Below are 68,058 nucleotides of genomic sequence, written 5' to 3'. Positions count from 1 at the left end.
ACCATGGCCAGCAATTCATAAAGTCCATTCCTCCACTGAACACGCCTGGGACATGACAGAGAGACGTGTGCGTCTGCGTCAACGTCAACGCCAACCACGTTGATTAAACAAGCCGCAGCTCTGTCAGTGGAGTGGGATAGACTCCTTCAGATCGCCATTGAGAGATTCGTCCACAGTATTCCTCGTCCAGTGAATGAACGCTTGACAAATCGTGACGGTATTAAGCCTTTTGATCCCCAAACTTCAACCTTTCCTCATATTCCTATCGTCCTATAAAATCGTTGGCGGTGATAGCATTTACTGTTATACTAACAACCAGTTGTAATGTCTTCCCAATTCGTTAATTATTATCACGCCACGATTACTGGAAACTACTATCTTTTATAATGTTGGAAATGTTAAACCATTTCAGAATACCCCCTACTTATTTTTAAGAGTATATGCTGATGGAGAGTATATATTCATGATCTGTTGTATAGATACACGCTCAAACGGGCACGCTACATACATTTAAACAGTCCTCCCCGGGTGATTCTGAGTGAAATTACATGTTAGTCAGTCAATCAATGAATCAATCTTTATTCACTCAGTCACCACCTACCCTGGTACAAGAGCAAAAATAAAATAAAAATAGATATATTAAACCTACTACATGCGTCTTAAGAACTACATATATGTCTTAACGGGATTTGTAAAATATTAATGAATGTAGTCAGGCTTTTCAGTTCTTTTGTGCCTTTAGGTGTAAAAAGTTCACAAAAGTAATATACATTTGGGTATTGATAATATAGTTTGGGAATACAGGGGCGTAGCTACCATTATTAAAAGAAGCCCGCGTTTACACATGATTGTTGCTATATGGGATGGCAAGCCCTCAATACAATCAAGATATAAAGCTTGCAACCTATCTGGCTTACACGAAAAAAATGTCTGGTTTCGCGCCTGGAATATACACTAATCTGGTTGGGAGAAGAGCTTCACATCGAAAGTTGTAATGAAACTCGTCTCCCATTACATCATGGTTGCTTAGTGTACATAAACGATCTTCCCAATACGAATCCTTTGTATGGTCGAGATAATGACACTGTGCTTGGAGGCCATTTCAAGTTTCACAGAGAAGAAATCAATGTCGGATAATTGTAGAATATCAATATTATAAGACATCTCTTGAAAAGCAGAAACTACTAGGAGTTGGTTTGTTTAATTTATCGTTCTTCGCTACAAGGGTGAAATAACATTGAATCATTAACTCACTCATTCACGTAACAACTGTCTCAACAAAGACAGAAATCACGTTTGTTTTGACACGGCGCATAGCAAGGCTCTTGGGTATTTCACTCTTAGAAACGTAATTTGTTAATGCTGATGACATTCAATTCCTATAAGCATTGACGTTGAATATTTCGACCCCTCACGGTTCACAAGTTGTGACGAAACTAACCTATTTAGACGCTAAAGTCGCGTAACAATGGCAAAAGGACATAAAGTACATTTGTGTTCATGCGTGAAAATATTTACGTGAGATCGAAATGTCATCTCCCTTCTTCTCTGTGAGGAATATTTATTTTAATATCAACAGAATCTTTCTGAATGTGGTGCTGTAAGGTAGTCTGGTGGTTAAAGCGTTCGCTCGTCACGCTGCAGGATCGGGTTCGATTCCAACACTGACACAATATGTAAACCCATTTCTGGTGTCCCCATGCAGTGATATTGCTTGAATATTGCAAAAAATCGGTGTAAAACTATTCTCACTCTGAATATAACGAATACTGACTGTCCGTTTAACATGTTGTGCATGACCGCGTGTAAAGCGATTAGGACGTGTCATTCTGACCCACATTTACACTAGAAGTACTGGCAGTTGCAAGAGCCGCTTAGAATTGGTCTTCAGCAACCCATGAGTGTCGTAAAGGCGACTAACGGGGTCGGTGGTCAGGCTCGCTGACACACTTGACACATGTCATTGTATCCCATTTGCTTAAATCGATCCTCGTGATGTTGATCACTGGATTGTCTTGTACCGGCTCGACCATTTACAGACCGCCGCCATATCTCTGGAATATTGCGTTCAGCGTTAATCAACAAACAAACATAAATAGTTGTTACAGCATAGTTAATTATTAAAATCTGAACTACACATTAAAGAGACAATTTGGACCGCCTCGTATGTTATATATTCAGATCAATGCTTAAAGATTCAGCATGACAAAAACCTCCTCGCGTGACAACGTTCCCTTCAGTCAAGCACTATTCAAACAGCTCCGGCCTCTAGTAGAGGAACAATCGATCATGTTCTTTTTACCAATATATCACCTTGCGCCAGCTGATCTTAAGGATCTCAGCTGTGAATACACCCCAACCAGAACTCTTCGATCCCAGAACCAGCTCCTGTTAACAGTCCCCAAGATCCGCTTAGCTTTATTCGTCCAAGCCATCTTTCCAACATGTCCGTTGATCTCTCTACCTGTCAACATTAAACTTTCTGATTCTCTCATAAGTTTCAAATCTCTTTTGAAAATCTATCTCTTCAAGAGCACCTATTACTCGCTCTTCAAACTCACAATGTACATTTTGGTGCATACTATCCTCTGATATACAATGCCATTTAGAAAGTGGTCAAATGTAACATATGTTACATTTGACCACTGTCTAAATGACATTGTGTAATCATACTCCAAATATACGACAATAAACAAGGGGGATTAAAGTAACAACAAGTTGAGAGGATGCTTTGGCAGAGTCTATAGTTTGAATAATTCTTCAAATGCCGATGGTATGTAATCGGCTCTATGCAATAAGCAAGAAGTTGTCATCCATGTAGTTATGTTTCATTTTTGACTCACCAACTTCTAGAATGAAGTTCAAACAATTAGATACAAGCACTGTAAACAGAGGGAAATGGCCGTCGTCTCGCATCTATGACGTCACAGCCCGACGATGGGATTACAATATGCATGTACGCGGGTTATCAGACAGTTGTTTCTTACTGTTTAGAATATAATGAAGGTATATATTAAGGAATCTTATTGCTGTAGGAAGAGCCACGTGCCAGGATTATTAATATATGTGCTGATGCTAACGTGATTGATGACAATGGGGCTAGTTGGGGTCCATTGCATAAATGTCTGGTTTCCGGCAACTAGGCCTTTCCCTGCAGAGATGACGCCATTCTTCCAGCTGAGCCAAAATGGCCTGTACTCGTTGCAGGATACAATAGATGATTCAACATAAACTTCCATGACTGTGCATAGCAGGCATTCACGGATAACGGACTTCTGGTTCCCAAACCCACCAAACCACCTCATACGTAGCAATAGTATTCGTGTTGGGATTTGTGTGCAGGGCAAAGTTGGCATCGTGGCACGTCTTGACCAGAAATACCAGGGTAGAGGTGCCGCCAGTGATAGTTTGAAGATTGCTTGTTGATATCTGTTGGAATGTGTACGTACCGATACTGGGCGTGGTCAGTCTGATGTAAGGACCTGGAAATGAAACAATTTGAGCCTTCTTACCATTGTCTTTCATTTTATTACTATGTTTTAGATTAAAGCAAAACGCAGCGGAGAGAAGTTTGGGGGTCTTGACACAGTCAGGCTGGGTAGGCTCAGCTCAGGTACCCTTGCTCCCACGACACTTGATCTGCGTCAGTAGATTGGGATGTACCAAACCTAAGGCACCGGGAACAAAGAGGAGTCGGACAACTTGGTACTTCAGGCGCGAGGTTTTGCCATGTTTTTCTACAATTTTGTCAATGATATTACTTTCAAAAGAGACAGCAAATTCAGCATAACATCAATTATTTCAAAAGTTTTATCAAAGAGGACAATGTCAGGTGCGTTGGCTTGGAATCGTTGTGAACTTTTCCTTTTGAGGCCTTTTGTACAGTCCTCTACATATTCTAGGTCGTACAATGAATGGACCTCGGTGTCAAAGCCACAAGCATGGCAAAGACTGTAAGAAATTTATCAAGATACGCCGTCATGCCACTTAAGATACAGTGTGTGTGCACCTGTGAAGTTCCGGGTTAGAATTGATCTTCAGTAACCCATGCTCGTCGTAAGAGGCGACTACCGGGATCGGGTGGTCAGACTCGCTGACATGGTTGACACATGTCATCCAATCGATAGTGGTAGATCGATGCTCATGACGATGGTCTCTGGATTGTCTGGTCCAGACAGACCACCGCCATATAGCTGGAATATTGTTGAGTGTGCCGTTTAACAACACAAATAACAACCAACAGTTAGTGTATTAACGTTAAGCATCTACTGGCAAGGGTCAGGGTAGCCTCGTTGTATTCATTACACAATAATATACTTTACATACAATACATACAGTATTTACATTTTAAGTAAAATCACACATTGATGGTTTGGGGAAGTGACTGGTCCTGAACGAAAATCTTTGTTTTCACTTTTCCATCCAGCCTAACTTATACAAGGTGTTATCTTATCGCTTTGAGCATGCATAAGTGCATTGAAACAGACACTTAATAATTAGACATTGTTATTATTAGGTTTAACAAGATTATAATTAAAATGCATCGAATAGGGTTCGGGTGATCCTGGCACAGTCAGGCTGGTAAGGCTCATCATCAGCTCAGGGCCCTTGACCCCTCTACACGCAGCCCAGACCGCGAATGGGACTTCTCCTAGAAAACACTGCCCAGTCGAACCCACCAAGAACTTTCCGGAGAATATGTAGACTCCTCAACACTGCAGCCTTCTGCGTTACCCAGAGTGTCAGAAGGGCTGTGCTCCCGGTGGCGAACCCGGTACACTCCTGATCTGCGCCAAGAGAACAGGAGGTACCAAACCAAGGTCACCGAGAACGACGAGGAGATTGACGACAGTGTACTTGTCATGCAAACGAAACAGTTCTTAAACAAGGTGCGGTCCGCATATTTAGCATGCTTTTCCTGAATCTTGCCAATCATGTCGTTGTCAAAAGGGACAGAAAACTCAATGAAATGAAATATATATTTATCAATAAGGACAAGATCAGGCATGTTGGCCGGAATTCTGCTGAGGCTGAATATGGACCTATTCCAAAAACGTTTAAAAACATTATTTTCCCTGACGTCCAGGACATGTTCAGGGTCGCACCATGGATGGACCTCGTAGTCAAAGCAACAGGCATGGCGAAGACGGTAGTAGAAGCAACGAACCATGGCATCATGCCTTTTAAGATTGTGCCAAGGAAGCGCATCCACTCAAGGTGTTGAACAGTCTCTGTAAATCCATTTCACAGTCGGCATTTCAAATTGTGATATTTTCTTTAAGAATCACATTTAGGGGATTGCGAGTGGGAAGTGACTGGTCCTAAGCAGCAAAGAAAAAGCCCTCGGTTTTATTTTTAGGAAAAGCCTGGACTTCATCCAGGCGAAGGAGTCGGTTGGATTATTGTTCTGTTCCACACACTGCATGTACACACGATGCAATGGTTTCTCAGAAAGCTTCTCCACAACTGACCGACTCTGGGCAGACTTATCACCATGTTATCACCAATAATTCGTGTGCCCATATTCTAATTTTCTTGTATATTTAAAATTTCTGCACAAATAACCCTCTTAATACAAATGTAATTGACTGAGAGCAAAATGATTCATAATCGTGTTGTAACGTACCTGTGCAGTTAATCAAAGGTTGAGTCCAGCTGCCATCGGCCATGCAGGTGTTGTTGACACTGACGACGTCCAGCGTTACATCTCTGTAGTTTGTGTGACAGGTACATGACCTCACACCTCCTGCCAGCTTGGATTCAGAACTGCAGACTGCGTTGAGAAGAGGTTCTTCAGAACATACATCCGGTTGGTAGACATTATCTGCAGTATAAGGAAGCCAGATATTTGAAGTAGTTAAACAGAAATCTTCAAAAATAATTTTCTACAATCCAAACTTTAGTTGATATGGAATGTACTACATGCATATAGACACATATTTCCAGCGCTCTAGCGATATGCATAATTCGAAATTACATTTGCATCAAATAGAAATAAGGTTGCCAAAACGAGAGTTATATAGTGAAATACCGACTAGGACACACCGAAATGCCTCCGCCCAAAAAAATCGGAGCAATATGGCGATGAATATTCATGTTGGAATATCTGTAAAATAGTGTGAGTGAGTATGGTTTTACGTCGTTTTAGCAATATTTAAGCAATATCTAGTCTGGGGAAATGGACTTCACACATTGTATCCATGTGGGGAATCGAGCCGGGTCTTCCGCTGTACAAGCGAACGCTTTAACCACTAGGCTAATCCACCACCCCAACTATAAATGGAGGTCAGCTATTTTTGTTTTGTTACCTCTACGTCGGTGCCCACAATAATCATCAAAGAAAATACTCAAAAAGTAAATACTGGATTTGCGTCATGACGGTTGCGTCATTAAGTAGGTACCATTTACGCTGTTTGCGTCATGACGGTTGCGTCATTGAGTAGGTACCATTTACGCTGTAGGTTCGAATTCTGATGATTCTGATTTTGATTATGATCATTATGTCTGTCATAATCACACATGTGCTGGTGGGTTGATGTCGGAGAGCTGCATCCCTGAACTTTTAATAAGTAGTGAGAAAGGTACCATTATATTCCTATCTCTAAATCTACGGTGTTTCTATGAACAGCACAAAGTCCTACCTTTCAAACACAACGGCGCTCTAGTCACACGATGCACACTACATCGCCTCCCTGATGGACACGTGTGATCTGCACACGGACCCATAAGCTCCTTTGAAAACAAAAATAAAACGTATAAGCTAAAACCATAGTGTTATGTGATCAGAGATTGCTGTAGATTGTGCTGTCGTTATTGTCGGTGGCAGCGAAAGAATGAAGCGCCGGTAAAATACTCACCGTTGTAGTGGCCATATTCCAAAAAGAAGTGTGATTTGAGTTATCTCCCTTAGTAATTCCCGGTCTTCCAGTTAACACACGCGCACGCACGCACATAGCGGTCATATCATAAATTTTGACATCTTCCGAACCTAGCCTGATCTTGGTCACATGTTCCCAACATATCGTTTTGATTCGTTAACAACTATATCTGACCTTGAACTCATGTGTGACGTAATTGGAAAAAAATACCTGGCAGCAGTGACCGGTAGTCGTCCCGTCGATTATTTCATTGTAGGATCAATACCTTCTGTCTTTCATGACGACTGTTTAATTCATTTTCCTTGTAACTGGAGACATACAGTCACCATTGATCTCTCTATTGATCTACTTTAGCTCACGACATTAAGTCACCATAGTTCTCCCAACCTTAAAGTACTCACGAGAAACACATCAACACTTAAATACGGAATCTGACGTAATTTTCGAATGGTTTAGGGATGCATTTTTACTTTATAACAAAACTTGCGATTGTGGATTCAAATTCCACTATGCATACTATAGTCACAAAAACCTCAAACACTATAAAGATAACAAGACTGTTACCTTTGGCCACCAAGAAATATCACTGTGTTTCCAGCGTTGTTTCCGCGAAAGTTGGGTCGTAGAACTGTTTTCCATGTGAAGGTGGCACAGGTGAAGCCCAGGTTCGAATCCGAATGAAGAACAACCAGAATGAGCGTAACATTCAAAAGCACACTCCCGCACAACCACCCTTCCCTCAATGATGCCAAATAAACTGTTTCCCAAATAGAAGCCGTCTTCTAGGACACTAGTTTCATTAAAACAAAATAACTGAACTGGACGCATGTAAGTTAGTATGAAACTTAACATGAAAATTACTGTCATTTTGTACAGTTAGCAGCTTGATGACACAGTATCTTTATCTATGGACGCTGTGCTCCGCTGGATACTGTCAAGCTCCTGACACTGTCTGTTGCTGCACTGAATGGCCACAAATACGACGCCACCATCACGAGTCGATCAAAGATTCTGATCAATATTGGCTGGGTTGGTTGACGATTTACATGTCTGGAAAAAAAGTGATATCTACCGCCACTGACAGGAAGGCCATAGGGAGCGCGTTGGTTTCAAACACGAGAATATATCTATCAACAAGTTTATATTACCCCTTTTCAGTAAAGTACATACACTTATACTGGGTTGGGTCACACTCTGCCACCACGCTTTGCACAGTAGGTAAGATGGCTCGCTCTGTGTGCTAGCGATTAGGTGCCTGAATCTGAGGTAGTGGGTTCGAATGCCGGATAGGACACAAGCCAACAAAAGTACTAGAATCTGTACTTTAGTGAGAAAGTGTAATCCCAAATATAACATGTGGGACATTTGACCACTTTTCTAATTAGCATTGTGTGTTCATAATTCCAGAATGTTTGGCATGTTGAGCGAACACTTCAGTTTCAGAGTGAGTGAGTTTAGTTTTAGACCGGTTTTAGCAATATTCCCGCAATGTCACATCGGAACTAATATGCCAAGTGCATGGAAAAATATACTTAAAATGACGTAAAACTATATTATATAACGTTATTGTCATTCAAAAGTGTTGCCAGTGTGTACTTTACCTTAGTCCTAGGGTAACAGATATTCTTGCTAAAAGGGTGATCGCGTTGTCAGGCAAACAAATCATGGTAAGTGATGCACCCATGGTGAACTATGCTGATCAGTGCGTTCGTTTAACTGTTTTCCTCAACCTGGCACCAGATGTAGCTTTTGTGTTTCTAATTCGTTATGCATAGATCTAAATTTGAAACAGATGAGGCGGTTTCTTTTCCTCGTAGAAGAGTTTGTTTTGCTGGATGTTTAACGCCGCACTCAGCAATACTCCCCCTATATGGCCGTCTGTCACTTATCGCGTCTGGACCAGACAATCCAGTCATCAACAGCATGAGCATCGATATACGCAATTGGGATACGACATGTCAACCAAGTCAGTGAGAACTGTAGCAAAAGTGGGTAAATTATTTGAAGGAAAATGGCTATTTGACCATCGGTACCAACCTCAAGCTCACACTAAACTTCTTGCTCAAATTCTCGTCTTCTGATTTTGCCAATCAAACAGTAAATTCTGAATCGTATGTACGCAGGAACCGAGTAGCCAGGAAGGGGGAACAGTTGGCGTCCATTCCCTATTTTGAACTTGGATACGTTCACTTTTATTCACTATTTGATGGTAGTGAGTATGGGTTTATGCTGCTTTTAGTAACATTCCAGCAATATCCCGGCTGGGGGTCACCAGAAATGGGCTTCACACTTCCAATGTGGGGAATCGAAACAGGGCCTTCAGTGTGACGACTGACTGAGTTTGGTTTTACGCCGCTTTTAGCAATATTCCAGCAACATCACGGCGGGGGACACCAGAAATGGGCTTCACACATTGTACACGTGGGGATTCGAACCCAGGTCTTCGGCATGACGAGCCAACGCTTTAACCACTAATCTACCCCACCGCCCCGTTTTGATAGTGAACCACAAACAACTGGTCATGTTAAAGCAATTGTATGATGGACTCTTCTTTCTTCAGAGATTTAACAGTACTATAGAATGGAATTTCTATTATTATGTGTCAGATATACCTGCAACCTACTGTTTTTTTAAGTTTTCATTACACTTTTTACAACCCAAAACCCAACCGCTTATTAAGTGCCTTGTGTTCTGTATGATGCAGCAATTAAAATTGTTGCTGAAGAGGTTGTATAATGAGTGTCGCCCTTGAGGCAGGATAGGCTGACATGTTTGTGACGTTTTCGTGAGTACATACAATCATAAACACAAACAATTTGAAATCAATTCCAAATAAACAGTAACAAACAGTCTCTGACAAAATACAACAAAACAATTCATTCATTGTGCTTGTAAAGTTCATTGTCAAAATGGACATGGCATGTAAATTACAACAAGATGTAAATAGGAATAGAACACTACTGTGTCCAACAATCAATAAATAACAGATCTACCAACATATTGCACAAGAAACCACGTTATCTGATCAGACTCACAAAACAACCAGCCAGAGAAGAAGCTGACAGAGAGACTTCAAGCACATGGCAATCAGCTAATACACCTACTGCAGCGTGGATTTAAATGTTATTGTTAAATTGATACCTATGAATGTTGGCAGAACCCAAAGCTTGATTTCAGTGCTTGACTTAAAGGTATCAAATCAATGCTTATCTGCCTGGGACTTCCAATCATTTGATACTTCAGAATGTTAGAAGAAACCACTACCTGATCTTAATGCTTGACTTAAAAGTATCAAATCAACGCTTAACAGCATGGTATGTCCAGTCATTTGATACCTCTGAATGTTAGGAGAAACCAAAGCCAGATTTCAAAGCTGGACTTACTGGTATCAAATGAATGCCTATCACTTTAGTATCAGCCTAAGACTTCCAATCACAACAGGTTGATCTTCCGTTTGTCAGTGTCCTCCCAAATCTCAATGACAGTTCTGACATCTGTACAGTCATAACTTGACATCACATGTAGCAGAGTCACAGATTTGATTGTACATGTAAAGACACAGTCATGTTGTATCATCCTGGTTGCATATAGATACAACCACCATAACATGGCACCAGATTGTGGTAAATGGAATGTAGAAAGAGTGGGACATGGTGCATTTACTACTGTAAAGATAATATAACACAACATAATGTAATATGACATTTGTTCATGTAACCAAAGATGAAATTTGAGACGCAACCAGAGATGGCAATTGATTATGTAACCAAATATGATGTTTGATCATGAAACCAAAATGACATTTGATCATGAAACCAAATATGACATTTAATCATGAAACCAACTATGACATTTGATCATGAAACCAACTATGACATTTGATCATGAAACCAAATATGATCATGATACCAAAGATGACATTTTATCTTGTAACCAGCTGAGATGATGTTTGATCATGTAAACAGAGATTTGATCATGAAGACATAGATGATATTTGATTATGCAACTGAAGATGACATTTGGTAAAGAAACCAAAGATGATGATTATGTAACCAAAATTACATTTGATCATGAAAACAGATGACATTTGGTCATGGAACCAAAGATGATACTTAACCATGTAATCAATGATGACAGTTAATCATGAAGCCAAGGACTCCCAGGGCATCTTTGGTGCATCTGGGACACCTGGCATCAATTCCGTTCCCTGGATGAAACACTGTGGGCACCAGGCACTGTGGTTGTTGGGATCCACATCATGAGGGCTGTCTGGGAACAGCTGCGATCCACGTCGTGACATTTTTGAATGACTAGATGGGATGTAAATCTTCAATTCTGTGAATGACTAGGAGGGATTTTTATCCTGAGTTCAAAACAAAACAAATGGGACATCAGGCAAAAACATTATGGGTTCCATGGAGGACAAGCTGGAACCCACTACAAGAGTTGTGTGGAGACCAGCTGGAACCCACTTCAAGAGTTGTGTGGAGGACAAGCTGGAACCCACTTCAAGAGTTGTGTGGAGGACCAGCTGGAACCCACTTCAAGAGTTGTGTGGAGGACAAGCTGGAACCCACTTCAAGAGTGTGGAGGACAAGCTGGAACCCACTTCAAGAGTTGTGTGGAGGACAAGCTGGAACCCACTTCAAGAGTTGTATGGAGGACAAGCACTTCAAGAGTTGTGTGGAGGACTAGCTGGAACCCACTTCAAGAGTTGTGTGCAGACCAGCTGGAACCCACTTCAAGAGTTGTGTGGAGGACAAGCTGGAACCCACTTCAAGAGTTGTATGGAGGACAAGCTGGAACCCACTTCAAGAGTTGTGTGGAGGAGAACCCACTTCAAGAGTGTAGGACCAGCTGGAACCCACTTCAAGAGTTGTGTGGAGGACAAGCTGGAACCCACTTCAAGAGTTGTGTGGAGGACAAGCTGGAACCCACTTCAAGAGTTGTGTGGAGACCAGCTGGAACCCACTTCAAGAGTTGTGTGGAGGACCAGCTGGAACCCACTTCAAGAGTTGTGTGGAGGACCAGCTGGAACCCACTTCAAGAGTTGTGTGGAGACCAGCTGGAACCCACTTCAAGTGGGAGCATCATTGGTACTTTGTAACAGTAAAAACCACTGAAGTTAACAAACAAGGCAAAAGAGAATTGAAAATTAATGTTGGCGATAGTATGACAAGAAAGTGGGGTGCCACAATACGCTTACTGCAGGTAAAGTGAGGTGAGTAGTGATGGTGTGAGGTGAAAAGGATTCTCTATATTACATAAAATGTAAATACAGGTTGTTGCAGTAAATTTGTAAATGCATTAAAGGTTAAATAAGGTGGGTTTTTTTAGCAGTGTCTTCATGTTTTTCCCAGGGTATGGTAACACAGGCCCCAAACAGGTTACAGGCAGAGTTACACCAAAACATACTTAAGGTTACTTTTTCCTAACGGATTTAAAAAATAAATTGAAAAATGGAAGTCATATATATAGAATCTTTTGGTCTAAACTCACAATGAACTGCAGCCACAGTGAACTGTGAAAAATGTACAAGAGTGAGTAAGTGAGTTTTAGTTTTAGGCTGCTTTTTAGCAATATTACAGCAATATGGGGACACCAGAAAAGGGCTTCACACACTGCACCCATGTGGGGAATCGAACCTTGGTCTTCAACATGATAGATGAACGCTTTAACCACTAGGCTATCCCACTGACCCTAAATCTGCAAGAAATGGTGGGAGAGAATAGCCCCCATCTTGTGAGAGTAACGAGCCATTTGCTGTGAAGATGTAAATGAAGTCTGGTCCTGTAGACAGAGGGGTCGAGTCTCAGCCTTCTCTCTCCTCAAACACCAGTGCAAATGGCTGCGGCCGGATGAGGAAGTCGTACTCTCCTTCCAGGCAGAAATTCTTGGAGACTGGCTTGACGGTCACTTGATGCATGATGGTAGAGAAGAACAAGAACAGCATGATCTCGGCCAGACTTTCTCCAGGACAGCGCCGTGTTCCAGCACCATATGGCAGGAAGTGGTCAGGAATCTCCAGAGAGTTTTCCTCTGTTAGGAATCTGCATCAAAACATTTATCAATCAATAGAATATCATACCAACTCATCTCCAGCGTGAGTCTCTCACCTTACCTAAAGTTACATGTGATTTATTAAGTCTGGACCTGGTTCAGATCAGGTAGTGAAAAAGAACAATCGATCAAGCTGATTTTGTTGGAAAGTAAGACAGAATCACCTTCCAAATATTCCCAAATTATGTTTTTAGTGAGTGAGTGGGTGGTGGGTATTGGTCTACGCCGCTTTTAGCAATATTCCAGCAATATCACGGCGGGGGACACCAGAAATAGGCTTCACACATGGTACCCATGTGGGGAATCGAACCCAAGTCTTTGGCGTGGTGAGCGAACACTTTAACCACTGGGCTACCCCACAGCCCCTATGTTTTTAACATGTAACAACTTCTCTTATGTATCTGGAACAACAAATGAAGAGAAGTAACATTTGAAGTCCCAGTTCGAGACAAATATGTAAAACGTAATATAATAGAGAGGCCTTAGTATATCAGTAAACTAAGTCGTGAAAAACATTGCAGAATCAAAATATCTCCAAAGTAAAGAAAAAGGCCCCACTGCCCTACATATGCAGCCTATCACAAAAAAGCTGCAATATTGCCGATGTGACTTGAATTCCTGCTTGCGCACATATACAAAGTAATCACTGTGTATGCACCTTCTGGGGTTGAACTTCATCGGGTGCTTCCAGTATCGGCTGTCATGGTGGATGCTCCACACGTTCAGCAGCAAGATGGTGCCCTCCGCTATGTCGAAGCCTGGCCAATAATAACATTCAGTATCAATACTTGAACAAGGATAGGATGGTGCCTCTGCTATGTCGAAGCCTGGATAATATTCAATGGAAAAACTGCATTTTAACCATGGTAACTGAGAAAATTTAACAAAAGCTAACCTTGTAACTGGCAGTTGCTCCTGGCGACATGTGGCTGAAGGAAAGGGTAAACTGATGCCAGTCTCTCTGCTTCAAAGATAACAGCACTTGTATAAGGGAGATACGGCTGATCTTGTAGCGACGGAAGTCGGTCATTACCCACAACACCATCCAGTTCCTGTTGAACCTTGACCTGGATGTCTGGGTTCATGGCCATGTAGCCCAGAAGCCATGTCAGTACGACAGCTGTGGTCTCGTAGCCGGCATTGGCAAAGTCCATCATGAGGAAGTCGATGTCCTCCTTCTCCATCAACCCATGGTCCTCCCCGGTCTCGAGATACAGAAGCAGATGATCCATCATATCACGGATACTCCCGGGATCATAGCTGTCCTTGTGCACGTTCATAATCTTCCTCTGATACAGAATCTGTTGCAGGGTCTTTTCTTGAACAAACTCCAAATCTTCTCTCGGAGAGAAAGCTTTCAGGAATGGCACATAGTCAACAGCGTTGAAACACTTGGCGAAATTCCGGGCATGGAACGTTGATAGGATTTCTTGCATGACTCGACCTGCTGGGTCAAACCTCTGTCCATACGCTAGCCTCGTCATGATGTTCAGACACGCAGATTCAAAGGTATAGAAAGGATCCAGAGGTTTCTCAGTCTCAACAAATTTATTGACAACTTCCAAGATGTCTGCCGCCACTATGTCCTCGATGTTGTCGGAGCTGGAGCAGTAAACGTCAAGGCTGAAGTCCAGGAAGTTCCTCTTCATCGCAGTCTTCTCATCATAATCAGCTGTGCTGATGCCTGAAACGGAACATTTTGAAAGGTTTCTAAAACACAGCTATTACAGTGTTATTATAATGACCTCAATATGAGTTTGTGGGCTTTGAACAGTATTTCAGTTCCATTTTCAGTGCTAGTTACCTGCCTCAACTTCCGACACAGGACAAGGATTTTACAGTCAGCCAAACTTCTTAAAGGACACGGTATCTCCATTTCACAGGATTTCACTGAAAAAGTACGGTCTACCAGGCAAAAACTCAAAGGATTCATGACCGAGGCCAGGAACGAAGGTAAATTCTCTACTCTTAAAGGTGATAAAATCCAAATTGAAAACAAACTTTATCGACTGAACGACACTGAAGATGAATTAGTTCTGTTAAAAACATTCCCTCTTCGATCTCCTAATACTGACTCTAACAAATAGGGGCGTGGTCAAGGCCCACGTGCAGTAACTAAGTCCTGGACTGCTGTTCTGTGGAATGTAGAAGGTCTAAAGAAGAAAATTTGCCGGGAACATATCATCAACTTTCTGAAAAAATTCACCTTTATATCTCTCGTGGAGACGTGGTCAGATGAAAGTGAGGAGTTATTGTTTCAAGGATATACAGTGTTTGGGAAGTGTAGACAAAAACATGCCAGCGCCATTAGAAATTCGGGTGGAATAACTGTATTAATCGCCGACACTGTCTCAGAATTTGTGTCATTAATCTCGACGGAAAGTAACAACATTCTATGGTTACGTGTGCATGTACCAGTTTATCATTTTTCCATATTTATGGGTGTTGTTTACTATTCTCCTGCAAGGTCCAGTGCACATGCTGATGAAGCTATTTTACTCTTTTGGAAGATGATGTAAACAAATTCAGATCAAATGAACCTGATTGTAGAATTATAATTCAAGGTGATTTGAATGCACGCACTGGGAATGGATGTTACAAAGATTATATTGTTAATGATGACCCGAGGTATCTCCCGATTGATGATGACATAGATTATATAACCGACGACGCCATCGAACCACGTGCATCACATGACACTGTGATCAACAAACGTGGCTATGCCCTATTGAACTTCTGCAAAACATTGGACCTGAGAATATGTAACGGCCGTCTATTTCATGATAAAGGTAAAGGTAACATAACATGTTTTGCCAATAATGGACAAAGTGTTGTTGACTATGTGCTTTGTTCGACAATGTTTTTGAACTTTTGATGATTTTAAAGTGTCCGATGAAGTTGAGTCGACTCATCTGCCAATAACATTTTCGTTTTCATTGACACTGAATAATAATGAACGTTTCCACAATCTTTCATTTAAAACTAGATATCGATGGAACAATAACTGTTTACTAGAATACCTGCACAACTGGGATGTATTACCACCCGATGTTATAAACCAGTTTCATTCCTTTATTGATAACGGTGATGTTCAAGAGGCCTCGTTACTTTTTTAATACGGTTATGCAATCATGTGCCAGTTTCTGTAAATCTCGTGTATTGTCGACAAATAATGTTCCAAAGGGAGACAGCTGGTATGACGGTGAATGCAAGAGTGCACGTGATACCGCTCGGCGCCTTCTGCGTGCATTTCAAGCAAGTAACTGTAAATCTGATAGACAACGTTATGTTGAGTCTGTGTCACACTATAAACAGTTGTGTGCTGTGAAACTGTCTTCATCATTTTCAGATTACACACTCTACTAAAAACAGTAAATTATTCTGGAGAACTGTGAAATCGAAATCATCATTTGTAAACAATAATATTACACCATTTGACTGGATGAATCATTTCAAGAATGTTTTTCAGTCTTCCTATTGTTCAGCCGATGAAGAACACTTCTATATTTTTGTCAATCATTTTGTTGATTCAATCAGTGATAGACTTATTGATTCATCTGTGGACAATGACTATTTGGATAAAGAAATATCCTACCAAGAAATAATTAATGCTATTCATGAAATGCATAATGGAAAAGCACCAGGACTCAGTGGCATTCCAATTGAATTTTTTAAAAATGCACCTCATCATTGTATTGATTTATTGAAATCTCTTTTCAATAGCATTTTGTCTACAGGTATTTATCCATCTCAGTGGACGTATGGAGTTATAATTCCTTTGTATAAGAAAGGTAAAACTGATTGCCCTGGGAATTATAGACCTATTACACTGCTTGAAGTAACTGGTAAAATATTTTGTAAAATTATCAACAACAGGTTAAACTCTTGGGCTGAAAGGGAAGAATTCTTCGTTGACGAACAAGCTGGGTTCAGGTATGGTTTCCAAACACATGATAATATATTTATTCTTAATGCTATAATTGATAAATATCTTTCACTTTACAAAGGTCGCCTCTATTGTGCATTTATTGACTTGAAGGCCGCTTTTGACTCAGTCGATAGGTGTGGTCTCCTTTACAAACTGTGGCTTGGCAACGTGAAAGGTAATACCTACAGGCTATTGAAAAATATGTACCAAAATGTTAAAGCTTGTGTGTCGATGAGAGGTGGTTACACACCGTTTTTTGATTGTTTATCAGGAGTTCGTCAGGGATGCCAGTTATCTCCCTTTCTCTTTTCCTTCTTTGTCAACGATATTGTTGATTGTCTATCTGTTGATGGTCAGAGGGGTATCAATCTAGACTTAGTTGAGCTGTTCATCCTATTGTTTGCTGATGATATTGCGCTTTTTGACTTTACAGTTATAGGTCTGCAAAAGAGGCTAGACAAGCTAGTTTCGTATTGCAACAAGTGGAAATTGAAAATAAATCTTGATAAAAGTAAAGTTATTGTATTCAGGAAGGCTGGTCGACTAAGACATTATGAAAAGTTCCATTTGAATGGACAGTTGCTTGAAATTGTCGCATCATATAAATACTTGGGTGTTCACTTCTCTTCCTCTGGATCATGGTATATTACACAGAAAACTTTGGCTGACCAAGCATGGAAGGTGTTGAATATTTTCAAATCATCGGTTAAGAATTTTTATAATCTACCAATTAATGTTTTGCTCCACATATTTGATGTCAAGGTTCTGCCATTGTTACTATAATGGAAGTGAAGTCTGGGGTTTCCACCCGTCGCCATCTGTATTGAATGTACACGATAGGTTCTGTAAACAGGTTTTGGGTCTCTCAAGATACACGCCAAATATTGCAGCTCGTGCTGAGATTGGTCGTCATTCATTAAAGGTAAATCAGTACATTAAGATTGTTAAATATTGGGTTCGCCTCCTGTCTCAAGTTGAGAATGTAATCTTAAATAAGGTATATGAGTATCAGTATTGTCTTGCTGAAAAAGGTATAGATTGTTGGGCTTTTAAGGTGAAATCTCTTTGTACAGTTATGGTTTTGGCAATGTGTGGGCCAGTCAAAGTGTTGGAAATATCTCTACCTTCATATCATTATTTAAGCAAAGATGTATTGATATAGATAACCAGTTGTGGTCATCTCATTATATACTTGTTTCGAAATTGGATTTTTATCGCAGGCTCAAAGAAGGTATAGCTTTCGAGTTCTATATCGATAGTGTTAGTGTAAAACAGTTTCGAATCTTCTTAAGTAGATTTCGTTGCTCAAACCACAATTTGATGATAGAGTACGGTAGACATTTAGGTCTTAAAGGGAGGATCCTGTGCCCGCTTTGTATCATACCTAACATAGAAAATGAATATCACTTTTGCCTGGAATGCCCTTTTTATGGGAAATTAAGAAATGATATCCTCCCTAAATATTATCACATATATCCATCTGAAGTGAAATTAGCCCAGTTGTTTACATCAAAGAATACTTATACTATAAATTGTCTTGCAAAATATCTATTCTTTGCCATGAAAAAACGAAATAAATTTCTTTCAGCCTTCGTACCCACAAATGTATAATTGTGCAGCTCTCATGATGTTGTACGGTGCTCCAATAATTGTATATTCTGTACACCTGATGTATAATGGGCCTGTGGCCCCTTTACTGAATAAAACTCTCTCTCTGGCTAGTATTTCAGTTCCATGATGACATGTCAGTTTGACATGAGAAGAAAGCCTGAAGCAGGTGATTCAGATACATGGTCCCCACCAACAAATCTCATTTCATGACCACCATGCATATTATCACAATAAATGACCAAGGCCAAGGACAGCATTGTCTGACATCTGTATTGCACAATCCTCTCAAACAATGATGACATGAATAAAATAAGGACAACTAATTTTCACCTCCTAAAGTCCAAGAATGCATTTAAAAGATGCAGATGCTTGGGTCATGGTGGAATCTGAGAATACACAGCATTGGGAGGCAAGACTTCATCTTGGAGAAGAATGTGGTTGACCGAATCAATCAGTAAGATGTTCAGGACTGTAAATGTTTGAATGACTCTTCATGGCTACCAGTTATCAAAGTTTATGGTTCAGCCTGATAAAACAATCTCAATATTTTCAGTATCATTTTTCTGTAAGCCTAAATCAATGTGGTTCCTTAAATTACCAAGAGGTTCCTAAACTTGACGAACATACATTGCTAGGAGCCATGTAGAAACCAAAATATGTAATCATCTGAGGTTGCCGCATTGTCAGATCCGGTGAAATTTAATGTTACATGCTCATGAACTCATAATTACTTTTGTCATGTTCTCACCTTGATGTCTGTTTCCATTATACAGGATGTGACACACCTCAAAGTCAGGTCGATCACTGAAATCTCCACCTTTATGTATCAGCCCTTCCAAAACGGCATCTAGCGAGCAAGCAACCACAAATTTATGGCTGCCCATTCGCAGACGGTAGATATCTCCATACTTCTCTTTGAGGTTGGACAGCTTGATATGGGGCTTGTTGCGGAAGTAGTTGATGTGGCCGATCAATGGCCAAGTCCAAGGGCCTGGAGGAAGACGTTTCTGTGTCTTTTTGAAGATGAAGAACAGACTAAGTGATGTTGCAGCAAGGATGAGTGTCCAGTGATGTGTGTGGAGACAGTCGGTCTGCAGGATGTCCAGTGGGAGGAGCAATCGTTTGATGAGACTTTCCTCATCATGGCTGTGGGTGGAGTCAGCTGCAGGTGGGGCGGAACCAGTCATACTGCCCCCTGCAAAACACAATTGGAAAATTGCAAGCAGAAGACATCAGTAGATATAACATAAACAACAATAAGAGTTAAATAATAATTTCACATGGCGATATACGGATGACATACAGTACGATATCATGTTGTAGATAGCGTTGTAACAGAACAACATCATGCAGTTTTATGACAATGCAGTAACAATTATAGTTACAGTACGATATCACAAAGTTGTGTAACAACATGGGTTAATGTATATGTAGCGATGAATAACATCATGTGATGGTGTGACTGTAAGAGTAACAGTATGACATCACAGTGATGCTTGATTGGCATTTTAGAAGATGCTATTTGATGGATTTTATCAAAGAATATAAGAATACAGAAGATGAAATCCAGAAAAAAAGTTATGTTCGACATCAGTGGTTTAACACTAACAATTTGATACCTATTACATATACAGGTGTAGTGAGTGAGTTTCGTTTTAAGTAAGAGTTCCTCCCGTTTCCCCATCCCAAATAATATTTATACATATACTAAATTATTAACAAAACTTAACACAACAATTACTAGAGAACTCACAAAATGACTAAAAGTCCAATATTTAAGTTAGGGTTAGGTTTAGGGTTAGGTTTAGTGTTAGGTTTTAGGGTTAGGTTTAGAGTTAGGTTTAGGGTTGGGGGAACGGAAGGAAGTCTTTCCTAGTTTTACGCCGCTTTTAACAATATTCTATCGATATCACGACGGGTGACACTAGAAATGGGCTTCACACACTGTACCCATGTGGGGAATCAAACCTGGGTCTTCGGTGTGACGAGCGAACACTTTAACCACTAGGCTACCCCACCGCCCCTACACAGCTAATCTGTGAATGTGAAAGAGCTTGTCCCAATACAACTGACTCCGTTAAAGAAAGCAATCGTGTGCGTGTACTTGTTTATAAAAGTGACGAACACAAGAGGCTGTACTTCACTTGTCTTCTATCAAATACCAAACCCTTCCACTGCAAATGAAGTGATCTGACGTAGGCTATTGATTGATCGAGCTATTCATTGTATTTCTGGACACAGAATCCCCTAAATATTTCATTTCTAACTGAATTTTGTTACAACATTTTGTAAAACTATGCACGGTAGGTGAAGAAAATCCAACGACAGTGAAGTAATCAACCTACAGGATTTGATAATTAGCAACTAGCCAGGTGATAAAAACTATGCATTCCCTACTAGTGATGTTTAGAGATTTGTTTCTTTTCCGTGTCGCCGTATACAATTGCTACTTCCGACTTCTCGCTGTGTCGTCCATTTGTAAACAAAGCCCCCAGTGACCTCGCACCTGAGCTAAAATATCCCGGATTGAATTTAACCGTAAAAATAATCAATAAATAAATGTTGTTAGTAAGAGTACCAGTGTTATGTCATCTTGGGAATATCCTGAATGATATCAGCTTGTATTCCTAGCCTTTAGATCTGTTTGTGTATACGATACGTTCACTGTTTTGTGGTAGAGGGACCGAAATGTATTTCTGGTGGTCTATATGTTTTCCGGATTTTAGGAGCAGGAACTCAGTCTTTTGACCAATGAAATAAATGCCACAGATTCAGTGCGCGTTAGAAGCAACATGGACGACCAAGGAAGACAGAATTTACCAAATTTGAAAATATGTGTAGATAATACCGAAGAAGGTGAAATATCCGACAGCGATAGCTCGTTAGAGTCCGAAGTAGCAATAGAGGTTGACGAAGTCGTGAAGACCGATCAGACTGGGAATGATGGAGAGGTTGAATTTAATGTGAGAATATCGGATGTTGGAACCGAAAACAAAACAAAACCGAAGACAGAGGTGTGTGCATGTATAATCTGTCAATCATCTGAGAGCTCTCACCACACACACACCCATATGGTCTTGTTTTTTCTATCTCTTAGTTTGTAAATGAATGTTAATTATCACGCTCGAAAGCGATTCTCCATTGATATGAGCAACAAGAAAGTCAATGCGATCGAAAACATATTGTTGACTAATCATGGCAATGTTTTTGTTACAGCCCCTCAAATAAGTAACTAGGAAAAATCGAACTCGTTTTGCCAGCTTGAAGCAAAGCTGGGCTAATGACTTAATCTAATTAGCTAACACCACGATCATGATAACTGAGGTGTTGCTACTAAAACTCAATCTGTTTTGATACATACATATTAGACATGTTATCACTGATGCCTAACATGGCTGACATACAATGCCGTCCGGTAATTCCGCGCACCTAAGCACATTGATCACAACACAGCAACTAACGTCTCTTATTTTTTGTGTTTACGTGACTAAACATGCATCATATTTACCTAGAAATATAAGTTTTATTGACGACTATAAGATTCTAACGTTGCATTATGCCATACGGTTGACCTTACCAGCGTTCTGACGACATCGCTTGCTGTCCGGTAAATCTGTGCAGCAACTGATGCGCATAATATCCAGCTGGAGATCCGAAGTATGGAAGCGTATTAGGGCCAGATTATTTTCAAAAATCACTTCATCAATGTAAGGAAGAGTGTTTCATATTAAATCCAATTATGAATAACGAAGGAAAAGGTTTATAAGTCCGAAGAAAACGAATTTTCATAAAACTGTCAATGTATCTGTCAATTACTGTTATTTACTTACCTTTAGTGATTAAAAGCCAGTCCCTTGTAGAAATGTCCCGATTTCAAGTGTAAATGTGGTAGCAGACGATGTTTACCTTCGATACAGAAGGTAAACGATTGCAGCTGTGCAGAATTACCGGAGGCGCGGAATTACCAGACCCGATTGTACTTCAGTGTTACTGGAAGGTACTCATTACATTGTTTCTTGTTGAGATGATGATATATATGTCATGCATACAAATTACATGAGTTAGTGTTTTATACAGGTTAAATGGGACAGACTGTGAGGTATATTCTGATTTTGATTGAGCATTTGGTACTTGTTATGATATATACTTTATCTGATATATGTCTTATGTTTCATTTCCAACAGGTTTATACAAAGAAATATGAAAATAGAGATGGAGATTTTGTCACTGGAATTGATCTTACATCAAAGGTGTGTGGATTTACTTAATTTAGTGTAACTGAACAGCTATCAAGTACCATCTGTACCTAATTATCAATGATACTGTAAGTAAAGTATGGGTGTCTTAATTGTTTCAGTTTATTGAAAAACTCAAAACAAATGGCCCCAAAAGGTTTCTGTATAAAACTTCATCAGCATGTACATGATGTAAGACGACAGCAGTAATCAGGTTGGTCTTCTTTTGCTATGTTAGGAAGCTTTGGAGAAGAAAGAAGAGCGTGCTCGAAGGTTTGGCATTGAGGTGTCACAAAACCAGGGTGTGGATGCAGACATCAAGGCTCTCTACCAAAGGTAAACTCTAAAATAGCATAAAAGTTGGAGGGTTTAGCATCCCTGACCCATGAATACATGTATTCATACCACTGTCCATCTTTAGACATCGTCGATAATAGAAATTCATTCAACCCCCTGAGTTTAATAATTAACCATGGGTGCTAAAGAAATAAACTGATGTGTTTAGTATAGTTGTACTGTAACGTAAAGACATTGGTAATCTGAGGTGCATTCACTGTACACATGGTGCCAAGTTGTGTCCACCACTAACGTCATATCTTCAACTGTGGGCTCGGATGTCAGTCACCCTGATCATGTTTTAAAGTTCGTCAGCACAATGGAGTCACCAAAGTGGTAAACATCTGTGACTAGGATATCATTCCCTATTAAGCTAATACTATGATATATCTTGAACAGTGTCAAGACGTTCAAAGTGAGTTTAACCGAATCTCTATAACTGGGTTTAACTTGCTTTGAAACTGAATGATATTCGGTATATTCCAACATGAACTAGTTTGTTGTTTACTTCCAGTCTGGGCCTAAGGGATGCAGACTTCAGCCATGACGAGCGAGGAGTCAGACCAGAAGCTATCCACGTCCGTGGAACTGAAGAGATGAGCACTAAGGACATATTCCGTTACTTCCAGGAGTTCGCACCAGGGGGCGTGGAGTGGATCGATGATTCCTCATGTATGTAACCAATATTCTCGTATGATGTCTTGACTCCATAGGGGAGAGGTTGGATAGCATAGTGGTTAAACTTGAAGCATTCGCTCTTCAATCTGAAGACTCTGCTACCCATCCTTATCGTGAGACGGCAACTAAATTGGATCAGGTGGTCAAGCTTGATGGCTTGGCTGACACTTGTTATCGTATCCCAGTTGGGTAGATAGATGCTCATACTGTTGACCACTGGTATGTCTGGTCCAGACTCGATTATTTACAGGCCGCCGCCGCCGTATAGCTGGACTGTAACTGAGTGCAACATAAACAACAAACAAATCATTCTACCATTTGAGAGATGTTTGGTCTGAAATAAACATGAGTCTTAGTGTAATTAGCCAGATAGTGCCAAGACCACTTGCTCTATCTAACATGACTTTCATCAGAATGTCCTCATTGTTTCTGGTACCAAAAGATGAGTTAACTAAACTTAGCTGAATATTTGGGTTGATGACTGGTGGCTTAAGTTGCTGACAGATGAACATGTGACATATTTTGGTTCCCGGTGTGTAGGTAACGTGGTCTGGGCCGACCCCACAACAGCAGCAAGGGCCTTGCTCAAACTGAGTCGAGGTCAAGAGCCCGCTTCGGCAGCGACAAGAGATGGAAAATCAAAGAGACAGAAAGAAGGTAAAAAATGGCATTTGTCATAAATCAAAATAGAATTCTGGCCATCATGCAAACAGTCTAAGTCATCGTTTGATCATTCCCGCTTTGTTTCTGCTTCTGAAGACCTAGTGGTGGTCCGATTAATTGAAATAATCGGTGATTGGTCGCAACACAAACAATTCTGGAACACTTGTTTGCATTAACAATATTTTTCACAAGGTTGGTTTTGTCTGTAACATTTCATAAGCACTGCAAGCTCGTTCCAAGTCATGACTTAATTTATCTTAAAGACTCCAGGAAATTTATGTTCCTAACATACTAGTCATCCTTTAAAGATGTGGAATTTGCAAATGCATTTTGTACAATTGGCACAAAAAAACCCCAAAGAACTACATGTTTTTTTATAGATTTTTTGTGCATTAACAAACAGTCAGGAAGATTTGATAAATAATGCTAACCAGTTATTTTCAATGTTGATCGGTTGTGATGAACCAATCATCAATTATGAGATTTAAACCAATTCCCAACATTATGAAGACCTCAATACACAGGTTGTTGATGTAAATATCTAAGAAAAAAGTACACATTTTTAATTTGTAGAAGCCACAGTCGCTGAGTGGGTTAGACGGCTGACTTTGTATGCTGGCAATTAAGTGCTTGACTCTGGGTGTGGGTTTGAATCTCGCATGGAACTTAACCTAACAAAAGTACAAGAATCTGTGCTTAATTGTAATCCCAAATATAACATATGTTACATTTGACACTTTATAAATGGCACTGTGAATTGATTATTCAATGAAGCCTGAATTCATGGCTGGATGCTGTGTAACTCACAAATCAGTATCAGTTGACACAGTCACGATGTAGTAGTTGGACTTTGAGACCACCGAACGTACTCAGTCTATAGCTGGCACAGCACTCAGTCTACTTGTCCTACCTCCTCTAGGGGAAGTAAAGACACCAGTGACAGACAAGGAGAAGGATGAAGGGAAGGAAGGAGAGGAGCAAGAGATGGAGGTAGACGATGAGCTGGATCTTCTCACAGACGGACAGGAAGAAACTGAAAAGAAAGAAATGAATAAAGATGTTGCAGAAAAGAAGACTTCAGGAGCTGATGATGCGAAAATAGACTCTGATGAAGATATCTCATCAAAGAGAAAGGTACAGATGTTCAGCAAGTTGTTTAAAGTGTTTGAAGAGCTTGTAACATATTTCTGGAGTGACCTGCTGTTATAGTGTAACATGTTTTGTTAAACATGACAAAACTGTTCTCACTGAAGTCACTTTTTTGTAACACCAATAGGAACTGATAGGTAAGTGCTATGATTAATAGATACTGAAGCTTTTATCTGGAAAGGTGTTCCCTGCTGTGATATTGCTTGTATCATAAAACTATATTCACACACGCCTGAGTGAGATATTGTGTTACATATGATACATAACATATGATACATAGCATATTTCATCTTAGAATGTTGTGATATCTGCTAACATTGCTCGGCTGCATTCACTGCAGAAAGACAGTTTTAAGGGAGGTTATATCACCTGACAGATGAACATGATGAATGTCAGTTTCTCATTATGAGAAAACCTTTCCATTCTGTACCCTGCTTAGATGTCAGGTACATTTGTTATGTTCCTAGTCCAAATGACGACCTCTTTGGCATTAGTCACAACATACCAAATGTAGCTGTGTACCTCAAATTGATGCTGTAAGATGCCCTTTTCTGGATAATTGACCATATTTTGTAATTGAAATAGACCAAGGGGGATAACTCTAAGTTGTGCCACTTGCTATTATGCTTTATTGCGGTATCTATACTGATTTGGACCAAAACATGCATGCTCAAGACATAGTTGTGTAGTAAGATAAATTCATTGTCCACCAGTTCCTCGGATGAGATGGGTTGATGTATACGCTGTGCTAGTTTGTTCCCTAGGACAAAGAGGGTACATTAACCAACGAGCCACTCTGCAACAATGGTCAACTTATAACGATGTTGGTTCAACTGCAGAAGCGGTCAACTTCTGCCAATATTGCCTCTGAGCTCAACATTTTGTTGAGGATATAGTGTTGCTACACTGAAATGCACACTTATCGTTCCACTCAGGAGAAAAAAATACTTTTTTTTCAGAACAAGAGGGCAGAGTCGACGGAGTCCTCAAAAGAGGAGGAGCAGGTTGACTACGACGAATGGGGAAGCATCAACACCAGGGACAGCAAACCCAAACCCAAGGAACAAGTGCCGTGGCCGCCTGGGAAATGGAGGCTTGGTCTTAATACACCTAAAGCTAAACACGTCTTCCTCCGCTTTGCCACGAAAGGTAATGGTTATCTTCAGTTATCATTGCATGTTTGTCCCCTACTTTTGTGAAATGGTTCGTCATAGGGGAATTAGTGTAGTGGCAGGAGAAGGAATAGGTCTGTAAATAGTTCTTGATTTACTCATCAGGGAAGAGCCTCTCTTCTCATTGCTTCAGGGAAATACTGTCTTGTCGCATTGCTTTAGGGAAGTATCTGCCCCCTTTCTCCTTATCAGGTAAATAGTCCTGACCCTTTCTCTTTGTTACAGGGGAATACTTGCCCCATTTTCATGCGTCAATAAAATCCTCTCTTTTCGCTCAAGAATAACTTTCCGCTTCTCTTTGCTTATGGTAAATACTGTCTTGTCTCTTGTTTCAGGGAAGTATCTGCACCTGTTTCTGTGTTTCAGGCATATTCTTCTCCATTTTTCTTTGTTTCAGGGAAAACATTACTCTTCTGATGCATTCTAAGGAATATCCCTTCTGATTTGTGAATATTGTTCTATTTCATGTGATTCTATCGTTGCAGCTGATAGGAAACTTCCTCGGGCAGAACGCAGAAGCAAGTACTACAGGAAATATGGGAATCCCAATTATGGAGGTTGGTGTTGTAATCACATTCCTAACAGTAACAGACTATCAGTGCCTCTGTTTCAGCTGGGAATGAGCTTAGTTTTTGGCCCTGTGATTAGCTGCCAGGTGATAGCTGATAGAAGCTGGACCACTCTCATCTGACATACTGCATGTAAACTGGTTAACAACTTTGATATCTTTTGCTATGACATTTGTGTGGAAGTGAAGATATGAACATACGATTTTTTGTGAAGGTGTATGTTGAACATTCCTTTAATTTGAAGGCTTACTTCTCTTTCTCCCTGTGGATCAAGGGCAGTGGTGGGTAGACCAAGGTGGTGCTTAGTGGACACAGGTGGTGGTGGGTGGACCAGGGTGGTGGTGGGTGGACACAGGTGGTGCCAGATGGTCACAGGTGGTGGTGGGTGGACAAGGATGGTGGGTGGACACAAGTGGTGGTGGGTGGACCAGGGTGGTGGTGGGTGGACAAGGGTGCTGGGTGGACACAGGTGGTGGTGGGTGGACCAGGGTGTTCTAAGTGGACACAGGTGGTGGGTGGACCAGGGTGGTGGTGGGTGGACCAGGGTGGTGGTGGGTGGACACAGGCGGTGGGTGGACCAGGGTGTGCTAGGTGGACACAGGCAGTGGGTGGACCAGGGTGGTGATGGGTGGACCAGGTTGGTGGTGGGTGGACACAGGCGGTGGGTGGACTAGGGTGGTGGTGGGTGGACACAGTTGGTGCTAGGTGGACAAGTGTGGTGGTGAGTGATCTCAGATGATAATGTTGGCTTGGTACACATGTTGGTTTGACAGGGATGATGGTACGTTTGTACGATGATGGGTGCTTGTTTTTGAGCTAGGGTGGTTGTTGGTCTGAAAAATGGTCGAGCCTGAACAAGAGGGGTAGGACTTGGGTTGTGGAGATGGACACAAGTGTTTTGTTGGTGTATGGTGGTGGTTGGATGCTGGTGGAAGGTTCACAAGGGTGATGATAATAGACATAGGTGGTGGACATTGGTGGTGGGGGAGGCAGGTGGTCCAGCTGCCTTAATACAATGTGATTTCACTGTGCAGGGGTGTCACATGTAGGCAGGCCAGAAACCTATGATATCGTGTTCGAATCCAGATTCACCATGAAAGTGTTCGCACGTCATGCCGAACACCCAGGTTCAATTCCCCACTTGGGTACAATGTATGTAGCCCATTTCAGATGTCCCCTGCCGTGATATTGCTGGAATATTGCTAAAAGCATTGTAAAATAAAACCCAGTCAGTCAGTCTTTCCACACGAAGCTGACACACGGTGATCTAACTGAAATACTTTTCAGATCGACGTTTAACCAAACTCCCTACCCATGGGGGTAAACACACATTGATGTTAAAAAATAGTTATTCAGTCACAGTGGCTTGTTTACTTCCAGGTATGAAGGGTCTCATCAGTAACTCAAGGTAAACATTTTATCATTTTATTCATTCTATAGATCATGTTTTCTTATGTAACTTATTAAGTTTAGTGAATTGTCCCTGAATTGTTCTTTCTTATAACTTCTTTCTTGAACCTAGGAATGATGGCTTATGCATCTAATTATCCATCCAGTGCCATAAAGATGAGATGTCTTAAGCTTATTCAATACCTTTCTGGAATGTGTATGTCTTCTTGTCTGTGATGTAGAAAACAGAGATTCCGTGCTAAGACATTTGAGGAGGAGTTAGAAGAAGCCAGGGATGCAATAGAAATTCAGCGAGAGGAGCGGGAGGCCAGAGAGAGGGGGATCTCAGATGTGGAAGAGGTGGAAGAGGAGATAGAGCTTCCCAGAGTGTCCCCCTCAAGAGGAAGCGAGCGAACTCTGGTGGTGCAAGTGGGAGTGAGGATGGGATGGATATGGAGGCAGAGCTGCAGCAGCTTCTTGGGCCACCCGCTCGGAAACAGCGGTCCATGAGGATGTACGCTGACGATGAGGAGGAGGGAGAGAAAAGCTAAGAGGTTTGTCACGAGAATGTTATGACCTGATTGTCAAACCTGGCAGAATGGCGATGTACATGATAGCAGACTTGACCAGCTTTTGGTGAATAACCAGCTCATGGTAATTTTTAACATACCACTTGATATTACTCAAAGGAGCACAGGTACAAGTGACATATTTTCAGTAATTCCCACTTGTTATAATTTTAGCTTCTTGGAGATCGTCTAGTTTGTTTTGATTACTCTTATTTGTATTGTTTGCAAAGAACCCCAAACATTTTTCTTGTGAAACATGGTTGTATTTTCTTATGATCAGTTATAGTCACAACTTCTATTTGTGCTGTTAGGTGAGATGACATTTCTTGGATGTTTAGAAATTGTCTTGAATACGGTCCGGGAAGTAATGGTTTGGGACTGGACATACCTGGTGGTATGTTATGGTTTTAAGGACTTCAAGCATGTTATGGATATGCTGGTGGAGAGGATGATTCTGTTTTTGCAGGTCCAGGTGTAGTTGCAAGCACCTCCAGTGTACTTTAGTTCCAACCCTGTGCACTCTGTTTGAGAGACACATTATTGTCTTTGTTTTCAGTCGACTTGGAAAGGGGAGTGGTGTCATGACAGTTGTTGCCGGTGCTCGTAGCAGACCTGTTGGCAAAGTGACAGATGCCCGAGAACTCATCAAACGTAGTGCACTCAGATCTCAGATGAAGATGGGCAAAGACAGGGATGATTCTCCAGAGTTATTGAAGCGACCTCGAGGTGGGGATCTCAGGTTGCGAGTAATGGCCAGTCCTCTGGTCAGTGACAGTGAGAGTGAGGAGGAACAAGATGGTTCAGAAGAGTCCGAGGATGGAGAAGAGACGCCAAGGTCAAATGTCATGTCCCGTTTGGGTCCGGCAGGGAAGGCTAGCGGTGACAGTGAGGGGGAGAGTGATGATAGTGATGGGGACTTGAGAGCAAGGCTCGGTGTTCACAGTTCCGTGGAACATGTGAGGAGTGACCTGCGGTCAAGATTAGGTGGTCGGAAAGGCCACAGTGACAACAGCAAATATCCTGCCATGAGGATTGAGGTGTTTGAATGATGCACAAGCATGTCAGGATTCTATGTGATCATTTGTCTCTGGGTAGAACCATCTTTAATGAACATCATCTTCTGGATTAAGTGATGGAATGTCCAGATGGATTATGACAGATAAGTCATATGAAGCTCAATGTGGGAAGTAACAAGCTATGAGCATCTTAAGTTTATTGTTTTGTCTATATGAGTGGGGATGCAAGTAGGTATTGAGGTCTGACATGGAACAAACAGACAATGACAGCAAGTAGTGAAGTTAACTGTAATGTGACAAATACAGAGATGCTGACCAATTCAATTATTACAGAATATTTTTTATTTTAATCCAATTTTTACAACCTGTCCTCTAAATTATCTTTTTCAAATTATTTTACACAAATTATTTAAGGTATAAAATAATATGGAGGGCAAATTTTTTATTTACTGGCACGATGAGGCTCTTCTTCAAAGAACCATGCTTTCAGTTCATAAAGTGTTAACAGATCCATTACTCAGTGATACAATAACAGTTTTGATGTGAAGTTAATGATCTTTGCTGATGTAGACAAAGAATTAATTGCATGTACACTGATAATACTTTGGAACTCGTCACATGTTCAATTTTATGGGTAGCCTAGTTGTGAAAGTGGCTCCTCATGCCGAATATGTGATACCCATTTCTGATGTCCCCGCCTTCATATTGTTGGAATATTGCTGGAATATTGCTAAAGGCGGCATAAAAACATGGTCACTCAATGTTATGATTGTGTGGAGCTCTGACCACATATTTCACTAATATCTAGATGTAGTGAAAATGTTTGAAGGAAGAACCTGCATTACCGTACTGTTAACATTACTCTTTTTCAAATATACTTTTTGATCCAAAATTTCAGTTGAGGTTGGCATCTCTGGAACTGTTACATGACATTGATCATAATGTAGGTTTGGTGCACCAGAAGGGTTTGGGGGCCAGACAAGGTAGTCACCGTTCTTATAGTGAGTTTTGACAGTCCAGGGAATGACCGCTTAGGAAAACCAGCTCTCATTGGTCACCTGGCAGAATCTCAGTCATGACTTCCAGTCAAGCTAATTCTGTTATTTAGATGTAATATTCTTGTGCATATTCTACTGTGGTCTGGATATGCAATTGCTGACTTCTTAACCATGGTATAGCAATCATATTGCTGACAACAGGTCGTTGGTTGTCATTATATAGCTACAGCCATGATAATGTTGCTGTTGCCATGGTACTCTGGTAACTGTAATATTGCTGACTACGGGGTACTGTTATTGCGATAATATTGCAGACTACATGTTACTGTGGTTTCGCTGTAATATTGCTGAAAGCAGGTCATGGAAGTATGGCTGCAATATTTCTGAAAACAGCTTATTACAATATGGCCGCAGTATTGCTGAAAACAGCTTATGGCAATATGGCTGAAAACAGCTTATTACAATATGGCCGCAGTATTGCTGAAAACAGCTTATGGCAATATGACTGCAATATTGCTGACAACAGCTTATGGCAATATGGCTGCAATATTGCTGAAGACAGCTTATGGCAATATGGTTGCAATATGGTTGAAAACAGCTTATGGCAATATGGTTGCAATATTGTTGAAAACAGCTTATTACAATATGGCTGCAATATTGCTGAAAACAGCTTATGGCAATATGGCTGCAATATTGCTGAAAACAGCTTATGGCAATATGGCTGCAATATTGCTGACAACAGCTTATGGCAATATGGCTGCAATATTGCTGAAAACAGCTTATGGTAATATGGTTGCAATATTGCTGAAAACAGCTTATGGCAATATGGCTGCAATATTGTTGAAAACAGCTTATGGCAATATGGCTGCAATATTGTTGAAAACAGCTTATGGCAATATGGCTGCAATATTGTTGAAACCAGCTTATGGCAATATGGCTGCAATATTGCTGAAAACAGCTTATGGCAATATGACTGCAATATTGCTGACAACAGCTGATGGCAATATGACTGCAATATTGCTGACAACAGCTTATGACAATATGGCTGCAATATTGCTGACAACAGCTTATGGCAATATGGCTGCAATATTGCTGACAACAGCTTATGGCAATATGGCTGCAATATTGCTGAAATCAGGTCATGGAAGAATGGCTGCAATATTGCTGAAAACAGCTTATTACAATATGGCTGCAATATTGCTGACAACAGCTTATGGCAATATGGCTGAAAACAGCTTATGACAATATGGCTGCAATATAGTTGAAAACAACTTATGGCAATTTGGCTGCAATATTGCTGAAAACAGCTTATGGCAATATGCTGAAAACAGCTTATGGCAATATTGCTGAAAACAGCTTATGGCAATATGGCTGCAATATTGCTGACAACAGCTTATGGCAATATGACTGCAATATTACTGACAACAGCTTATGGCAATATGGCTGCAATATTGCTGACAACAGCTTATGACAATATGGCTGCAATATTGCTGAAACCAGCTTATGGCAATATGGCTGCAATGTTGCTGAAAACTGCTTATGGCAATATGGCTGCAATATTGCTGACAACAGGTCAAGGAAATATGATATACGCTGACTGCAGGTCACCATAGTATGTATGGCCCTAGTATTATGTGTAGCTCATACACATTACACCACTCACGGTAGTGTAAAGCGCAGTTAATGCCGAGTGTCCACTGAGAGAGATTAATGTCACACGATCCCATGGTAACTATGCAGCATCTCATTTCATGATCCTAAGTCGTCTCCATCTCATCCATAGTGTGGAAGCGAAACTGTTGGCTTCATCTCCTTCGCCAATGAAAATTTTCACCATGACTTTATTTTGAATCTGCTCAATGCAGTGTGATGTGCAATGTTATAATGGCTGTGCAAGCACATAACACTGTGGTCTCACAATTGAGCAGCAGTGTCACCAGTGGTGAGTTTGTCATCTATCCTCGTAAACATGCAAGAGCTATGTTCCGAACAGGGCTGTGATTATCATAAGCCAAGTTTAGAGTATAGGAGTTATAGTGCTGAGAAAGCTTAGAGCAATGGGGCCCATGTTAGGTTCTACCCATGAAAACTGATGGGACCAAGACAGAGAGACAAATATAGAAGTATGCAAGCAAGAAACAAAAATAACGACACAAGTGTTTGTCTAATCTTAAGAACACAATTTTAAAACTGAATATTTTCCCCTTTGTATGCCAAAAGCAGTTACTTCAGAATCATTGGAAGTATGTGTTGAGGAGGAAACTATCTCCTGTTATATGTAAATGTGAAGCATTGAGTTTTACAATCTTTATGTTACCAGAACCTATGGTTTAGGAGATATATACATGTACCCTTGTACTGTGTAGATCTTCCTGTCATGGATATGGTAATTGCTTGTTGAAAGAGTAACGCGATGTCTCTATATTTGGAAAAAATGAGAAAGAACCTATGTTTCTAAAACATGAGGGTTAATAATGAAAAATCGCCTGTCCTGTGCTAGGTTGCCACTGCAAGATGTGTAGTGGTTATTTGGCTATTAGATTCTTCGTTGTTACGACATATTTTTCATTATTCTTTTTGCTTCATGACTACCTTTTTTGTCATGGTAATCATTTTATCGTTCAATGTTCATTTTATTTGTCATGTCTGGAAGACAGTTGTTCAAGTGTTGAGAGTAATGGGTACGAGAGCGGAGGTACATTAACAGGTGTTGTAATGAATGGCCAGGTACCTTTTCCCGTGCCACAGCTGATCAGATGTGCTTCACAATAGTTTTTGTTGAAGACAATTGTTCAGGTATGAAATACACAATGCCATTTAGAAAGTGGTCAAATGTAACATATGTTATATTTGGGATTCCACTTTCTTAGTAAAGTACAGATTCTAGTACTTTTGTTGGGTTGAGCCCCCTCCAGGATTCGAACCCACGGCACCACGAGTCAGGCACCTAATCACCAGCACACAAAGTCAGATGCCTAGACCGCTCAGCCACCGCTGAGTACTAGAATCTGTACTTTACTAAGAAAGTGGAATCCCAAATATAACATCTGTTACTTGTTGAGGTGTTGAGATAGTTGGTATAAGAGGTGAGGTACAAATACAGGTGTTGTAGAGTATGATCAGGTACCTCTTCCTGCCGAGACAGGTGATCAGATGAGCTTCACAACATACATCATCCCATGCCAGACTGGTCACAACTTTCAGCAGTGCCTAGATTTGTTCAGGTACTCCCTGATATGTGTCCAGGCTTGTCAACTGCTGACCATGCTCATGGGTTTGTCTATCACTTTTGGCTTTCCTTCTGTAGCAGGGCGAGATTTATAACATCCTTACCTTGTCAGCTTGCTATGATGACTAGTTCTGACGATGGACTGCAGTATGTTGAGGATTTCAAGTAGTGGATATTACACTTATCTATATGTTTGGGTTTTGTATACTACTTTCCTCCATCACCCATGCATACATACTGCAAGTAACCATTCAAGCCATGTCCATAAAACCATGAAGTGATCAGAACAATAGATGTTCCGATTCCTCTTTTATATCTCCATTGCTCATTGTGTCATACCTACTAACCCCAGGATCTATTGCAGTAGTTGTGGTGAGCTCAGATAACTCAACCTTGATGGCCATTAACAGTGACCAATCAAACATCGAGAGAGGATAAGGGAGGTAACGCGTTAGGACCTGTCAACATCGTCACCCCAACAGGAGGCTGGTTGTAACTGGCATTCCGATTTATACCTGAGACTTAGAGGCGGACCAGATGAAATGTACTCATGAAAGTAAAGGCAGAGTAATTTGAGATCGCGAGAAAAACGAAATGGGTATCCATGCAGGTGTTTGTATTGGTTAACCGAAATGCGAGGCCGGAGATGTAGGAGGTTGTTCCGATTATCATGGTGGCCATTCAACCATCCACCCACGTTGATTCGCACCTAGGCAAGAGTAGGGCTCGCACATGTACTGAAATGGGCCATCATCAATTCACAAGCTGGCTTAAAATCACCCTCTAGAGCTCCAGGACCAACTCAGGCTCGCTGACATGGTTGACACATGTCATCGGTTCCCAATTGCGCAGATCGATGCTCATGCTGTTGATCACTGGCTTGTCTGGTCCAGACTCGATTATTTACAGACCGCCGCCATATAGCTGGAATATTGCTGAGTGCGGCGTAAACCTAAACTCACTCACTCACTCCAACCAGCATGAAACCGTGACTCAGCCTTCGAACCTTTCTCATGGATCGTGGAACCTGAAGTTACCTGCCCTTGATTGGCAACTCTAATATTTCTAACGCACCAATCAGAATGCGTGTTACTAGCTTCAATTTGGTGTTGGTAATGTCAGAAGCATGGTGACCAGTCCCAATGGATATGATAAGTGAGGAATTCAGTATTGATAAAAGGGATACGCCAAATATGGACCTAAAACGTTTTTTTGATGGAAAAATGCAATGTCTTATAAAACTGGCGGTGGCTTTGGCTCCCATGCTCTATCCTTTAGACTTCAGTCGACGTTTCCTTGGTCGGTAAAATGGTATTGAAAATTATAGGTTTGTAGTTTGTGTTCGCAAGCACCACGGAGATGGATCCAGGGGTTAGTACAGGTTAAGGATCGTGGGGTAACCAAGTGGTTAAAGTGTTTGCCTGTCACTCTGGTGACCCGGGTTTGCTTCCCCATATGGGTGCAATGTGTGAAGCCCCTTTCTGGTGGCCCATGCCTTGATAATGCTGGAAGTTTGCTTAAACCGGCGTAAAATTAAAACCCACTCACTCACTAGTACAGGGTAACCGAAATACTTGCTCTGGAGATATATAGGATGATTAAAAGTAGACACATGTCGCGATTTCACGGGTCACTAAGAAACGTAGTGTGAACAAACCTGTTAAGTATGGTTGGACGGAATAAACTCCCAGTATCTGCCATCGGAAGACTGAGCAAGCATATGTCCACAAGTTGTGCGTTATAAATAGGAAGCTGTTGATCGGGTATTGGAACAGAAAATGACACGAGCATGCCAGGGCATCACCACAGGAGGCTCGACTTCGGTACTTGGTTGCCTTATTACGTGAACAATTGTTTGTTGATTTATTGATACTTTTTATACAGTACATTTTAAATTTGTACAGATGAGGTACATTTTCAACAGAAATATTTATGGAATAAACTGATCTATGCATTGACGTCCTTTTGTATATTTAATTGATAGAAATATTCGTCTATTAGACCAGTAAAACATCAGTTTTTAGGACTAAATTATTGCATCTGTGGTTTGGCACCTGCCCGGAGGTCTGGGTTCCATTTCCAGCTGCGCTATTCCAATTGACGTCACCTTGGTATTAGAATACAGTACCATGTACACCTCTTTAATCTGGAGTCTGTATGTTTTGACTGTGTGGGATATGTGTCGTGACATCTCATTTGACTAACAGCCAGGGGCGGTGGGGTAGCCTAGTGGTTAAAGCGCTGGGTCGTCACGCCGAAGACCCGAATTCGAATCCCCACATGGGTAAAATGTGTGAAGCCCATTTCTGGTGTTCCACGCCGTGATGTTGCTGGAATATTGCTAAAAGGGGCGTAAATCCAAACTCAGTCAGTCAGTCAATGACTAACAGCCCAAAACCGACGGTTGTCCGGACTAGCAAACCCGTGAAGTTCCGGGTTAGAATTGATCTTCAGTAACCCATGCTTGTCGTAAGAGGCGACAAACGGGATCAGGTGGTCAGGCTCGCTGACTTCATTGACACATGTCATCGTTTCCCAATTGCGTACATCGATGCTCATGCTGTTGATCACTGGATTGTTTGGTCCAGATTCCATTATTTACAGACCGCCGCCATATAGCTGGAATATTGCAGCGTTAAAGAACCAACCGGACAAGCACGAGCGACCACGGATCACTCATACTCGTCACTTGATCAGTGCAATAATGTTAAACGCAACGTCAAATCCCATGATTTTCACGTGTCTGGTCACCAGTTCAGTACCTTGTTGTTTCAACTGAACTGAACAGTTATAAATAAAGAGTTGCTAGTTAGTTGACGGTGATGACTCGTGGATCGAGTGTCTAATGGTTATTTGTTCAACAGAACACTGTGTATCTAAAAAGTTACGTATACATGAAGTGTTGTTAATTGGTCCAGCAGTGCTGATTGGATGATAGACTTTTGTATCAATACAGCGATGTGGATTGGTCAGTTGTGAAAGTGTTGCTGATTTGCCAGCACGACACCACGTTGCTGACTGGTTCATTGTGACATGAATTCTGATTGGGTCCATCGTTTCAGCACACCTTCAGATGCATTCGTAACTACTCGACTCGTACCTGTATAGTACGCCATTATTGCCAAGAATCGTGGCAAACAAATGAAATTGCGCAAGTAAAATGTGAAATGAGTCAAATAGTTTCTTTGCGATTATCGATTTCCATTGTTATTTCCGTGATTATAAAAATATTTTGTTACTAATATTTGTTAACGACATAAGAAACTTACTTGAAGTAACTTTCATTGTTGTATTATAGATTTGTAGGAGTAGCCATTTTGGAAATACAGAGTTATCTTTCCTTGGAAATAGTCCTAGACTTTTTTCATCTCCGTGCCCGTTTGCGCTTACACAAGGCACAGTCGTGAACATGGCCACGGGAGGGGTACGAGTCGCCATCCGGCTTGCCGGAATGACACGATAGGTTACGAATGCTTCCGATGCACAGACGAACCCTTAAACAGATTGCTGTTTCTCCAATCAGAGTATGAGACGATAAAAGGAACATGTCTATATGGTGAGCGATTAACTGAAATAGAAATTTCTTGTTGAGTGATGACCCACTGAGAGTTGCTATCGCCGACTGGTTGATCCAGATGCTGCAGAAGGAAGTAAAACAACATTCACTCCCTGACGTCTTACATGATCGTGTGCAGGTTCGTCTTCAGACAGGCCTTCGGAGTAGCCCGGTGGTTGAAGTGTCCGTTCGTTACGACGACTGCAAGGATTCGATTCCCCACATGTTCCTATATGTGAAGCCTAATTCTGGACAGGGCCCCCAACCTTCCCGTGATATTACTGCAATATTGCAAAGCGGCGGAGAACCATATTCATTTACTCTTCAGACAACGTAAATTCCTATTTGATTTTATTATGCAAATGCCCACAATATGATGTTCAACAGGAGACAATACAAAAGTAATTTTAGATGAAAAGGGTCTATATACATATTGCACATACTCGGAAAAACGGATGTAGATCATCAGTTGTGTTGGACATGATTAGACGTCCATATACTGAGTGTGTCGACAGTGTAGAAACTGCACCTGGGTATTACGACCATGGGGGACTCGTGAAGATCGATGCTCATGCTGTTGATCCCTGGATTGTCTGGTCCAGACTCGAATATTTACAGACCGTCATATGGATGGAATATTGCTGAGTGCGGCGTAAAACTAAACTCATCCACTCAATCACCACCATGGGCATCCTAAATTGCGATCGAACGTAACATTTACCGCTTTTTAAGTAGACATCATTAACGGAGACGCTTCGCCATAGTGACTTCCAGTTTTACAACCCACTGTGAGAAACTCCTGTACAAAGTGTTCCTTTCCGCAACTTCGTAATCAAGTGAAAAACGTCTACTACATCTAGGAAGTGAGGATATCATTTTATGTAGACAGGTTGGGCAGAGTTAGTGCATTTTAGGTAGAACCCGAGGCCCGATTCACGAAACATTCATAGCACTATAACATTCGTAAGCCTATGATAAAGTACGTTTAACTTTACGAAGGGTCGTAACGTTACGAACGCTTTGTGGATCGGGACCCAGGTTCCTACATTATGCAAAATTTGCATTTAACAGATGCCTACATAGTGTCGACATTGTTAATTTGATTAACCCATTGTCAATGTATCTGATGCCTACATTTAGCACAAGGACTGGTCGGCTCGGAGTCAGTATAAAGTGTCTGAGTGGGGTATTCATGCTTCACTGCGGCATGGTACCTCAGTGGGCTAGCACTATAAAACCAGCTTCAGTCTAGGCTAGTACAAACAGCCGCACATACACATACACACGCATGCACGTCGTCATATGAGCGAATATTCTCAAGTACGACGTTAAACCCAATGTCACCTCACCTACAGTTAGCTAAGTGGACCCAGCTGACGCTACACTTGGCAGTGTGGATGTATCGGTCCCAACATTTAGCACAGTGTGTTTATACTGTATTATCACAGTCGTGACATATCTGACGCCAACACTTCGCACTCGTGTACACCTCGCTAAGGTTACGTGTTTAACAGTTCGGAAGTAATCACGTCAATACCAGGGCTTTAAAGCGTACACGAAGGTCCAGGGTTTACACGGACAAGGTTGAAATCAGCCAGTTACTCTCTCTCTCTCTCTCTCCATTCTCCTCTTCTGTTACATCTGAAGTGATCTCCCTTTTATTCTATACCAGCCTATCGCCCTTCCGGTCATGCGTACATTGAGGCCACGAGAGACCAGGCCATGTGAGGTGAGAAACCATATTTCCATCAACCAAGCTTCAAGTGTTGAGGCCGAAGAAGGAGAACAAGGATCTGCTGCCTAGTTTTTCCCGCCTTCTGGGCTGGTTGGTGATGTATTTCAACCTGTCTGTCACAAAGCTTTTAGCTTCCTTATCCCACGAGCTCCTCTCCTCCAACACCTGCAACAAAAAAGTCACGTGACGGTCATTTAGGAAATTAAGTATACGGCCGTATCCCCCAGGTTTTTTAAATTACGTGTCAGAATATGCCAGGGCAAATGTTAATTATAACCTTGGGTAATAGAATGCTCGGGTAGCCCCGTAGTATAGATACGCCATTACGATTTGCCCATTCCCGACATGGGCAAATCGTATGAAGGTCGTGATATTGCCGGTTCATTGCTATTATATTCGACTAACGTTTAGTCTCTGAATATATATAATTTTGACAGAAATAGATTATTCCTTATAAATTGAAAAGGAGACCCAGCATGATGAGAAAATCAGAACCTAACCCTGAGGAAATCTAGACTTGTTTCATTTTCACACTTTAGCACCGCAAGAAGGGCTGGGCTGAATGAGAAATAATGCAGTACAGGGACTGTGAGACACGTGCTTTTGGTGACGTTTGTGACTATACCTGGAAAGGGCCATCCGTTCCTATTTGAGGTCGTTTCAGAGGCATCATGACAACGGGAGTAGTGTCAAGGTATTCCTCGCCCCTAATTGGCTGAAGCGCCGACATGTTTACAGCCACTTCGCCGGCGAAGTCGTCAGACACCATGTAATCGTGGTCGAGGACGGAGAAAAGGATGCACGCGCCATTCTCAGTCAGCAATTTAGAGGGAATACTCGGGCTGCCAAGAGAAGAGCATGATAAGTGTTTTAGGTTGGTAAGCTAAACGTCACTGAAATCATAAACCATATGATCAGTGTTAATACATCGTTTAAGGGAACTTTGTCTACGTTTTCAGAACGTGAGGAAATATACCAAAGGGCCATTACGTCCTTACAGGGGGCGCTTATGCCGTGTTATATAAGATTTCCATTCTCATATCCCAATTGCGTAGATCGATGCTCATGCTGTTGATCACTGGATTTTTTGGTTCAGACTCGATTATTTACTGCCGCCATACAGTTGGAATATTGTCGAGTGCGGCATTAAACAACAGCCCAACCAACCAAATCCTTCGTGGGTTCACACAGCGTTGACGACGGTGATCGAAGTAAACTTCCATGACAGGTATAAAGAAGATACTTACAAAAGAAAGGACTCGTTGAAGATGGGGTGGAGGGTCTTCTCCATCACTCTAGTTCGGGAAGACTTGACGTTGAGAAATAGGTTGGGCGGCTGGAGATTCACCACGACATACGGGTCACTCAGGCCACTGTTGTCCAATCCAGGCAGGTCACTCGCCCGCATCACTATGAATACAGAATTTATTGTTAGATTAGAAATAGCGAGTGAATATTGTTGAACGGCGTATCAGCTATTTTGCAGCTATTCGCGGCGAAGATTGGGAATGCAGTTGGTCAGTAAGCCCCAAAACAGAGAAAGGTGGTATAGCAGCGTTTAAACTTCCCGCCTGCCCGACCGTCCGGAACAGTCTATTTTCATCCCGGACGGTCAAATTTCAAAAGTAGCCTGTCCGGTGGTCTGGTAGGTATTTTTACCCCTAAGAGTAAATATTTCATAATATCAGACAGGTTCTCTTGTCGTCAGTTTGAGGTGTTTAAGGTATTATGATAATTATGTTAAACTACTTACGATTGGACAGTTCATGTTACGATAACCAATCACAATCATTCAGTTTACCTAAACTCGGTGCATTGCCTGTTAGTGCTATGTAGTTCATTGCGAAGCCTACAAACAGTGAATGGAGCTTGCGCAAGTTGGAAATGTTTTTTAATTATTGAAAACAGGCCAGGCAAGCTTGTATCCGGACTGGTAGTTTGTTAAAGTTACCAGTCCGGCTGTCTGGCTTGTAAATTTGGGAGTTTTAAACTCTGTCATAGAGTAGACTTACCTTTAACTGCAATTGTGACCATGCTCTTTGTCTCCTCCACGTAGGCGGCCTTGACCGCAAGGTGACCTAGGTATTCCGGAGGGGTGCTCTGAAACAGCATTGTCCTAAAGGTATCACGCAGTCTCTCACACTTTACAACGAGAATAGATACTGAAAATGAGTTACATCCCTTGATGTGACAGGAAACTATGACAACGGTGGGCGCCCTATATTTATTATTTTTCAAACGTATGTAAGAACATGATCAACCTATACCAGTATTACTGTATAGCCACACCTGGAACGCACCTAGCTGTCGACATGAGGTAGACAGAGAGATAGGTTTGTTTGCTTTATGAAAAACTGTATGACAGCAGCGGTCTGAATCAGATAGTCTAGTGACTGACGTCATGAGCATCGACCTACACAACTCTGATACAATGATGTGCATTAGCCAAGACAGCCAGACCGCCGGAGCCTGTTAGTGGGATCTTCTGACAAGCATGGGGTACTGGACATCCTATCCCGGCCTTCCTAGTAAAGACTCAATTTATGTCTTGATGATAGCACCAAGATTATGCACTTGCCATATTCAGCAGATCAAAGACATAAGCCTTACCATTCCATGAGCTAGACATTGGAAGTACTCCTGCATGAGAACCCCGGATTGCATGCAGTTAAGGTTGATGCGATCCCTGAGCTGAACTTCCGACGCACCCTGCGCTAATTTCTCCTCCAACCCGCAGCTGAGGAAGAACGACGTCAGGGCGCCCAGATGCTGAAACCAAACACGAAAATCAGTAGCCTGTATCCACAGCAAAGGTACACGGGCACTTAAAAACCTATCAGTCTAGGTAACTTATAGTCCTAGTAAGTTGGATTCATGTCGTTCAAAAACAAAGTTGTCTTTGACAGCACTTCAAGTTTTTTTTTCACTTAAAGTTTTCCTAATAAGACCTTTTTCATTTTATACAGACAAACCTTACGAATAAACAATTTCTACGCAGACGGGATAAAGTAACTTTGATCTCACAAGTATTACAACCAGTTAGGGTTGGTTGATGAGTTCATCGTACGCAGCGGGGATGCAGTGATCTTCTGATTTGCTTGCTTGAACACATTCCGAGGTAAAATACATCGTAATTTTGGGAAAAATGTAACTGTACGTGTGTCTCCATATATCATATCATATACTATGTCTCCACAGACAGATAATGATGCGTCTTACCCTTTTCATATGTCCGTAGTAGTCTGGTCTTTGCTGAAACAGAAGTGAGACAATATGACATTAATCCAACAGTGATTATTTGCGGTGAAATCCAGTTTCGCTTTTGCCGTTATGTTGAAGTTGACGGGTACAGTCGTATACATGTCCATGCGTGTCCATCTACATGGGGATTATTATGATTATTATCGTTATTTATGATTAATACCGTAGATCCAACAGTACCATAGCACAGACTGGTCAATCAACTTTCTACACACCGCATGAGTGAGAGGGAACGTCGAGAAGGACACTTACTGATCATGTGACAAAGGGCTCGCAATTCTTACAAAATGGCGTCCATTTTGTGGCACGCAGCTTTGCCTTAAAAATGGATTCAAACAATACTTATGCGGCATAAAAGTGCACGCGCTCCTTTGAAATGCCCTCTGTCAGTCGATCAACCAATGGAGTGCATAATTCATTATAAGGTTAAAGTTGGTTGTGAACTTACCCCGATTTGCATCTGTTCATAGAATATCTGAAGGACGATTTCCCACAGTTCCTCAATCATCTTCGGATAAATAGACGTCATTAGACGGTCGTCTAGAGTCTGCAAATTCGTAGACAGGTATCCGATGGTCTTGTCTACAGCCTGTTGAAGTCAAAGAAAGGGCATTACTTTAAACAGTATCATGAGAGTGTATACTTGTCAAACATATTACTTGTAGTTGGTTGGCAGCCTTGTTGCACAACCAACTTAGAAATCCAACCCGGAATAACCTTGTTGAAATGTGGCGTTCAGCCTGTCCGAACATACACATGTAACACATATCTGCAAGTAGATGGGCATATACGATTTAACGTTAAATATTTTATTGATAATGAACTTTTTTTACATTATTCAGACGAATATCATGTTTAGAGCCATAACTGAACTTTCAACGGCATATACGTGGGACTTCACCATGATGAACTGGGACGTCTGAGTGAACTTAAAAAGGCCTTCATGGAGACTGGCGACGCACATGCTGAGAAACATGTCACACACAAAAGGCTTTCACGGGAAACTTAACAATAATGACACCCATTACTGACCTCACAGAGACCTTCAAGGGAGACTGATCATGAGATCCATGGCTGAACTTACCGACGCTTTTGCGGGTGACTTGACAATGAATATTTCCATGAGCTTCTGAACGTTGGTCTTCATCTTGACGGCGATCTCCCTCAGCAGGAAGGAACTCTTCATCAGGATGTCCTGGTTGGCAGTGGCAGTCAGACGTCTGAGGGTCGTCAAGGACTGTTTGCCAATCTTGGCGTCCTCGTGGCGCGCTGACAGTGACTGTCCCACCTCCTCCCACTCCAACAGCTCGGGCAGCTGGTTCAGGTACTGGCGCACGTGCTCGATGTTGTTTAGTGTGATACACAACTGGACACAAAGCAACCATATCAAGAGAGATGTTTTCACACAGTTTATTGAGCATAGGATATCCTTCAATTCAAGTCCTGCCTTATTAGGACTAAAATGAATAATAAACACTGTCATTTGGAAAGTGTTGAAATGTAATCAGTTCTGTACTGAGAAAGTGTAATCCCAAATATAACAAATGTTACATATGTTTTATTTGGGATTACAAATTTCTCAGTAAAGTACAGATTCCAGTACTTTTGCTGGGTTGAGTTCCATAGGGATTCGAACCCCCAATCTCAGAGTCAGGCACCCAATCGCCAGCACACGAAGTCAGCAATCTAACCCACTTTGCCACTGGGCATAGAGTCTACGGGCCAAAATGTTGCATCGTACGAGGTAGCTACTCACTGCACTCAGTGAGGATGTTGTCAGATCGTATGCAGAGTATTGAATACAAGTAACATGCAAGTGAAAGGTCTGTTATATACCCTGTCATTGACATCAAACTTTTCTTCCTGTTGGTCGTAGTAGCAGTTCCGCTCAAGGATGGTGTGAATCTTGTCTGCATACAGACGGGCTCCGTCACAGATTAGCTGAAAAATGTAAGTGATATATCAACTGTAGAAAATCCAGTGATATATCGGCTGTAAAAACATAGCTATATGGCGGCGGCTTGTAAATAATCGAGTCTGGACCAGACCATCCAGTGATCAACAGCATCACAAGTCACTTTCATGCACAACTAGCAATACTTACGTCAGTGATCTTGGTGACACCCATGACGACGGAATCTGGATCCTTGAAGTCAATCTCCCTCCACTCCTCCGTAATCTGATAGGAAAATATACAGTTACCAGTAAAGACTTGATTACAATATGGGGAAAATATACAGATATCAGTAAAGACTTAATTACAATATGGGGAAAATATACAGATATCAGTAAAGACTTGATTACAATATGGGGAAAATATACAGATATCAGTAAAGACTTGATTACAATATGGGGAAAATATACATATATCAGTAACTGTTTGACTGCTATGTGGGAAAATATACAGATATCGCTACAGACTGGATTACTATATGGGAAAATACAGAGAAATCATTTCAGACTGGATTATTCTTTGAGAAAATATACAGATATCAGTACAGGCGGGATTATCATATGGGAAAATATACAGATATCGGTACAGGCGGGATTACTATATGGGAAATATACAGATATCAGTACAGGCGGGATTACTATATGGGAAAATATACAGATATCAGTACAGGCGGGATTACTATATGGGGCAATATGTAGATATCAGTACAGGCGGGATTTCTATATAGGAAAATATACAGATATCAGTACAGGCGAGATTGCTATATGGGGAAATATGAAGATATCAGTACAGGCGAGATTGCTATATGGGGAATGATACAGATATCAGTACAAGCGAGATTGCTATATAGGGAAATATGTAGATATCAGTACAGGCGAGATTGCTATATGGGGAAATATACAGATATCAGTACAGGCGAGATTGCTATATGGGGAAATATGTAGATATCAGTACAGGCGGGAATGATACAGATATCAGTACAAGCGAGATTGCTATATAGGGAAATATGTAGATATCAGTACAGGCGAGATTGCTATATGGGGAAATATACATATATCAGTACAGGCGAGATTGCTATATGGGGAAATATGTAGATATCAGTACAGGCGGGAATGATACAGATATCAGTACAAGCGAGATTGCTATATAGGGAAATATACAGATATCAGTACAGGCGAGATTGCTATATGGGGAAATATGAAGATATCAGTACAGGCGAGATTGCTATATGGGGAAATATACATATATCAGTACAGGCGAGATTGCTATATGGGGAATTATGTAGATATCAGTACAGGCGGGAATGATACAGATATCAGTACAAGCGAGATTGCTATATAGGGAAATATGTAGATATCAGTACAGGCGAGATTGCTATATGGGGAAATATACAGATATCAGTACAGGCGAGATTGCTATATGGGGAAATATGTAGATATCAGTACAGGCGGGAATGATACAGATATCAGTACAAGCGAGATTGCTATATAGGGAAATATGTAGATATCAGTACAGGCGAGATTGCTATATGGGGAAATATACAGATATCAGTACAGGCGAGATTGCTATATATGGGAAATATGTAGGTACAGGCGGTTGCTAATGTGGAAATACAGATATCAGTACAAGCGAGATTGCTATATAGGGAAATATGTAGATATCAGTACAGGCGAGATTGCTATATGGGGAAATATACAGATATCAGTACAGGCGAGATTGCTATATAGGGAAATATGTAGATATCAGTACAGGCGAGATTGTTATATTGGGAAATATACAGATATCAGTACAGGCGAGATTGCTATATGGGGAAATATGTAGATATCAGTACAGGCGGGAATGATACAGATATCAGTACAAGCGAGATTGCTATATAGGGAAATATGTAGATATCAGTACAGGCGAGATTGCTATATGGGGAAATATGTAGATATCAGTACAGGCGGGAATGATACAGATATCAGTACAAGCGAGATTGCTATATAGGGAAATATGTAGATATCAGTACAGGCGAGATTGCTATATGGGGAAATATACAGATATCAGTACAGGCGAGATTGCTATATGGGGAAATATGTAGATATCAGTACAGGCGGGAATGATACAGATATCAGTACAAGCGAGATTGCTATATGGGGAAATATGTAGATATCAGTACAGGCGAGATTGCTATATGGGGAAATATACAGATATCAGTACAGGCGAGATTGCTATATAGGGAAATATGCAGATATCAGTACAGGCGAGATTGTTATATTGGGAAATATACAGATATCAGTACAGGCGGGATTGCTATATTGGGAAATTTACAGATATCAGTACAGGCGAGATTGCTATATGGGGAAATATACAGATATCAGTACAGGCGAGATTGCTATATAGGGAAATATGCAGATATCAGTACAGGCGAGATTGTTATATTGGGAAATATGCAGATATCAGTACAGGTTGGGTTACTAGTACCAGAGGTGTTACATTCTGATGGATAGACGAGGTTCACATGCGGTGTAAGGTTCGGTAACTAACCTTTGCAAAGCAGGAGAGAACATCCACTGACGAGTTTGAGAATTTGACCAGCGATGTCACCAACACGACCTAGAAAACAATTTTAGATTAGATGGACACTACAACATCAACATTCAAAGGCAACACTAGATTAGTATGGTTGTGACATTATTACATTTTAAATATACATTAGCACTGCTCACACAGCAGGCAATTGTTCATACTTGATTCAGATGAAAGTCACAGAGGTATCACATGGCTCTCATACTTGATTAGATTCACACAGGGCTAATGCCAGTCAGACAGGGCTCACATGGCTGTCACACTTCATTTACATATCAATTGCATATCATTTACGCCAATGTCACACAATAGTATATGTCACAGCGACTCACATCCTTGTCTATTTCCAGTGCCTTCTCCATCCGGGTCATGCACTCGGTCTTGAAGGTCTGCAGCCAGAACACCAGAGATTCCTGGAACCAGCGCTGGTACTGGTTTACTAGTAGGCGGAACATGTCCCTGTGGGTGAGACAGAAGAGTAGCTGACATGCAAGAACATGTGCGTGCCATGCTGTGTGTGGTGTGTATGTCCTGTGTGAGTTGGTATGTATCAGTGTTGTCTATGTATCACTTGACTATGCTGTGTTTGTATCATCTGTCAGTGTTGTGTATGATATACATGTATCAGCGTTGTGCATGGTGTATCACCTGTCAGTGTTGTGTATGATATACATGTATCAGGGTTGTGCATGGTGTATCACCTGTCAGTGTTGTGTATGATATACATGTATCAGCGTTGTGCATGGTGTATCACCTGTCAGTGTTGTGTATGATATACATGTATCAGAGTTGTGCATGGTGTATCACCTGTCAGTGTTGTGTATGATATACATGTATCAGCGTTGTGCATGGTGTATCACCTGTCTGTGTTGTGTATGATATACATGTATCAGCGTTGTGCATGGTGTATCACCTGTCAGTGTTGTGTATGATATACATGTATCAGCGTTGTGCATGGTGTATCACCTGTCAGTGTTGTGTATGATATACATGTATCAGAGTTGTGCATGGTGTATCACCTGTCAGTGTTGTGTATGATATACATGTATCAGCGTTGTGCATGGTGTATCACCTGTCAGTGTTGTGTATGATATACATGTGTCAGCGTTGTGCATGGTGTATCACCTGAGTGTTGTGTATGATATACATGTATCATGGTGTATCACCTGTCAGTGTTGTGTATGATATACATGTATCAGAGTTGTGCATGGTGTATCACCTGTCATGTATGATATCATGTATCAGCGTTGTGCATGGTGTATCACCCTGTCAGTGTTGTGTATGATATACATGTATCAGAGTTTGTGCATGGTGTATCACCTGTCTGTGTTGTGTATGATATACATGTATCAGCGTTGTGCATGGTGTATCACCTGTCAGTGTTGTGTATGATATACATGTATCAGAGTTGTGCATGTGCATGGTGTATACACAGAGTTGTGCATGGTGTATCACCTGTGTGTGTTGTATGATGATACATGTATCAGCGTTGTGCATGGTGTATCACCTGTCAGTGTTGTGTATGATATACATGTATCAGTATCAGTTGTGCATGGTGTATCATCACCTGTCAGTGTTGTGTATGATATACATGTATCAGAGTTGTGCATGGTGTATCACCTGTCAGTGTTGTGTATGATATACATGTATCAGAGTTGTGCATGGTGTATCACCTGTCTGTGTTGTGTATGATATACATGTATCAGAGTTGTGCATGGTGTATCATCTGTCAGTGTTGTGTATGATATACATGTATCAGAGTTGTGCATGGTGTATCATCTGTCAGTGTTGTGTATGATATACATGTATCAGAGTTGTGCATGGTGTGTCAGTGTGCATGGTGTATCACCTGTATGATACATTATCAGCGTTGTGCATGGTGTATCATCTGTCAGTGTTGTGTATGATATACATGTATCAGCATTGTGCATGGTGTATCACCTGTCAGTGTTGTGTATGATATACATGTATCAGAGTTGTGCATGGTGTATCACCTGTCTGTGAGACCCTCCCTGATGAGAAGGAAGAACTTCCTGATGGCGAAGTACAGTCCCAGGGAGTGCCGGCTGCTCTGCGCGATGTTGACGGGGAAGTTGTGATACCGCACCATGTACTTGTCCATTTCCAACATCAACTCTCGCGCAGCTGTTGACAACTGCCAATATACAGACAGTTCCTGACATCAACATAATCTCTCTGATATGCTCAAACTACAATACCCCGTTCTGATCTTCTCTCGGCTACAGTCTCTCTCTCTCTCTCCACACTCACGCATACACACACGCACAAGCACACAGGCACGCCCGCACACGTGTATATCCTGTTTGTGTGTCATGAACTCAACAAAACGACCATTTGAGTCTACTCACTTCAGATGAAGAGGACCAAATCAGGGGCGGATGCAGCTTTTTAAAGGGAGGTGGTGCGCGCGCTCGTGTGTGTGTGTGTGCGTGCGCACTCTTGAGAAGAAGGGGAGGGGTTGTACACACTTCATTTTCACCCGTTCACGGGTAATTTAATATACTTTCAGGACAAAAGAGGCACGCACGCACGCACGCACGCACGCACACCGGATCCGCGCGTTTGCAAATGGTCACTTAAACACATGATTTGTTTTAGTCTTTTCGGGTTAATGTGACAAGGGAAGTAACTCTTTTTGGCTTATTTCATCACGAAAACACTTTCTGTCAAACCTACCTTTCTCTCTGTTCTGAATGCAACAACCCTGTAGTACTTGACCCCCAGGGAGCCGTAGAACTTGGTGATGACCCCAGGGGACTGCAATGAGAGGCTAAAGCCTTGGTGGTCTCGGTCAGGGATATCACTTCCGGTATCACAGAGTCCTTCACCTTTTTGTGCGAGTAGACCTCCTGGAGTTTCTCTGTCATCCAAAGGTCAATGTCTGACTGGAAAACAGCAGATAACTTGAGATACACATGGATATACGTTGATACGCAGTTTAAAGCATTGCACTTGGTTGGCGCAATAGATCTGACCTTACACTGTGTCACCCAGCGACAGTACTGACATATATGATCTTGAATTGGTGATTTTGTTTTACCTGATTTAACCAGTTTTCCAGTTACACGAGGGCCTGTTAACTTAATGCGGGAGGCGTGCCCGGAGTAATGAACGTTTCAGACGTTTACAACAGTGTGCTAACCCACCAACAAAGACAGTGATGTGAAACCGAGAAATATGACAAATGTTCATCGTGTTCTGCTACACCAAAGGGAAGCAACCCTGCTTATAGTATTTAGGGTCCTTAGGTGACTACACCGCCTGCATCAGTAATTACCCGTGTTACAAAACCATTCGTGCATCGGAAAGAAAACATTCATTACCTGTAATTTTTGGAACAGTTTATCTGCAAGTTCGTTTTGTGTTGAAGAGGACGAGTCCCAGAGATCTAGCTCGAGCAGATGTATGGCTAGGCTGGAACAAAGACAGTTGTTTTACAGCCAGAATGTAAACACGGAAAATGTTGTATAGCCGACTGTTGATTGTCACCGACCCATAAAAAAAACCCAGTCGAAACATTATTCTATCTACTACACATTAATCATTCACCCAACCACCCATCCTACTCACCAGGCTCCTCGCCAACCACCCGACTCAGCAACCACAACCCACCCTACTCACCACATAACTCACCAACACCCATCCCTCGAACTCTACTCAGTGTACTCACCCATCCTACTCACCACATAACTCACCAACACCACCCATCCACTCGACTCAGTGTACTCACCCATCCTACTCACCACGCTACTCAACACTACTCACCAATCAGATTCCTCACCACTCACCAAACACCACCCACTCTACTCAGTGTACTCACCCATCCTACTCACCACAGTACTCACCAACCACCACCTACCCATCCACTCACCAACCGGAATCCACACCACGCACCAACCACCACCCACCCTAACCACTACCACACATCTAAACCACCACATATACTATCTACCACTCACGCAACCACCATTATCCACTCAACCACTACCCATCCAAACCACAAAACATCATCACCCCCAGAAAACACCCCACCACCCACCAACCCCAGAACAACAGATGCTTACCCCAGAGAGCCTTTGAGTGTGATAAGACTCTCTGCTGACGGCGGGAAGAGGCTGGGTAGTTCATGCAGCTTGCTGGTCAGGGAGCTGATGTAGTTCCGGGTGCCGGTGCGGTACAGGCTGATCTGAAACATCACTCACAGTGAGTTCGTACGAACTATTCGACTAATTTTTCTATACATACCTTCACTCATGAATGGCATATCTGTAACAGTATATGCCGGCAAAAGAAAGTATAAACTTGAGATTGGATTTGAACGAAAACATAACAGACGTCATAAAACCTAATTTGCCGGAAACCAGTTGTGGAGCTGTGTAGCAATGGTTGTAACAAGATTTAACTAACACGCAGCCATGTGTATGCAAGCACGCAATATGTCAACTATCTGTCTGCTGCCATCACCTAAAAACTGAACATAATTTACCATATGATTCCGTATATAATGTCTATTTTAAAACATTGTATATTTCTTTTCTTTGCACATAAAACACAAAAATCGATTATCTATTGACATGTTTTGTAACTGTTCCTTGGCAACAGTTTATTGGAGTCCATTTTTAATTATATCCTGCTGCTATCACTAGCCGTCGTATCGTAATACATCACTGTCTTACGATGATACTTCCAACATTGTTGACAATGTTTAAAAGTGATGCTGACCGCTTTGCCAGAGGTTTAGGGTTGGGGGTAGCTTACTAGGCAAGCCGAAGACCCGATTCGATTCCCCACATGGTACATTGTGTCAAGTCAACTTCTGGTGTCCGTGATATTGCTGGAATATTGCTAAAAGCGGCGTAAAACCATACTCACACACTCCAGTGGAGTATTAGATGACTGTTTGACTGACATCCAACAAGTTTGAATAAAGCTTGTACCGGTTCGTGTTTTTGTTGATTTCCATTTACCCCTTTTACATTGGAGTAGCAAACGATTATAGTCATATATGTAGATCTGCTTTTAGCAGCAATACTTCCACAGACCTCTCAAAGGGTGACATGTACGTCCATTGGTCTATTCAACATATCGTCCGATTTAATACTACCGATTTAATGTATCATGTGATTTCAGACCTCCGTTTGTTTTATAATTGTAATACAATTTGGTTTTGTGACACAATTTGTCCCACTGTCGCTTATTAGAGTGGGCTGACTTCGGAACGTGCGCTCCACTACCTCGGAGTCTGACAACGGCATCCTCTGTGTGAGCTCCTGCCCGCATGCCTGCATCGCCAGCCACGTCATTTCCACCTCCTCCAGCGACTTGTGCAGCACCGTGTCCGACAGACACTGGATCTCCTTGTCCGGGGACGCCACCAGCTCCAGCAGCACCGTCAGATCCCTGCAGATACAACGCACAATTGTACTTTACACAACACTGTCAGATCCCTGCAGATACAACGCATACAATTGTACTTTACACAACACTGTCAGATCCCTGCAGATACAACACACACAATTGTACTTTACACAACACTGTCAGATCCCTGCAGATACAACACACACAATTGTACTTTACACAACACTGTCAGATCCCTGCAGATACAACACACACAATTGTACTTTATACAACACTGTCAGATCCCTGCAGATACAACACATACAATTGTACTTTACACAACACTGTCAGATCCCTGCAGATACAACACACACAACACACAATTGATACTTTACAACAACACTGTCAGAACCCTCAGTGCAGATACAACACACACAATTGTACTTTACACAACACTGTCAGATCCCTGCAGATACAACACACACAATTGTACTTTACACAACACTGTCAGATCCCTGCAGATACAACGCATACAATTGTACTTTATACAACACTGTCAGATCCCTGCACATACAATTGTACATACAACACAATTGTACTTTATATAACACTGTCAGATCCCTGCAGATACAACACACACAATTGTACTTTACACAACACTGTCAGATCCCTGTAGATACAACACATACAATTGTACTTTATACAACACTGTCAGATACAAGACATACAATTGTACTTTATATAACACTGTCAGATCCCTGCAGATGCAACGCATACAATTGTACTGTGAACAACACCGACAGATCGCTGCAGATACAACATATACAATTGTACTTTATACAACACTGTCAGATCCCTGCAGATACAACACACACAATTGTACTTTACACAACACTGTCAGATGCAAGTCACACGATTCTACTTTGAACAACCCTGACACTGCCATCTGTTTACACGTACTGATACGTCATCAGAATATACAGTATAGTGACACCTGTGTTGTCTGATGACACATTAGTGTCATTTGACTATCTGGAATCGGCTGTCATTCCATATGATTGAACACTTCTGTGATATCTATTGGCTGGCATTCCATATTTGAACACTTCTGTGATAGTATCTGGTTTATTCTGTGATACAATCTGGTTTATTCGTTTTGTGATACTATCTTTGCTGGAATATTGCAGCGACGTAAAACACTCAGTCACACACTCGAAACAAGTACCTACAGGATGGACTGGGAGAGCTTTGATATCCTATTCCCAATGGCAAATGTGTCGAGAATTCGTCGACTTTGTGGAGACAGCAATAACGCAGAGTCGGTACAATCCTGGAACAGAAAAAAGAAGTGAAATATTCCGCCAGATACTCTTCCTTGTAATGAAATGTCGATGAATCTATCATATTAAGAATATCACAATGAAAGTACTGGAATGGCATTGACATATATCTCTTGCTGAAGTGGTGGCTGAGCGGGTTAGACGGCTGACTTTGTGTGCTGGCGATTAGGTGCTTGACTCTGAGGGTGTGGGTTTGAATCCCGGATGGGACTCAACCCAACAAAAGAACTAGAATCTAGATTTTACTAAGAAAGTGTAATCCCAAATATAACATGTTACATTTGACCGCTTTCTAAATGGCATTGTGTATTGATGGGACAAGGGTGTTTACAACATATTTATTTTAATCTTCCGCTCAATCTTGGCGAGACTGTGCTCAAAGGCTATCTGACAAGACAAATGTAGTTTTATTGACAGCACCTGGCACAATTGTTTGCTCACAATGATATGGTATTTTTGTTTCTTCGTTATTTAAAACAAATTTACAGACAGTTTGTACATATGTTAAGCATATAATTGTACAATAGTCGTATGACCAGTTCCTTTGTAAAAGGCATAGCATATAATGAACAAGCGTACATCGTGCGTTGTCTCACCTTGTTGACCTTGACCGCATGTTTGTGGTGGATGAGCGACACCTGGTGGTAGTCTTCGACGGAGAAACACGCACCTGACTGTACAAACAGACAGGGGAGGTAATTTAGTTCGCCTGTTGATTCATACATCATAAGATTTGCATTTCACTTTTCACACGTAGTACAATCTGTGTAAGGTGTCAATACATATCAATTGTTGAATTATTGAATGAAATATACAATACTGACAGTGATCAACTGACCTGCATGTAGGATATGGCCAGTCGCACGCGGCACTGACCAACAGGTTTTGTCTTGGCGCTGACCGGCCCCACTGGATATACATTCATCCACCTGTCCACGCTGTTGGTGGCAATATCCTGGAACATGGAATACACCGGTTTCTCATATCGAAAAATCTAATTCTGTGCGAAAAATATAGCTGTTTTATGATCCTTTCCTCTTGTCGTTCAGGGATAGAATGTCCACTTAAAACCAACGTAAAATAACACTGACCGCCACAAACTGATGTGCTCTAAAACCCATCAGAGACAGTTTCGGAATCTCGCAAAAGAGTGTTAATGTTAATATCACAGTTTTATGACATAGTACCGCCATCTTCATACATACAACGTCCATTATAAGCTTTAATGTACCGTGTGGCATATCAAGAGTTGATTAGTGTTGGGAATTGGTTAAAATCTCATACTTGATGCTTGGTTCATTACAACCGATCAATCATCGAAAATAATTGGTTAGCGTCATTTATGAAATGTGTTAATGCACAAAAAAGTAAGGAAAAAAACATGTAGTTCTTTGGGGTTTTTTTGGCAAAATTTCACATCTTTAAAGGATGACTAGTATGGAGGATCATACATTTCTTAGAGTCTTTAAGATAAATTCAATCATGACTTGGAACGAGCTTGTAGTGCTTATGAAATGTAACAGACAAAACCAACCTAGTGAAAAATAGTGTTACTAGAATTGTTTGTGTTCGATTATGAGAAAACATGATCGATTGCTTGGTCGTTTAGTCACTGCGACCAATCTTCGATTATTTCAATTAATCGGAACACCACTAGAGTTGATCTGTGGTAACCAATAGATATCGACGAGATTTCTGGATCACTGCCTAATTAATCATTCACCAGATTGTTTGGTCCAGGATCGATTAATTCGGCCCTGTCATACAGTTGCAATATTGCTGACGTTAAAATATAATCAGTAAATGAATCAGAACAATATGTAGTCATTCTCTTTTCTTTTGAGTATTTGGAACTCTACAAACTGACCTTGCGTTATTTATAATCATTTCTACGGGAATGCAACCCAAAGAGGGCCTCATGGTTCATGTACATACCCGAACTGGGACAACTATCCGCCCGATGCATCCTGGGATATGTTTCTCATGCTCTGATGAAGATGCCAAGACGTTGCGGAAGAAGCTGAAACAGATAATAATAATGTTTAAAGAGTGAATTTTGTACCGTATTCGAATTCTCTGATGGCGTGAACCGATGTCGGAGATAACCAGAAGCGAGGCCAATCTTTGATATTTATCATGTTGGTGAAACCCAAAATCAGAGGCATGGTGCCGACAAACCCGGATCAGGCGAATCTGGATTCGAACTCATGATCATGTGATGTTGGCCTACATGGCCAAACTGCTGCAATGTGCAGAATTTGTGGAAGAGATAGAAATGACCAATACAAGATACACATGTATGTGTATGTCAAAGTATCTTAGGTTTAGAACAGAATCATGGAGCTTGGGTTTAACATTCAAACAAAAGACGGTCGTCCTACCTCTTGAGAGAGTTACCACCCTTGTCATGGTGTTTGCTTTCATGAAGTGTGACGTCCGCATCTTGAAGGAAGAAGCACACGTGCAACTCATCTGTGAAGAGGTCTTCTATTTCCCTGAAGGACAAAAGTGAGAATTTTTACAGAAGGGCATCTTTACACAGATAGCATTGATGATATATGGCTTAAGGTCTTCCATTTTGCTTTCATAAAATAAGCACGGAAGGCTTTGGGTCAACAAGACCGTGATTCTTGGTTTACTAGATACTTTCTTACTGACCACGAGGGCGGTGGGGTAGCCTAGTGGTTAAAGCGTTCGCTCGTCGCGCCGAAGACCCGGGTTCGATTCCCCACATGGGTACAATGTGATTCCAACACATGGGTACAATGTGTGAAGCCCATTTCTGGTGTTCCCCGCCGTGATATTGCTGGAATATTGCTACAAGCGGCGTAAAACTAAACTCACGCACTGTACTGACCACGACATTGACCCCTGATACTGAACTGCTTGGACACCATTGCATTACTGACCACGTCTCATCATAGACAACGATTCCATTGCCAGTCACTCCAAAACTATCCCGGCATGTGAAGTTTTGTTGTCATATATTTTTAGTGTAATGAACCCTTACTTGTCGTAAGAGGCAACTAACGGGATCGGGTGGTCAGGCTCGCTGATTTGGTTGACACATGTCATCGTAACCCAATTGCCTAGATCGATGCTCATGATGCTGATCACTGGGTTTACTGGTCCAGGCTCGAATATTTACAACCCGTCGCCATATAGCTGCAACAGTGCTGGGTGCGGCGTTAAACAACAATCAAACTAGAAAAATAGTGGTGTAATGTTAAAAGAAGGCATCGTCCAGGTTTTCACTTTCATAACGGGGTAATAATGATCCACGGCTTTTGCTACATTGAATTCCCTCGAGTGTTGCTGTTCCAGTCCTGGAGGTGCTGAAGTCCTCTTAGTAAACTATTATTGGTTTTAATTCTATTTTTAAACTTGATGGTTGTAATATATTTTGTTGAACTCATCCTACATCCGCTGATGCCTTGTGGGTATTTATTTACATAACGCTATATCGAAGTTTATTCCAATTAGGAATTAATTCCCATTTACCACTAACAATCAAACACAAATGAGCGGGCGTTTGACTGGAAGCAAGACGTGGACATATTCACTTCAGCTCGATGATGATTTAAAGTTCAGTTTGCCAAGAGCAAACGATTAGGTTGACATAAACTCAGATTTCATTGGGTGGTGTCATTATATTCCATAGTATGAATTCCCTCTTCAGTGAGTACTGGGTTACGAAAGAAAAATTAAACTACTTCCCCACCTACGTTAATTCCTGATATATGAAGTCAATACTCTTACTACTGCTTCGCTGGAGATAGAAAATATATAATATATCTCCCAAACACACTAGGGTACTCAAGTGTGGGATCGGAATTTACTGTCAGGCTCCATAAGATGGAGTCACGAGGTTATGTAGATCGGTGAGTTTACCAAGGTCGTACAGGGCATAATAAAAAAATCGCTAACACCCTGTGTCACCTTTGATATTCAGTGCATGCATATAACGCCGACCTTTATTTTTAGACAAGTAATTGAGAATGGTTGCTCTTAAGAGTTGACTTTTTATGTGTACGATTGAAAAAAACAGAATTATACAGTCAGGAACCACGACGAATCTGGACATCTTCCACCAATGGTTGTATGTTTCTTTGTTTGTTGTTTAACGCCGCACTCAGCAATATTCCAGCTATATGGCGTTGGTCTGTAAATAATCGAGTCTGGACCAGACCATCGAGTGATCAAAGCATGAGCATCGACCCAGGCAGTTGGGGTACGATGACATGTGTCAACCAAATCAGCGAGCTTGACCACCCGATATCGTTAGTCGCCTCTTACGACAAGCATTTGGAGCTGAAGTCCAGTTCTAACCCGGATCTTCACGGGTATCCATTGACCAATGACCTCCCCCTGTCCACTAGTCTCTCTCACAGTCCCTGAACCACGTTATTTCCCTACTGCCTGGGCTACTGGGCTCCTTTTAATCTAAATAGGTTTATTTGCTACCATCAAAATTATATATATTTAGAGGCTAAGCGTTAGTCTGACTGTGCACATGAGAAGGCCAATGCAACAGCACATGAGTATAAACATATGAATGTCGACCTTCGATGCGACACTTTTGGTATAGGCTTGTTATTGTGGTTTGTAACCTCTAATTAGTATTCTCTGAAGTAGAGCGGTGATCAAACGAACTCACAAGTAAAACTCTTCATTCCACTTGGGCTGAGCGAATCCTCTTGCCGTCTGTGATCGGAGCACATCATTTCCGTGTTCCTGTGAGCCAGGTCGTGGTTGATGATGTTTTCGCAGCGGAAGTGGACTCCCCATCGGGGACGACCGAGGGGACGCCCTGGGGGATGATTTGGGGGAATACTTGGATGACTTGGTCGGGTTTACAATGGTGAGGATACAGTAAGGGTTGAACTCGCCATGCGCTACAAGAGAATATCTTGATGATCAGTCTTCATCTTCCCCACCCGAGAAGCAGCATGTCACCGCCCACACATAGCATACATCATGAAACTTCATTCTCAGATCGTTTGATTACTGTTTCGAGATTTCATGCATGGACCCTACCAGTGTTAGTTTGACTGATTCCCTTACAGGTGGTCGTGTTAATGGACCCCACGTGTGATGTTTCGCCTGATTCCCCTACAGGTGGTCGTGTTAATGGACCCCACGTGTGACGTTTTCGCCTGATTCTCCTGTTCATGTTTCTCCGAAACCGTATCTAATTTCGTGTCCATGGAATCAAACCATAACGATTATGAATGATCTTACTGGAGGTCGTTTCCATGGAAACACACATGATGGTTTCAGTACATCCCGGCTGGTGATCAGTTCCATTAACCAACAGATCCATATTGTTTAAAACCCTGTGTGATAGCGTTCCGTGAATCTTTTATTGACGTGTTCCCAAAGAAGTTAGTTGACTCACCTTTTGGCTGTTTGTCGGCAACTCTGAGGTCTCGTGCTTCTATCACAGTTGCACATACTTGAATCTTCTTTGGCTGAAAGAAAACGGTTATTGAATTAGACACTAAAACCATGTACCAATGTAGCAACAGAAACGGAAGGCTTTATGTCTTTTCAGATCTATTAATATCCTCACCTTATTCTTTGCTTCTTCTCTGATAAAATATTCGTGATCGTCCTGGTCGATTCCAAACACCTGCAAAATATAATATGGAAAACATAGACGACATATTCTCACTCATAACACCTCACCTCATAGGGCAACTAAGAAAATCTTAGTTATAGTCAATTAACTCATATTTCCACATTTTAAACATATAAAAGATTAATTTATTGTGGGCATTAATCAAATATTCCCTTTAGCACTGAGTGTTATTTCCGTAAATAATGTGAACGTGAGGACCTATTCAGACCAGTCTCAGTGATATACCAGCTATATCTGTGGCTCGATCTCTGCTCTGTAATGTTTACAATGCAGTGGAATGTGTGACCTATATTCCGCTCAGACACCATGTATGTACATATTGACATAACACATATCTCCAGGCTTTCGTCCCAGATCTGGTCTGAACTACCTCCTCGGTCTGATGTGACCCACGTCCCCGATCTGGTGTGACCTAACTCCTCGGTGTGGTGCGACCTACGGCCCCTATTTGATGCGACCTACATCCCCGATCTGATGTGACCTACCTCCTCGATCTGATGTGACCTACCTCCTCGATCAGGTGTGACCTACCTCCTCGATCTGATGTGACCTACCTCCTCGATCTGGTGTGACCTACCTCCTCGATCTGGTGTGACCTACCTCCCCGATCTGGTGTGACCTAACCTTCCCCGATCTGGTGTGACCTACCTCCCCGATCTGATGTGACCTACCTCCTCGATCTGATGTGACCTACCTCCCCGATCTGGTGTGACCTACCTCCCCGATCTGATGTGACCTACCTCCTCGATCTGATGTGACCTACCTCCTCGATCTGGTGTGACCTACCTCCTCGATCAGGTGTGACCTACGTCCCCGATCTGATGTGACCTACGTCCCCGATCAGGTGTGACCTACGTCCCCGATCTGATCTGACCTAACTCCCCGATCTGGTCTGACCCTACCTCCCCGATCTGGTGTGACCTACCTCCTCGATTTGATGTGACCTACCTCCTCTGTGTGACCTACCTCCTCGATCAGGTGTGACCTACGTCTCCCTGATCTGATGTGACCTAACTCCCCGATCTCCCCGACCTACACTCCCCGATGACCTACCTCCTCGATCTGTGTGACCTACGTCTTCGATCTGGTGTGACCTACCTCCCCGATCTGATGTGATCCACCTGATCTGACGTCCCATCTGATCTGAGTGACGCCATGACCCCATAGTGTGCCCCGTCCTGTCCTCACTTACCTGTGTGATCCCCAGGTTCCCAGTCCCCCCTCTGCCCCTCCCTCTCCCTCTGTCGTGACTTACCTGTCTTCAGATCATCCCCTCCCTCCCAGGACCCCGGAGGACCCCATCTGTGTGTGTCCCCTCCCTCTGTCGTGACTTACCTGTCTTCAGATCATCCCCAGTTCCCCCCCGAGGACCCCATCTGTGTGTCCCTCCCTCTGTCTGTGACTTACCTGTCTGTCTTCAGATGATCCACCAGGCCCCGGAGGACCCCATCTGTGTGTCCCCTCCCTCTGTCGTGACTTACCTGTCTTCAGATGATCCACCAGGCCCCCGGAGGACCCCATCTGTGTGTCCTCTCCCTCTGTCGTGACTTACCTGTCTTCAGATGATCCCCCAGGCCCCCGGAGGACCCCATCTGTGTGTCCCCTCCCTCTGTCGTGACTTACCTGTCTTCAGATCATCCACCCAGGACCCCGGAGGACCCCATCTGTGTGTCCCCTCCCTCTGTCGTGACTTACCTGTCTTCAGATCATCCACCAGGCCCCCGGAGGACCCCATCTGTGTGTCCCCTCCCTCTGTCGTGACTTACCTGTCTTCAGATGATCCCCAGGCCCCCGGAGGACCCCATCTGTGTGTCCCCTCCCTCTGTCGTGACTTACCTGTCTTCAGATGATCCACCAGGCCCCCGGAGGACCCCATCTGTGTGTCCCCTCCCTCTGTCGTGACTTACCTGTCTTCAGATCATCCCCCAGGACCCCGGAGGACCCCTCTGTGTGTCCCTCCCTCTGTCGTGACTTACCTGTCTTCAGATCATCCAGGCCCCAGGGACCCCTGTGTGGAGGACTTACCCCCCATCTGCCCCGGAGGACCCCTCTCCCTCTGTCGTGACTTACCTGTCTTCAGATGATCCAACAGGCCCCCCGGAGGACCCCCCAGGAGGACCCCTCTGTCGTGACTTACCTCTGTGTGTCCCCTCCCTCCCTGTCGTGACTTACCTGTCTTCAGATGATCCAACAGGCCCCGGAGGACCCCTCAGTGTGTCCCCTCCCTCTGTCGTGACTTACCTGTCTTCAGATCATCCCCAGGACCCCGAAGGACCCCTCAGTGTGTCCCCTCCTCTGTCGTGACTTACCTGTCTTCAGATGATCCACCAGGCCCCGGAGGACCCCCTCAGTGTGTCCCTCCCTCTGCCGTGACTTACCTGTCTTCAGATCATCCCCAGGCTCCCGGAGGACCCCATCTGTGTGTCCCCTCCCTCTGTCGTGACTCACCTGTCTTCAGATCATCCCCCAGGCTCCCGGAGGACCCCATCTGTGTGTCCCTCCCTCTGTCGTGACTTACCTGTCTTCAGATCATCCCCCAGGCCCCCGGAGGACCCCCTCTGTGTGTCCCCTCCCTCTGTCGTGACTCACCTGTCTTCAGATGATCCACCAGGTCCCCGATCCTCCATGACCCCCCTCTGTGTGCCCCCTTCCCCCTTCCCTCTGTCGTGACTCACCTGTCTGAGGTGATCAACCAGGTCCCCCGGCCTGAGTCCAATCTCCGAGTCAGGGGTGCCGAGTGGATGTAGGAGGCAACGCAGTAAACCCCGGAACAGAGCCTCGTTCTGGGGAAACAACGGCATTGTTGTACATGGAAGTACTTCCGGCAAGGTCGCTTATGATAACTGAGATTTTGATTTCCTATTGATAACTATATAACATGGTGGTAGGCCAACCATAAAGATATTCCGACATGTGCAGTTGCCCTCGCCGTTACAACTTTGCATTACAACCCGGAAGAATATAGAATGCTTAAGCTGGGGTTTATACACACGTGATTTACAACAGGGAAAGTACAGTGCAATAACTATGCGAGGTAATGACAAGGACACTGCAACAAGGTTGCTGAATCAAGACCCCAACAACAGTGAAATCATGGAGTGAAAGCAACAATGTGACCGTCTCAACAATGTAACGACGGTAAAGTCATAATGTTTTAACGCCGCACTTAGCAATATTGCAGCTATATGAGTGAGTGAGTACAGTTTACGCCGCATTTAGCAATATTCCAGCAATATCACGGCGGGGGACATCAGAAATGGGCTTCACGCACTGTGGGGAGTCGAACCCGGGTCTGACGAGCGAACGCTTTACCTAGTTGGCTACCCCCACCGCAGGCAGTTATATAACGGCGGTCTGTAAATGTTCGCCTCTTGAGAAAACACTCTAATGATCAAAATCATGAGCATCAACTTATGCAGTCAGGAAACCATGACGTACGTCGGAAAATGGAGAGATCCCGAGCACCTGTTCCCGTTAGTCGCCAACGTAGCAATGTTGTAATAACATTGGATCACCCAACGTAACAATGTTGTAATAACATTGGATCACCAACGTAGCAATGTTGTAATAACATTGGATCACCAACGTAACAATGTTGTAATAACATTGGATCACCAACGTAACAATGTTGTAATAACATTGGATCACCAACGTAGCAATGTTGTAATAACATTGGATCACCAACGTAACAATGTTGTAATAACATTGGATCACCAACGTAACAATGTTGTAGTAACATTGGATCACCAACGTAGCAATGTTGTAATAACATTGGATCACCAACGTAGCAATGTTGCAATAACATTGGATCACCAACGTAGCAATGTTGTAATAACATTGGATCACCAACGTAGCAATGTTGTAATAACTTTGGATCACCAACGTAGCAATGTTGCAATAACATTGGATCACCAACGTAGCAATGTTGCAATAACATTGGATCACCAACGTAGCAATGTTGAAAAACGGTGCCGCAACAATATAACAATACTGAAACAACACTGTAGCAACAACATAACAATAATTTAACAACGGTGGCACAACAACATAATAACGTAACAACACTGTGAATACATAAAACATTCAAGCAGCAGGCCTAAAGTCAAACCTGTTAGCAACACTGTACAAAGAATGTGACTCTATTTACATTTCTTTAATTTAACATTAAAGTTATATCTATTTGTTTTACTCAAATTCCAAAAATCCCATTTGTTAAGTTTGATATTTAGTTTCAGAACAAAGGTTGTTTCGTTCAGATAGAATTTGCAAGTCAATCATTTTATAAATGCTCAAATGTAACATCATTCCAAAATGTGCATTAAATTTCAATATCAAATGTGGATCCAAATATAACTGTAAAATGAAGGATACATCAGATTAGCTTTAAGCTATTATATTAAATTGCGAATCAAAGAACGTATTTATAGGCTACCGTGCGGAGTATAAATTCAGTTAGATTAACGCTACTGGATGTGTAAATATGTGGACAATAACTAGATTAGAAAGTATTTGTCCTGAGATAACTGTATTCGAAAGTCCGGGCTAAGTGAAAATGAACTAAAGTAACAAGCACTTTAAAGGCATGGTTTCACTTGTCCGTGTTACTATGTAGGATCCAGTGACGAATGTGTCATCATGGGGGAACCAGTGACGAATGTGTGTGACAACGCAGGATCCAGTGACACAGGCAGACTCAGATACGGCAATAAACTCAACACACCCATGCTTTTCATGACAACGACTCTTCTGAGAACACACATCCCATTACATTTTTATGTAAAGTACAGATACCAGTACTTGTGTTAAGTTGAGTCCCATCTGGGCTTCGAACACAGACTCTCAGAGTCAGGCACCTAATCACAAAGTCAGCAATCTAACCCACTCAGCCAGCGCATCCTCAACAAAATGGAAGTCGGACAACTGGTAATCTAGAATACGTTTGACCACTTTCTAAATGGCTTTGTGTGAAAAGTAAATGGCCTGACTTTAGTGAACTATAATAAAAGGTAAATGTTTTGACTGTATAAATGGGTTGAATCCATTGAAGGTAAATGTTTTGACTGTATTAATGGGTTGAATCCATTGAAGGTAAATGCTTTGACTGTATGAATGGTTTGAATCCATTGACGGTAAATGGTTTGACTGTATAAATGGTTTGAATCCATTGAATGTAAATGGTTTGACTGTATAAATTGTTTGAATCCATTGAAGGTAAATGATTTGACTGTATAAATGGTTTGAATCCATTGAAGGTAAATGGTTTGACTGTATATATTGCTTGAATCCATTGAAGGTAAATGGTTTGACTGTATATACTGCTTGAATGCATTCAAGGCAAATGGTTTGACTGCATCGAAAAGTTAATAGTTTGACTGCCGTGAAAGTTAAATTGTTGTAAACAAGGGGTACTACATGTCTACGATACTCGGTATACGCAGCCTAAAGTAGTTTCTGTTGCCCAGTGTTAAATCAGCAACGGACTTTAGTGGAAGGTTCTGAAGGAGGCGTGACACTGTACGTGACGCTAGTGACCAGTAGTGGCCGGACAGTGACAGCTATACCTAGCTCTGACTGCCAGCCACTCCGCGACCATACGGACGGACAACACAGCTGCGCATGGCCTCTACATTCCTGCATAATTAAGCCAACTCAGTGATATGGAAGACCTCCTTTAAAGCATCTAGAGATTGTCACATATTTCTGCATCTACGTTTGTCGTGACTGACTGTGTATCTTGCATTACGTTGGCCTACGGACATTGATAGCCAGCTTAACGACGATTAGGAGATAGTGTATCAAGACACCTGCCTAAGATGATTTCTTTAAAGATTGCAGCGGTCACGTGATTCCAGCTCGGGTATCTAATGACGGCTCGTGTAACGGAGTGTACGTATGAAAATACATTGCTACTGCCTTAAAATATACATTAATGATCACGATTTGTCTTTATTATTCGAAATGAAACGTTTCAGGATCAGCGGATGGCTATCTCATTCATTCAAGATGAGGGTAGCCTAGTGGTTAAAGCGTTCGCTCGTCGCGCTGAACACCCGGGTTTGATTCCCTACATAGGTACAATGTGTGAAGCCCACTTCTGGTGTCCCTCGCCGGATATTGCTGGAATATTGCAAAAAGTGGTCTAATTTAACCACACTCACTCACTCATTCAAGATAAACATTTCAACATTACTTATTTCGATGAGAAATGCTAAGGGGGATGGGATAAGGGGTTGTGATGCAAAGCTCGAGGTGTCCATGATGCAATATGTCAGTTGCTGCCACATTAACTGGCGAGCCACGGGGTTCCTGGTCAGCACGGATGCCAGCCAACCTAAGCCCTTCAGAAGATACGTCTTAAAGGATTGGTGTGTGCTTTAGCTGAGCACTTGTCATAATATCGTGGCATATGTTATCATAATATCAATCACTGGATTGCCAGGTCCAAACTCGATTATTTACAAGCGAAAGCTATATAGCTGGAAACCGCAATATGGAAGCGATAAAATCAAACACAAATAACATAGGTAAAGATGAAACGTAATACGACGTAACCATGGTGACCAAGTGAAGGAGTGCTCACATATAATACCACGCAAACTAAATAAAAGACCTGAGCTTAAGACAATTATGAAGAAAGACCTTTGGATTCTACTTCAGTTCCTCTGATCAGTATACACATATATACTTTCGACAGGTTCTTGCAGTGATTTACATTACTAAGAGCGCAAACAAGAAAGTGCCATGAAATTAACATTCTTACCATGTCCTTTGTTCAAAAGAGAATACTTTTAAACCGTTGAGCTTCTGTTCACGAACCACATAGGCTAATGGGTGCTTCACTAAGGCAATGCAGCGTTGCCCGAATACAAGATTTATAGGTGCAGACATGTTGTTTACTCAAGAAACGACCCTGTTAATGAAAGGTGTGTACGTTATACTGAACCTCTGAATATGTGGCCCCTCCGTCACCATACCTGTATGGCTACCTGTACAAGGTAAACACATCGTGTGTTATTTGCATTAACCTAAATCCCATATCCAGGGAAGGCTTGTTGATAAAACACTGACCTTTGGCAGATAAGAAAGATCAAATGACACAAACTTAAACCTCTAAGGTTACTAATAAAAGTCTTTTCTTGAGAACAGAAAAAAACTATGAGTAGGGGTGAATCAAGGGGCCATTTTCTCACCTCAATTGTTGCGATACTGTCACGTGACGCATTGCTGATTTTTCTCCCGACTTCATTAAACAAGTGATCAAGATTGTACGAGTTTATGGAAGCTTTCCGTCGGTCAAAAGAGGACTTCCTCCGGAAACTCAACCGGCGGAACACTTTGGTGAAAACCCCCGGCGATGACGGGGACGACGCGGCGCCATCGTTGGCGATAGGGACCGAGGAACATCTCCGTAGCGACATTGTACTTGTGGTAGTGGAACTTCAGAGTCGACGGTTTTACCCCCTATTTTCGTCATGTCCAAACCTGGCCTGTATTCAGTCTCAACAGGGCGCAGTACATGTGCTGCTAGACGTTGTGTCGAAATGTCGGCGATGATATTGACATGGTACACATCAATGTCAATGCTCGCCTGTCAATCAAACTCTGTAGCAGGGCGGGGTAGACTGCTGAAGACAACCCGAGGGTTGATTGGGTGTGATCCACCTCCACACCCGTGCTTGCCACAAAGCCACCCCGCTACCGTAAATGCCCTTATATGTCTAGATATAGTTGTTAGCCACTGAATATATTCACACATGCGTAGGGTCGACCCGTTGCTAAAACAAAGCAAGACACACAAGCCAAGCCCAGATTCCAAGCTCACGTGTACGCTTAACAGTCTTAGCCTACTATTTACAACAAGGAGTTAACTTGTCATTTTGAAAAGTGTTTTTCAAACTGTCAATAAAATCGATCACTGTATATTTAGCGAAAAAAAAATGAAATGGGTTTGTTATACTCTGTTGGCGAAACTGACCTACAAGCGACACGTGATATTAGGCCCCAACCCTTGTCTTTTTCAATCACTTCCCCCCCCCCCTCCCTCTCGCTTTCATGGGGCCGTGGGGTGGCCTTGTGGTGAAAGCGTTCGCTCGTCACGCCGAAGACCCGGGTTCGATTCCCCACATGGGTACAATGTGTGAAGCCCATTTCTGGTGTCCCACGCC

General features: G+C 42.1%; 4 protein-coding genes across 5 annotated transcripts; 1 reads left to right on the top strand and 3 right to left on the bottom strand.

The window, feature by feature from the left end:
• Positions 1-2,676: 2,676 nt before the first annotated feature.
• Positions 2,677-7,809, bottom strand: LOC124276964. Its single transcript, XM_046712618.1, has 4 exons — positions 7,443-7,809; positions 6,642-6,732; positions 5,627-5,824; positions 2,677-3,482 (listed from the first exon to the last, which is right to left on the bottom strand). The coding sequence occupies exons 1-4, from the start codon at positions 7,743-7,745 to the stop codon at positions 3,259-3,261; spliced, it is 816 nt and encodes a 271-aa protein (XP_046568574.1). The 5' UTR covers positions 7,746-7,809; the 3' UTR covers positions 2,677-3,258.
• Positions 7,810-12,477: 4,668 nt separating this feature from the next.
• On the bottom strand, positions 12,478-20,987 carry LOC124276990 (cytochrome P450 1A1-like). 2 transcript variants are annotated; one of them, XM_046712644.1, is made up of 5 exons: positions 20,823-20,987; positions 19,226-19,672; positions 13,834-14,622; positions 13,597-13,696; positions 12,478-12,928 (listed from the first exon to the last, which is right to left on the bottom strand). In XM_046712644.1, exons 2-5 carry the CDS (start codon positions 19,662-19,664, stop codon positions 12,691-12,693), a joined length of 1,566 nt encoding a protein of 521 aa, XP_046568600.1. In that variant the 5' UTR covers positions 19,665-19,672; positions 20,823-20,987; the 3' UTR covers positions 12,478-12,690. The 2 variants fall into 2 exon arrangements, with proteins under 2 accessions (XP_046568600.1, XP_046568599.1); XM_046712643.1 differs by having other exon boundaries at positions 20,875-20,987.
• A 262-nt stretch (positions 20,988-21,249) lies between these two features.
• On the top strand, positions 21,250-30,443 carry LOC124276991 (nuclear cap-binding protein subunit 3-like). Its single transcript, XM_046712646.1, has 11 exons — positions 21,250-21,491; positions 22,662-22,727; positions 22,951-23,048; positions 23,563-23,720; positions 24,267-24,383; positions 25,309-25,523; positions 26,498-26,687; positions 27,196-27,267; positions 28,660-28,687; positions 28,911-29,222; positions 29,794-30,443. The coding sequence occupies exons 1-10, from the start codon at positions 21,270-21,272 to the stop codon at positions 29,176-29,178; spliced, it is 1,434 nt and encodes a 477-aa protein (XP_046568602.1). The 5' UTR covers positions 21,250-21,269; the 3' UTR covers positions 29,179-29,222; positions 29,794-30,443.
• Positions 30,444-38,370: 7,927 nt separating this feature from the next.
• Positions 38,371-67,419, bottom strand: LOC124276989 (protein unc-13 homolog D-like). The gene is given in 28 exon segments (XM_046712642.1): positions 38,371-39,936; positions 40,397-40,613; positions 41,019-41,181; positions 41,784-41,871; positions 42,382-42,540; positions 42,991-43,023; positions 43,481-43,621; positions 44,117-44,398; positions 44,869-44,973; positions 45,137-45,211; positions 47,513-47,581; positions 47,887-48,013; positions 49,549-49,709; positions 50,252-50,337; positions 50,340-50,460; positions 50,899-50,989; positions 51,640-51,761; positions 52,810-52,975; positions 54,142-54,242; positions 54,849-54,926; positions 55,091-55,207; positions 56,188-56,272; positions 56,634-56,747; positions 58,910-59,147; positions 59,651-59,723; positions 59,825-59,884; positions 62,569-62,676; positions 67,084-67,419. Coding segments are annotated over 28 exon segments (3,549 nt in total). The 5' UTR covers positions 67,312-67,419; the 3' UTR covers positions 38,371-39,795.
• Positions 67,420-68,058: the final 639 nt, after the last annotated feature.

Source organism: Haliotis rubra, unplaced genomic scaffold, assembly GCF_003918875.1.
Source record: "Haliotis rubra isolate DU_JTF1 unplaced genomic scaffold, ASM391887v1 Scf216, whole genome shotgun sequence".
In the NCBI taxonomy this organism is placed as follows: domain Eukaryota; kingdom Metazoa; phylum Mollusca; class Gastropoda; order Lepetellida; family Haliotidae; genus Haliotis; species Haliotis rubra.
The sequence above is the reverse complement of the archived record's forward strand: the minus strand, read 5'-3'. Positions and strand labels throughout refer to the sequence as shown.

What these genes read in the sequence shown, in the direction of transcription:
- LOC124276991 (XM_046712646.1), top strand. Translation starts at nt 21,270, where the DNA reads ATGGACGACCAAGGAAGACAGAATTTACCAAATTTGAAAATATGTGTA. An exon ending in AAACAAAACCGAAGACAGAG is followed by an intron (nt 21,492 to 22,661) that starts GTGTGTGCATGT and finishes CATTTCCAACAG; the next exon opens with GTTTATACAAAGAAATATGA. An exon ending in GGTCTCATCAGTAACTCAAG is followed by an intron (nt 28,688 to 28,910) that starts GTAAACATTTTA and finishes TCTGTGATGTAG; the next exon opens with AAAACAGAGATTCCGTGCTA.
- LOC124276964 (XM_046712618.1), bottom strand. Translation starts at nt 7,745, where the DNA reads ATGACAGTAATTTTCATGTTAAGTTTCATACTAACTTACATGCGTCCA. An exon ending in ATATTTCTTGGTGGCCAAAG is followed by an intron (nt 6,733 to 7,442) that starts GTAACAGTCTTG and finishes TTGTTTTCAAAG; the next exon opens with GAGCTTATGGGTCCGTGTGC. An exon ending in AGCGCCGTTGTGTTTGAAAG is followed by an intron (nt 5,825 to 6,641) that starts GTAGGACTTTGT and finishes CTTATACTGCAG; the next exon opens with ATAATGTCTACCAACCGGAT.
- LOC124276990 (XM_046712644.1), bottom strand. Translation starts at nt 19,664, where the DNA reads ATGACTGGTTCCGCCCCACCTGCAGCTGACTCCACCCACAGCCATGAT. An exon ending in GAGCAACTGCCAGTTACAAG is followed by an intron (nt 13,697 to 13,833) that starts GTTAGCTTTTGT and finishes ATTATTGGCCAG; the next exon opens with GCTTCGACATAGCGGAGGGC. An exon ending in ATGAAGTTCAACCCCAGAAG is followed by an intron (nt 12,929 to 13,596) that starts GTGCATACACAG and finishes GTTTTGATGCAG; the next exon opens with ATTCCTAACAGAGGAAAACT.